Raw genomic sequence first — 72,089 nt, forward strand, 5'->3', positions numbered from 1 at the left:
GCTCCCTTCATTAACGTCATTAATGCTTTCCTTAGGGTTTGTCCTAGTAATCTCAACAACCATTGCCGATGCTGCCACCACCGGATTTTGTTCATTCATCGTCCCTTCATTATCACTGTGAGTATGGTTCATGTCGTGCTTCGGTGAAGTTCTTGGACGACTTCCCGAGGCTTTTAACTAGTCACCGTACTGGTATTTGACCTCTTTGTTGCCTTTCTCCGTTTCAAAATGCCCAACACAGTGCCGTATATCATAACCCAAGAGACCACAAAAATGACAGAATATAGGCAACCACTCATACTTGAAGGTAACCCACGTACGTTCCCCATCCGTTCTAGCTATGTATGCTCCACGTCGAAGAGGTTTTGTAATTGGAAGAGCAACCCGGACTCTCATAAACAAGTTCTGTTCCTCCTAGCGCCTCCTTTTTTCAACCTCCTCCACTACACCCAATCTGCTCCCTATCCTTATTGCCACAACAGAAGAAATCATGTCAAAAGGGGCTTCCCATATTTGGACCCAAATAGATGCAGTGTCCCATTTGATGTTTGCTGCCGTCATTCCCTTCTGCCACCTTTTAAGCATGAGAAGTTGATTATCAAAAGTCCAAGGCCCTCCTCTCAGTATCCTACTCAAATCAAACTCGTTATTAAACTTAAACTGGAACAAGTTTGGTCCAACCTCCAAAATGTGAAGCTTGTTCTCCAAACCCCACGCTCTTCGTATGGTATTCTTTGCTGCCATTTTGTTGAAAGCTTTGCATGTTAAAAATTTGCCAATGAGACTCAAATTACATCTCTCAATCTCTTCCATTCTTCCTTCATTCGTTATCTCAATTATTTCCTCTTCATCCGCTGTTAGCTTCTTTTTTTCCAACCCATTAAGCACATCGTCCGCCATTAGCACCTGTGATAGAGACTAAGACAATAGAATAAAAAAGAAAAAGAGAAATACCCTTAGGATTGACCTAGGGGAGGGAGTGCTCGTTAGAAACGTGAGGAAGGGCTCCTATAGAGAGGAGAGAGGTAATTATAGCAAATATCATTTTTTTTTCTCTCTCTCTTTCTCTTCATTTATTTTTCTCTTCTTTATTATCATTTTAGACTCTCTCTCACTTTATTATTCTTATATTAACATTATCACTTTCCACTTTATCTCTTATTATTATTATTATTATTTTTCTTTGCTAGTACAAAGAAATTGTAATATTTCATATATTTGTGTGTTTGTTTTGTGTGTGTGTGTGATTTTTTTTTTTTTTTTTTTGTGACGTTGATATATTAAGTTGTCTCTTTATTAAATTTTGTATAATTTAAGTTTTTTAGTGGCCAATTGAAACAAAATTCCTAGAACCAACACGAATATGGTTATTTATTTATAAAAATGAAATGTCAACTTTATATTGCAACAAGCACTCAAAAATTGTTTACGAGGTTGTTATTACCTGCCATTAATAGCATAAAAATGCTTATTTCCCTTAATATGCTGCATAACTCTACCCAAAAAAAAAAAATTCTACAACTGCTTGGCTTTGGCGACGATGCACCTCTTGAGTGAGCCTTTTCTTGCTTGTTTGAGCTATTTAGTAATTGTTTTAAAACTAAAATAGATAGTTCCACATATCCCTCAATGTATCTTGCTCAACCAAGGACCAGAGAAAAACTTCGTATATTTCGAAACTAAATATAGAACAACAAACATGGTTTTAATTTAATTTATTTAAAAATATCTCAAATCTTGTACTGTTTAAGTAGGATTACATATGGGCACCTTATAGGTGAAGCAAAATTGTTTATAGATCTCTTTTGTTCTCTTAAATTTTATCATATTTGTTAACAGAGGATTTCTGTAACTCATAGTCTTGCTAGGCATGTTAGAGGTTTCACTGTGTGAATAGAGAATGTTCTTTCACACATTAACAATGTTCTCTTAAGTTCTTAACCGATATGGTTTATTTTTTGTTTTCAATAATAATGCTTGGTATTTCTGAGAGAGAGAGAGAGAGAGTAGGATTATATACTTGAGCCCCCATTTTAATAATGTACCACAACTAAAAAAGAACCATAAATACAAGAATGCTTAAGCTAGCAGCCAAGTAGTAGTACAGGGTGTATACGTGACCACCACGCCCCAAAGTTAACCGCAAAAAAAGAGTCCCATTTGTTTACATAAATTCAATGCACATTATCTTGTGGCACAGTTCTTGTCCTGATTTTGCCAACTTGTATCCAGCCTTCAAGTTCAAACTTCAAACTTGTAGGATTATATACTTGAGCCCCCACTTTAATAATGTACCGCAACTAAAAAAGAACCATAAATACAAGAATGCTTAAGCTAGCAGCCAAGTAGTAGTACAGGGTGTATACGTGACTACCACGCCCCAAAGTTAACCGCAAAAAAAAAGTCCCATTTGTTTACATAAATTCAATGCACATTATCTTTTGGCACAGTTCTTGTCCTGATTTTGCCAACTTGTATCCAGCCTTCAAGTTCAAACTTCAAACTTCAAGTTAATGGCCTGTTTAGAAAATGTGTCACCAGAGAGAGAACCATTATTGATGTGGCTTTCTTAAAGACATTCATCACCTATTTTTTGGGTTGAAACTTGAAACACCAAATAAAGGTGCTGAGGTGGTATTTCTGAAACAGCCCATAGTTTCTACGGGCTTTCATATCGAGCTCCCTCTCTTTGTTTTAAAAAGGAAATAAATAAGTAAAAAGGTAAATTATAAAGTTAGTCATTATTCTTTACATTATATTTTAATATAGTCCCTAACATTTCAACTGTGTCAATTTAATTTGGTTTTTAACTTTTTCAGTATAATGTCAATTTAGTCACGTCCATTATCTCTTTTAAGGCATAATGCACTTTTAATTCCTATATTTTGGTTTTTTTCCATTTTGATCCCTACATTTTAATTTCACCACTCTTAGTCCCTAAATCAATTAACGTGTGTTATTTTGATCATTTCCGTCAGTCAACAGCCGGAAATATCTGAGGAGGCTAACGGAGTGCATTATTTGCACAGTAAATGCTAACGTGTCTATTGAAATAAAATTAAAAAAATGCAACTTCAACACCTGCGTCAGCATCCACATCAACATCTTACTTAAAAAATTAAATTTATCAATTTAAAAATTATAAAAAAAAACATAATTAAAAACAAAAATATGGTGGAATATAGATATGTTTTGTTTGTACTTAGTTTCTTTTTCTTCTTTATTTTCTTCTTCTTCCCCATATCTTTCTTCGCCTCCCATTCTTTCTTTTGTCTTCTTTCTTTCTTTTCCTTTTTCTTCTTTCTCCCTCTGTAGTGACCCAAAAAGGGGGGGGGGGGGGGCGTCCTGCATTCCATGGAATCCCACATCGCCTAGGGAAGCACATGAAAATGTGTTTATAAGGAATGACCTCCCTTCAATGTGTAGAGGCCTTTTCCCCAGCACAACCTAGGGAAGAACAAAACCATGAAGGGTATGAGGCCCAAAGTGGACAATATCTACACAGTTGGGGTGAGGCCGTTACACCCTCTATCTTAGTGCTTAGCCTTCTAGAACTCTTTAAGCAAGTTCCTCTATTTGTTGGTGCACATAGTGGGTGATCGATTTCTCTCATCTCCAATGAAATCTACTCCCACAAGTGCTTGTTCAACTTCGGCTTGGACCCAAGTCTTGGCTCTCGTCTTGGACCCATGTCTCAGCTCTGGGAACCTTGACTTCGACTTCGACTTCATGGTCGTTGTCACTGCCACTGCTATCGTCGAGAATCATTTGTTGGTGCTGATGGTGAGAGTGGGCATGAGTGTGAGGGTGAGGTTGAGGAGCGTGGTGAGGTGGCAAGATGCCGGTGCCGACGCCATCATGTGGGTTTCTAGGTAGATTTGAAACCCCTCTCCCTCCTCACTTTCTCATCTCACTCTCTCTTTATCTGGGTTGAGTCTGCTATATTTCTTTTGCATTTTTGATAAATTTGAAAAGGGATAACATGGTTTATGAAAGGAAATTTTTTTAGATTTGGGTAGCGGTGGTCAGTTGGGATCACAGGTGGTAGGTAGATCTGAATTTTTTGGCCATTGGTGGGGTTTGAAGGTGGTGGCTCGGTGGAGGATTTTCATGGTCTATTGTTTTGTTTGATTGGGTTTTGATGTTTGGTTGGTTGGGTCTGGTAGAGATGTTTTAGTGTTTTGGTTGAGATGTGTTTTGGTCTCATTTGAAGATTGTTGTGTGTTTTGCATGTTTGGTCGCTAAGAAAATACAAGAAGATAAACAAAAAAATATTGATTTTTATAATTTTCTGGGCAACGAGTTATTTGAGGAAGAACATGAACCATTCTAGGAAAGTGAGGAAGAACATGAACAATTATGGGGAAGTGGGGAAGAACACAAAGAACATAACAAAGACATGATCAGTGAGGAAGAACATGAACAGTTATGGGAAGAACACAAATAACATAACAAAGGCATGATCTTCCAACAAAATAATAAAAAGAAAAAATAATGATGAAAAGAATGGGAAGCGGAGAAACTGAGAAATATCTAGGGAAGAAGAAGAAAATAAAGAAGAGATCTGGGTTACACAACGGCATTTCTTTTGTTATGCACTTTTTTGATATTTGATTGTTTGGCTGCCATGAAAACAATGGGAGAAACTTTTAGATCTGGGTTGGTGTTCTTGTTTAAGAAACTTTTAGATTTTAATTCATGTGAATTTTGGTTTTTAATTCTGTTTTTATTTAGTTAAAATTAATAAATTAATCTTTTAAATTTATATGCTGATGTGTCATGGGTGATATGGATTTTTAATAATATTTAAGTCTTCTGTTAGCCACCTCAGATATTTTCGACTGTTGACTAACGGAAATAGGGATGGCAATTTTTCCCCACCCCACATAACCCGTCCCTCCCCGTTTTACCCCACACGGGTTTTCCCTGCCCCGTAAAGGTGGTGGGGTGGGGATGGGGCAAGATTTTAGCCCCGCACCACGGGGCGGGGTGGGGATGGGTTTAAACTTTTTAGACCCGCCCCTCCCCGTCCTCACCCCGCTTTGCGTTGATAAGGGTTATAATTATAAATTTTTCATAATCTAAAACTCTACTGTTTAAACAAACATATTAATATTAGCTTATTTTATTCTACCCAATGTGGTTCTCTACCTTTATTTTGTTATATGTTATACTATGAGATTTTTTATTTTTTTATTTTTTATGATTGTCTTGTTAAATACTTAGATATATTATTCAATTTTTTTCTAAAAATTGATTTGATTTGATGGGATAAATTTAGTTGTAATTTCAAGTATATTTTTATTAATGAAATAAGTTTCATTTAAAAAATTATTCTAGTTGTAGGGAAAATTAACAAAAAGTAAAGTTTTATGGGGTGGGGCGGGGTTTCACGGGGCCCCAAGGGGCGGGGATGGGGTGAGAAAGTTTTCCCTATCATGTGGGGCGGGATGGGGATGGGGTAAGGCAAAACCATGCGGGACGGGGATGAAGACCCCATCCTTCGGCCCGGCCCTGCTCCGCCCTATTGCCATCCCTAAATGAAAATGATCAAAATAATACATGTTAATTGATTTAAGAACTAAAAATAATGAAATTAAAATATAAAGATCAAAATGAAAAAATGTCAAAATATAAGATCTAAAATTTATGCCCTCTTGTAATGAATAAAAAAGACATACGAAATAAAATAATAAAAATTTATGTCATGCAACGTCATTTGTTAACTGTACCATCACGTCAAATTTTTTTTTTTTTTTTTAATTCCAAATTAATTCTGAGCCACATGAGATCAGTATCATCTCACTAAAATCCCCATCACTCTCCTCCATTAAAATCAAGATCAGGTCAGAGACGCCAGAGCTGTACAAAGACACCTAAATCCAATCAGAGACGCCAGAGCTGTACGCCAGTGTCTCTCGTTGATTTTGAATACATGAAAGATTTGTCTGAAATTTTGTATAGGCTTCTTGAAGGTTCTGATGCGCGGAAGAATCAAAAGGCGGAGTGGAAACAAAGAAAAGGGTAGAAAATGAGTGTATTGTTCTCAGTAGAGGAGTGCTTTTGAGAAATCCAAAACGTACAAGTGATAACACAAAGTCGTCGCTATGGCCAAGAAATCCAAACACGTTGCTGTGGCCAAGAAGGTTTTAGAAAGATATATACAAGTGATGATAAAGAGACTGAAATTATCAACCAAAAGATTCATGAACAAGGGCCAAATAACATCTCTTGAAGTACTTAACTGTGATATCAATTTCTTGCCCTTAGGAGATTCATTTTAGGGATTTTAGACTTTTTTGTGAGATGATACTGATCTCACCGTGTCTCAGGTTTTTTATTTTTTATTTTTAATCTGACATAGTGGTATAGTTGGCCAATGATGTCGCATGAAAAATAATTTTTTATTAATCTGTTTGATACATCAACTTTTTCCATTTAGAAATAATGATAATGACTAAATTGACACGACACTGAAAATATTAAGAATCAAATTGACACAATTAAAATATGATGTAAGGATAGAGACCAACTTTGTAATTTGCCCTAAATAAAATATTGGCATAAATGTATTTTTAGTCCATACATTTTGGCCTCATTTCTGTTTTGGTTCCTACTTTTCTGTTTTATCGCTTTTAATCCTCAAAATGAAAAATACGTTACATTTTAGTCTCTACCATAATCTCACTAACAGAAATATCCTACGTGGCAAACAAAGTGTACAGCTGGCACACTAAATATTTACGTGGCTAATAAAATAATATTAAAAAAATTTATTTGGCATTTAAAAATGTCACCTCAGCATTTTAATTAAAAATTAAAAACAAATAAATTTAAATTGAAAACAAAGAACTTTTTTTTTTCTTTTCAGTTTTAAAGATTAAGAAAAAAAAAAACTTGTAGAAACTTTCATAATTTTTCTTAAATTTTCTTGTCAATCAAACACAACATCATCAATAAACACAAAACTCAAACACGGTGCCACTCGTTTTTCATTTTCCTATCTCTCTCTCCCTCTTGGCTTTCTCTTATTTCTTTTTCTCTTTAAGTTCAGGTTGTAGTTTTTGGGGATATGGCTTTGATATGAGTTTAGAGAAAGAGCGGTTGAGATGTGGTGGTTTGGATTTGGGTAGAGAGATAGGGGCTGAGGTCAACAGTGGTTTGGATTTGGATTTAGAGAGAGAGAGAGAGAGAGAAAGAGAGAGAGAGAGAGAGAGAGAGAGAGAGAGAGAGGGTGATTTGGAGTAGATTGGCAGTGAATCTGGCCCTTTTTCTCTTCAACCTTCGCCCTGTTTTCCTTTGACGTCGTCATCGATAATTCTCTCTGCCGCATCGTCTTCGCCAAAGACATTCTCTAACTCTCTCTTTCTGTTTTTTTATATATGGACAACTGAAAGTATCAGGTCGAGGTTTGGAGAAAGAGCAAGGCAACACGACTCGACTCAGTTTCTCTCTCAGATCGGTGTTTCTCTCTCAAATCAGTGGGTCTCTCTCAATGAGATCATGATTGCTAGGTTTTGGTCTCAATGGGTTTTTGGTGTTTTGGATTTGAGATGTTTTAGTCTTAATGGGTTATGATGTTTGATCTGTTGAAGGTTTCGAGATTATGTGTGTATTTGTGTTGTGGAGGTTATTGTATTTGTGATCTTGTATTCTAGTTGTGTCATGAGTTTGTGTTCTTAAGATTAAATTTTATGGGTTGTGTTAACGTTTAAGATGAAATTATATATGAATTCATTTTTATTTTGAGCCTCAATTCTGTTTTTTTTTTTTTCATTTTTTTTATTAAAATTGATATTTTTTAATTATATTAAATGCTGAGATGACCTTTTTTTAATATCATATAAATATTTTAATATTATTTTATTAGTCACATCAATGTTTAGTGTGTCAACATTGTACTCTATTTGCTACACAAGATATTTTCGTTAAATGATTGACAGGAATAACAAAAAAAAACGCATTTTTAATTTAGAGATTAAAAGCAATAAAATAAAAATGTAAGAAGTAAAATAGAAAAATATTCAAATATAGAGACTAAAAATACACCTAAAATATTCTAAGTATTGCATGACATCAGGATGACATGCTTCAAACTACGAAGCCCCACATCACGGTTGTACTCCATCTCACAGGTACAAAAAACAACTCGACAATGCCACGTGTCAAAAGCAGGGTTTCCAACAAGCTTGTCCATCCTCGTTAACTCAAAGATTCTCAAACCCCTGATTATATGTAGCCAAATATACAGTAATACAGATCACACGGCCACTTTAAAATCACCTTCATCAGTATTTATAAATTATATTAAAAATAAAGAAAAGTCTAGGACTATAAAATTGTTCATAACTTTTTGTCACAATTATGAAATGGCAAAGTATGATTGGTAAAGAAAAATAATGGATTTATGTGTAAATAATAGTTAATCATTCACCATTTGCAAGTTAGAATTGGAGCAATAAAGTTGTAGAATAATTTGTAAACCTAAAATTACTCTATAAATAATGTTACTATACACAACAGTTTTATAACAATTTCAAACAAAATTTAGATAATAATTTGTGATTGACTTGTAAACAAGCGATGATAGTGGTGGCTTATAATATAACTTTAACTTATAAACAAGCCATGGTTTTCGATGACTCAAAATATAACTAGTATTTGTTAACTACTCATACTTTGAAATGTTAGAGTTGTAGCAAAAAAGTTATAGAATAATTTGTGGTCCTAAAACTATTCTAAAAATAATACCTCCTATCAAACATTTTTATAACAATTTCAAACAAAATTTAGGTTATAATTTGTTATTGACTTATAAACAAATGATGTTAGTGGTGGCTTAAAATATAACTATGACTTATAAATAAGCGACGGCTCATAATGTAACTGGTATTAGTTTGTTATTTAGAATTTGTTGTTAAAATATCGCATTACGAAATAGGACCCACTAATTCCAATATAAATGCTCCACATGTCAAAAATATATTGCATCAACATTCATTTAGCCCCTAGATTCCTCTAAGGAGGTGTTTGGTTCGTCATAATATTACATTATTATAATCTTATATTAATGCAATCTCGATACAAAAATATAACATTACATTTTTTAGAAAGATGATGAGATTAAGATGATGCGATATAATTTCTATTTTAAATTATGGTTATGTTAGAAAAAAAAATAATAAAAAACTAAAAATTTAATGTCACATTTGATAATGTACAACATATTAAGAACACATTATGATCAAATAATGCCCTAATAAGTAGATAGTACATCATTTTAAGGAGATGTTTGATTCGCCGTGATGTTACATTATGTCATAATATTACATTATTATAATCTTACATTAATGCAATCTTGATATAAAAATACAATATTATATTTTTTAGGAAGGTAATGAGATTAAGACGATATGATAAAATTTTAAATTTTAAATTATGGTAATGTTAGAAAAAAATTAAAAATTAAAAATTTTAATATTATATTTAATAATGTACATCACACTAAAGATATATCACGATCAACTAACGCCGTCATAAGTACATAGTATTGTAGCCAATTAAAAAACAAGGATAAATTGGTCATAAGGACGAGAAAAGATTTTGTTAAAAAAAAAAAAAGAAGAAAAAAAAAATCAGGGATTTGATGGAGAGGCGGTGGAGCCTACAGGTAAAACAGGGGGTATAGTTGGTCAGTTGGTCAGGGTCAGCTGCAGTGCTCGGGTGTGATGTGAGTGTATTGAGAGAGAGAGAGAGAGAGAGAGACCTCAGATACCGTCAACTTCAGGTCCGACTGCCACTAAGCGCCAGCCTGTACCCAGCTGTCTTCCAACCTCTTCCCTCAAATTTCAAAAAATTAATATTTAAAAAAAACAAAAAAACAGGCTGTTCGCAACTAACTCTATTTTCTAAACCCCTTAAGCTTCTTCAACCACCCTCATATCCCCCATTCTCACCTCCGTACTCTTTTACTCTTTTAGAGAGAGAGAGAGAGAGAGAGCAGGAGTTTCGGTTTTTAACCTTACTCTCTGTTCAGATAACATAGAGAGAGAAATTAATAACATGAAGGTTTGTGTCTGGAGTTGGAGGTTGTAGCAGCTGTGGTGGCAGTACGCATTGTACTCAGTCTTGGAAGAGTTAACGGTGTTTTCTCAAAATAGAAAAAATATCAGAGAAGCGAGGGCGAGGAAACTATGGATCCGTGCCCTTTTCTGCGCTTGACCGTAGGCAATTTGGCCCTCAAGATTCCTGTTGCCTCAAAGCCCGCTCGCTCCGTTGTTCATCCTTCTTCTTCTCCATGTTTCTGCAAAATCAAGCTCAAGAACTTTCCGCTCCAGACCGCCGTCGTGCCGTTCATTCCGCCGGAGAATCAGTTTCCCGACGGTCACGTCCATAACGTGGCGGCTACGTTTCACTTGAGCAAGTCCGATCTCGAAAAGTTCGCCGGAAAATCGATATTTGCCGGAAAATCGATATTCGCCGGGAAACTCAGCTTGAGAATCTCGATCTACACCGGCCGGAGAGGTACTACCTGCGGCGTGAACTCCGGGAAGTTGTTGGCGAAAGTGTCCGTGCCGTTGGATCTGGCGGGAACGGAGTCTAGGCCTTGTACTGTTTTTCACAACGGTTGGATTTCGGTGGGGAAAGAAGCCAAAGGCTCCTCCGCGCGATTCCACTTGAATGTGAAGGCGGAGCCTGATCCAAGGTTCGTGTTTCAGTTCGATGGCGAGCCTGAGTGTAGTCCACAAGTTTTTCAGATCCAAGGCAACATTAGGCAACCAGTTTTTACTTGCAAATTCAGTTTCAGAAGCACCGGTGACCGGAATCAAAGATCAAGGTTAGTTAGGATTTCCATTTCCCTTTTATTTTTCCTTTTCAGTTTCTTCTCGCTTTTCGCTAGGGTTTTACATTTATATTATTCCTCGTGTTTCTCCTTTTGTTTAACTGTAAAATTTTTAAAATGCCTTGGTGTAATAAATAATCTGTTCCTAATTTATGGATATTTAGGGCTTTGGTAAAGTTTCGTTGGTGTAATTTTGAATGTTTGAAGAAGTAAAACTAATTTAACTAAAGCTAATTAAAAGTGTACGGTAAAGCTATCACGAAATCGAATTCGGCACTTTTTGCTGTTCTTTTAATCCTCAGGTGTTTTGGCTTTTTACTATTTTTGAAAAATCCCAAAGCTAAAGTTTGAAGATCGTGTTCCATATTTATTCAATTAGTTAAATGACCTTTCTTCAATGCATGTATTCTTTGCTTGTTAATTAAACTGTTCCCATTTTTTTTTACTGTTCATTTCAGATCATTACAATCCGACCTAGGCAGCTCGAGAAGCTGGCTAAGCTCATTTGGGAGCGAGCGAGAACGACCAGGAAAGGAACGAAAGGGATGGTCCATAACGGTCCACGATCTTTCCGGCTCACCAGTTGCCGCAGCATCAATGGTCACTCCTTTCGTTGCCTCACCCGGGTCTGACCGAGTCAGTCGGTCCAACCCGGGATCCTGGCTCATTCTCCGCCCAGGAGACGGGACATGGAAACCCTGGGGCCGCCTCGAGGCGTGGCGCGAGCGAGGCGGCTCGGACGGGTTGGGCTACCGATTCGAGCTCATCCCGGACATGGGCGCGGCCGGCATTGTGTTGGCGGAATCGACATTGAGCTCACACAAAGGAGGGAAGTTCTTGATCGACTTGGGGTCGAGCTCGAACGGTCGAGTCACGCCGGTTAACTCGAACTCGCCAGCGTGCAGTCCGAGAGGTAGCGGGGACTACGGGTTGGGGCTGTGGCCATATTGCGTGTACAGAGGGTTTGTAATGTCGGCTAGCGTGGAAGGAGAGAGTAAGTGCAGCAAACCCAGCGTGGAAGTGAGTGTGCAACACGTGAATTGTACGGAGGACGCTGCTGCTTTCGTGGCTTTAGCCGCAGCTCTCGATCTTAGTATGGATGCCTGTAGGCTTTTCTCTCATCGACTCAGGAAAGAGCTTTGCCAGCCACATGATTTGCTCAGCTAATGGATCATGATGATTCATCATGATTATTCAATTCGTTTCTTTTTTTTCTTTTATTCAAATCTTTTTTTGGTTAATTGTGATTGGGGTTTTCGATGGAATTTGGATTCCATCGGCTGTGAGTGAGAGATTTACTACTAACAAACAATCTACAGACTGTACAGTGAGAGAGAGAGGGGTAGACAGGGCACGCTTTGTTTTTACTTGTGTGGCTTGTATTGATTATGTTTTTTTTTTTTTTTTCCTTTTTATTGAAAAAACTTGCGGGGTTGTTTTCGATAAATTTTTAGTCGCTGACTGACTCCATAATCTTCATTTTTTATATAATTCCTAATTTTATACTTGCAGTATATAAATAATAAAGAACAGGTACACGTTATTATTATGCGTGCACGTTATATGTGTAAAAATACAGGTATTAATTATGACTTCATTTGTTGACAGAAGTGGATGATAGCTGTAAGTTCGTTTATTTGAATAAATGTGGCTTGGGTACCCGTGCACATTTTGGGAAGCTATTAATGACTTTGCGCAGAATTAAGGAGTAGTTTGTTAATGACTTTGTGACTTCGTTGGCTAGCGGTATTATTTAATTAATGGGTACGTTTTCGCAGCTGGCTTGCAGATTAAGAACATTGTTTGTTAATGTACCTTGGAGAAGTCGGATCCACTTCTTTCACACGAGCGAAATTTGAACAAAGCTACATTAAAATTAAGTACTGAATAATTAATTTCATCTTTTTTTTGGTAGTGGTAGGACATGAGTTTGGTAGAGCGTGCGTATGGCTGGGTCCAGTTTTTATTTTTATATTTTGCGCTTTACAATTGTGTAGGAGGGGACCAAATAGGCAAATACCATGAAGTTCCAACCCCAAAAATTGAATTAAAAAATTACATAGCAAACTGGTGGAAAGGAAACGAGGTGGACAAATTAGTCAGTGGGGTCGTTGGGTGCAGTGTGGTAATGGTATGGTGTACTGTGGTTTTGGCTAACAGGCAAAGAATAGGTGTAAAATACTATAATAGTGGGCTAGACGCAAACTACAAACAAAGGCGAAGGCACAGACTTGCCTTAAGGTGCTTCGTTTGCACTCGAGAATCATGAGTCACGGTCGTGTCTTGCTCTTACTTCACTAGGAAGGACTGTTCGCAGCTTTTATGGGAAAGCGAAGCGTAAAGGTCATGTCACATGCATGTGCTACGATGCGGTACAAAAAAGTGGAGACTGAGGACAAAACCCAATTAGCAACTAGAGCTTCAAGAGTTGTGCCTAGTATCGTGGTCAATGCCAACGCATGAGAACTTAAAACATTTAATAAAAAAATTTTGAAAAAATTACACTTTTTTTTTTGAAAAGGAAAAAAAAAAAAAAAAAAAAAAAGGTAAATTTGTATTTTTATTATCCTTTTATGTCCTCTCCATCTCAAAAAATAAAAAACTTTTTTTTTTTTTTTTTTTGATAAGACAAAACATAAAAAACTAAAAAATTAAAGGAAAAGAAAATCTAAAAGCTAGGTTGTGTAAAAATTAAATATAACTTTTACATATTCTTTTCATATATCAACTTTTAAATCTTCTATCTTAAAACATTAAAAATTGAAATTATGCATTTTTATGGTGATGTTTTCCGGTTCCTGAAGTACAAATCCTTATTTGCTGTTGCCCTTGGTTCTGGGCCATTGGCAGCCAATTGTTCACTCTGTAAGGATCTTTTTATTTTTACATTTTGTTTAGATTCATGAAGCTTAGTTTATCACATCACTGTCCTAAATGCCCTCTTCATTCTTTATTTGTATTTCCATTTTCCAGCACTGTCTTTGATGATGAACTGATCGTCAGTTTATTATGATCGTCCAGATGGAAGCCGTCCCTCACCAATCCAATCTTCTACAATTCGTGGACGAAAGAAAGGAAGTAGTTCGCCGGCGCTGTGCCTGCAAAAAGGTCTCCGATGCCAAAGTTAGAAAGATTGACAAAGGAGAGCAATGAGAACAATGTGTTAGAGTATTTTTCTTACCCCACCCCTTTTGGGGTTCAGTCTTTATATATGTGTGCTTACAGGTGATTTCTTCTAGCCGTTGGTGGAGTCTTGATGGAGGCTTTAATCTTGCCTGGTAACGCCCTTGTAGGGTGTTAATGATGAGCTGCCCTTCCCAACGGTCTGAAGGTTGATTAATGTCTTGTAACGGCTCCGCGAAGAGTGGGAACGAGTGTTCATGTCTTTGAGCGACGACCTTTTCCCCCAGGACGGTTTTATTAAGGTCGTCAATGACCTGCATTGTATGGACGATTACCATTTTGGTCGGGCGTATCAGTCTTCATTTTTATGCTTGCGTTGGTTGGTGTATTTTATCCATACAACCGAGGAGCTTTGTTTATTGCATTGGTAGTTATATATGCACTCATGTCTGGGATTGCAGGATACACATCATCTTCTTTCTATTGTCAGCTTGAAGGAAAGACCTGGGTTAGTCTAGATGAATTCTATCTGTGAATTTAGCTTAGGCCGTGGTGCTTCTTAGACTAAGACCTTAATTGAATTTTTTTTTTTTTTTTTTCCAGATGAGGAAACACATAATTTCAACTTTTAATGTGTTAAAATAGAAGATCTAAAAGTTGATACATGAAAAGGAGGTAAAAGTTAAGTTTTAATTTTTACAAAACCTAGTTTTTAGATCTTCTCTTCCCTTGATTTTTTAGTTTTTTATGTTTTGAGAGGAGAGAGACATAAAATGGTAATAAAAATTCAAATTTACTCCTGGTAATAAAAATACAAATTTACTCCTGTTTTAAACAGAGGTGGGTAACAGAAGACAAATAGAGCTAATCTCAGGTGGGTAAAATGCTAATTTTTAAACCACAGGTAAGTAAAGTGTTTTTCAGGCAAACCACATGTGGACAAAGTGTAATTTTTCAAAAAATATTCAATAAAACCAATTTGCAAATAATTGACAATAAGAATATCAATAACAACTTCACAACTCAATTATTGTGAATTTTGTAGTGGAAAAACTTATGTATTAATTATTGCTAAAACAATTTTGGATGGCAATATACCTTTCTATGCAGGGGCATAGCCAGAAATTTTTGTATGGGAAGCCAACTTATGATACTAATTTATTAGCTTATATAAACTTTCATAAACATGCACAAACATAGACATCTATTCACACATATAACTTAGTATCCTTCATAGTAAATCCTTAAAGTTTTCATTTTTAATATAAGTTACCAAATTGTCTATCAAAGTAAGTAAAAAAATTTCAATTGAACTAATGAAGTATTCAAAGACAAGAATGATCCAAAACTTTAACAGACACAAGAGCACATTTTACAATAAAAAATGAATGTGAGGAAAAAAAAAATCTCTATAACTACTAGATCAATTGGACAATTTTTTTAAGAGCATCATTGGACTAGCTCACATATTTGGAGGGTGGCAAGTCCCATTTTTGTAGGCTAATAATTAAAATGTTAAATATTTATATATGGTATTAAAATATTTTAAAAAATTTTGGGGGGTGGGGGGGGGACTCATACATGTAGCTCCGCCTTTGTTTCAATGTGTGTTACTGTTTCTTTCTGTAGTGTCAATTCTCGGATGCTGGTCCTTAGGGTTTGCATTTGTATCTCTATAACAGTCATGTGTTGTGGTGGATTGAATGAACTGTTGATGTTGGTATTGGCTTTCATGGCTTTGGTTCAGACCATGTCGCACTTTGTCATGAGAGAGGTGATATGGCTATACACATGTTCCAATAAAATGACACCAACTGATAATGCAAAGAATCTTAGAGGACCATTCGTACAAAAGAGACTTTTGGAAAATATGCACAAGAAGATCACTCGTTAAGTTATCATTTTTCTCATAACATTAGTGTTGGCTTATTCCATGACAAAAAATATTGTAATTGCATTAATTTATTTCCTTATATTTTTGTGGGATTTATTTGTAATGGGTTTAATATTAAGTGGTGAAGATTTGATCAAGACAGCTTAAGGTCACATGAGAAGTACATGCAGGAAGGTGAACAGTTAAGCTAGGTTCCAGCTCAATACAATCTGTCCAGGAAGGTAACTCGCAACTTGGATTCGCGACTTGCACCAATCGCAAGTGACCTGCGAAGTTCCCTTATTTTACTAAAAATTGTGACTTTTCATATTCCCATGACTCATACTATATATACACTCATTACCCATAGAAATGGTGAGGAGCCTATTGAGAGAAAAACCCTAAGAGAGGTTTCAACAACACACCCACCTTATTAGAGAGAGAGCTACTCATTCTTAGAGAGAAATTTTTGTAGTCTCTTCTCCTTCCATCTTCCATTATTATACCCATTAAGAGGAGATTTATATCCAAACACTACTCACACCCATTCAAAGTGTTGAGTGTGTTTTTGGAGCTTGGGAAGTATTGGAAGATGGCAAGGATGGTGGATGCAATATGGAGCTTATTGCGGGATCCGGAAAGCTAAAGAAGGCATGATTGGCTTAACCTTGTTGGTAGGGGTATGCAGAAAACCCACTGACCCGCCAAACCTGATCGGGTTGGGTCGGTTTTTAAGGCTTGGTGGGTTGGGTTGGGTTGGGTTACTATTTTTTTTTTTTTTTTATAGTGGGTCGGGTTGGGTTTGGGTCATAAAATTACAAACCTGCCAAACCCGACCCAACCCACCCATATTTAATATATATTTTAAATATATTTTATATTTAATAATTTTTTTTAAAATCAATTGTAGGGCACTTAATAATTATTTAAATATATATTACATATTTAATAATTTTTAAAAATAAACCAACTGTAGAGCAGCATTTCCTTAGTTCCTCCTACTAATACTAATTTAATATATATATATATATAATATTATATAATTAATAAATTTTTTTAAATAACCAGTTCTTCCTATCCTATATAAAAACTAATTAGTTTACACAAATCCTAATAAATTACTATTGTTGTTTAGTCATTAATATTGTTTGCCTTTAAGAAGTTACATTGATACTAATCTTTAGGTTTTTTTAATATATTAATATTACTATTTTTTTCCACTCAATTTAATAATAATAATAATAATAATAATAATAATAATTTGTCAAATCCATGGGTTCAACCCGACCCATGTGGGTTGGGTTGGGTTGAATTTTTTTTGACCCACTATGGTGGGTTGGGTCAAAAAATCCCCTCAACCCGACCCATGTACACTCCTACTTGTTGGAGCAAGAAGCTTGGAGGGATTAGGCGTATCGAGTAGATTAGGCTTGGAAGGTCTTTTGCTATTCATGTATCCCAACTAATTTTCTAGCAGATCATTTTACCGCTTGAAGGGCGACGGAGAGGTTTTTCGCCGAATTTTTCGGTTTCCTTTTTGATAACACGTGCCGGTGTTATTTTTGTGTTTGCTTCTCTCTTCTCCACTCTTTTCCTTTTAATTGCTATTGTGTTTGTGATTAATTATGGTTTAGAGTGTTTTGCTAATTTGGGTATTGCTTATATTTATCATTCCGCACATTAATTGTTTGAATATAAGTTTTTTTTGGTTATTTTGTAATTGGGAGTCTAAACATTCACTAGTATTTTACACACTGAGTGAGCTTTCATCACTTAATTAGAGAGTATCATTGTGGTGTCAATCAAAACTTTTATGACGTTTAAGTCATAACTCACTAAAACCAAAATTACACAAAGTAAAAGAGTTTTGCTAGGAATTTTTTTTCCCATACCTTGGAGTGGATGTGGTTTGATGTTTATATAAGGTCGAATTTTGGCCACATTCTCCTTAATTCTTTCCATTTATTGGAGTCATGGCAAAATGAATTCAACAAGACTAATAGATGGTGAGAATCTCAGGAGTTGTTCTTATGACGAGAGATCATGGGTTGATGGAGCAAAAATCACACAACTCAACTCAATAAATTGCGTCTTTCAATATACCCTCGCCCTCCTATTCTCATCCACTTCAAGTTGGACGAGTGAATATTGAATGGGTCAAAACATCCTCCGACAAGTATAGTTGGTTGGTTAATGCCTATTATTATGTAAAACATATGCGATCTCAAAAGCTTAACTGGCAAAATATTATAAATTTAACCACCGCGCACCCTTGGTGTGGTGGTCATTCTACAAGTATAAATATCTGTAGGCTGTGGGGGGCAAGAGCCGAAGTTCAAGTTTCCAGAAGGAAGCTTCACACACATATACACTTAAATTAGGCTAGAGTAGAAATTTTATCTTATATCAAAAAAAGTAATTTAGATATGTATCTATATTAAAAAAAAAACATATATATACACATTTAAGAGAAGGCAAGATGAGATCAAGCGAGCAAAACCTATCCCTAGCCCATCATGTCTTTGGGGAGTTGGGGGGGGGGGGTAAAGTGGAGCATGATGGGACAAACTGGATGAATAATTTTTTTCCGTATCTGATATTGATTTTAAATATAAAATAAAGAAAAAACTTAATTATTTATTTATTATATATCATTGATATCAATTACCTTTATTTATTTATTTATTTTTACAAGATATAATTCTAATCTAATTTAATCTAAGAGTATTTGTGTGTGAAGCTCTCTCCTGGAGACTTGAACCCCGACCCTTACCTCCACACTCCATAAGTACTTGTACTTGTAAAGTGACCATCGCACCAATAGTGTGCGATGATGATATCAAGTACCTTAATCCTTACATTACGTGAGTTTGGAATAATTTTTATAATAAAAACTGTTGTATTCTTAACCAATAACAGATAAAACAAAAATGTTGTCCCTCACCTTAGTAAGGCTGCAAAATCATTTGAATTGCACATTATTAGCTTGAATCTGTGGGTTGACAATATACGTAGTGCACAAATTACACATCATTGGCTTGGGTCCTGGGGTTGACAATTTTACGTTTTTAAATATGTTGAATGCTCTCATTACTTCTTTGATTCTTTCTTTACGTTTAGTTTAGTATTGACTTTACTCCCTTGTCATCAATAGCCTTTTGATAGTGGATGACAACTAAGTATGAGCATTTGTAGTGTAGATCACATCTTTATACTGTATCAATCTATTTGGTATTTTTCTTTAAAATTGAGAGTAACTAATAGGAATAATTATTTGTTACCTTATATGATTTTTGAGTAGTTATTTAGTGTTGCGAGTTTGTGAGAGCACAATAAATGCATATTCCTTCTCTTAAAATAGTAGTAGATTTTACTAATTAAATTTATTATGAGATGCATTATTCATATAAACTATTAACCATGTAATGTAACATTTGTGCTTATAGAGCAAATCATTTTTATTTTTTAAAGTCTTTGTGATACCCGGCATTAGCTTAAATCTTAAGGTTAGTTTTTCTCATAATAAAAAATAATATGGCATGTTCAATGGAAGAGATTTTGAATAGTAAGGAGAGAGTCAACCACAAATTCTCTCTCACCCACAATTCTAACGTCTCACTAATAATTCTCATTATAATTTCTCTAAGAAATCCAAAAAAAAAAAAAAAAAAAAAATCGTTTCTTACTCTCTTAGGGTCTGTTTGGATACCGCTTATTACTGAAAACTAAAAACTGAAAACACTGTAACAAAATAATTTTTAAATGTGTAAATAGTGCAGTGGGACCCAATTTTAATGAAAATTTTGTTGAAAAAGTACTTGTGGGTCCCATGAACAGTGCACGGGACCCATTGATTTTGACGCAAACACAGCTGAAAGGAACTTTCAGCTCTATCCAAGCTCACACTTAGAAAAAGGAAATCTCTGATTCTAAAGAGTGGTTGAAGATTTTCCTGAATTCTTGTGTATACAGGCTCTTCCTTTCAACATATGTTGTCAAAATAAGGAATTTAGTGATTTCTCCCCATTTTTCTTTTTTGATTTTTTTTTTTTTTTTTTTTTTTTTTTTTTTTTTTTTCATTCAAATCCATTTAACTTTGTGAGTTTTTTTTTTTTTTTTTTTTTTTTTTTTTTTTTTTTTTTTCTCAAATAAAAAATTTCTTCACAATTTTGTTCTTTCTTTCCCATCCATTTTTATTTGTGGTTTTATTTTTGTTTTTCTTTTAAATGTGTTTTTCTTTCCAAAGTGCAATGATACTAAGTTTGTCTTATTTATGCAATACGATCCTTGCCAAACAACCTTGTATGATCACTGTATTGATGATATTCGGTTACTTTTGATAAACAGTAATTTATGAGAGTTTTCTTTTGTGTATAGAAATGAGAATTGAGTGGGTTCAAATCCTCACTCTAACTTAATGTAAGAGTTGGACTTTATAATATCATGCCACGTAAGTTTTTGAGGCGTTACAATTTTAGACGCTATTATTATAATATATAATTAAATTTAAATTACAATACATTTAAACCATCAATTAGAATCTTAGCTTGTCTTGTTTTCTTTAAATGTTAAAATATATAGTTTCATATATAAACACAAGTGCAAGGGTCAAAAACTCTTAGACCCAACTTGGAAGTTAATCTTGAGGTTCTAATCATCAAAACTAATTTGTAAAACAAGAGGATAATCCACAATGGGAGGATTGAATAAGTAAAATCAAAGTCTAAATAAAAACTTGTGTGATTTAAAGACACAAATACACATATGCCAAGGTTATAGGTAAGGATTGATAAATACAAACACTCTCTAGAAACATATAAACACCTTTTCTCAATTTTTCCAATCCCCTATCAGTGTAGGAGAATGCCCTATTTTTGCATTCAGTTCACCCCCCCCCCCCCCCACCAAAAAAAAAAAAAATTAGTGGATTACCATGCTGCATATTAGAAGAAACTTGTCCCATAAGCTGTCTTCTCCTTTTTGATGATGAAAGAGGACTTTTGGGATGTAAAACATTGTTCAAATTAGTTATTCATCATTTAAAACAGCTTGTATTAGGTGGGAACACTTAATTAATGCTGAGGTGAATATTGTTAGTGTTGCATGCCATCTTTCATGCAGCTTGTTTTCTAGGCAACGCCTTCCTCATCTACTGCTTTATTGGTCATCAGTCCTCAGGTGAGGCTTTAACACAGCACTGCAAATCTCGTCAGTTCTTCTCGGCAAGAGGATCCTATCTTGTTGGGCCTTCACCCTCATTTCTGCTCTGGGACTTTTCCATGGGATTAGGCCTGAGCTTGGTTTCTCGGATTGTTGTTCTAGCCCAACTCCTCCGGCCTGTGAAACCTTTTAGGAGATCACCCCTTACAACAAGCATAATAAATACTTATTAATATCTATCATTATTTTTGAGTTTTTGGACCTTGCATAGATTACCAACTATTATCTGTAAAAGGTCAAAAGTTTTCTTAGGTGTTGACATTGAGAAATGAGAACAAAGTATCTCCTCCTCACATGAAATGTATATAAAATAAAATAAAAAATTGTAAAAGTTATCGGATGATGTAAGGGCATTAGTTTAGGAAATATTTTTAGAAACTTTTCATAAGAAAATACAAAAGTAATAATTTTTTTGACAACTTTTTATATTTTCTATAAAGTTGTATCAAAAGTTTCCTTAAATGGTCCATTAACTAGAACCCAAAAAAAAAAAAAAAACCATCAAGATAATACATTTTTTTTTTTTTTTTTGGTTTATATAAGATAAAATCCTACTTTAGCCTAAGTTATATGTATGTGTGAAGCTCCTCTTTGAAAATTTGAATCACGGCCCTTACCTCCCACCTCACAAGAACTTTGTGATGTGTGGAGTTATTTTTGAATGTTTTTAAGATACAATTAAATGTGTACATAATAAAAAGAAGTGAAAAGCACATTAAATACCAATTAAATAGTCACTTACAGTATAACATAAAATAGCGTAGATTTTTTTCTCAAAAAAAAAATATATATATATATATATATAAATAAATATAATAACAACGTAGATGATGAAAGTCTTATAAAAAAAAATGTTTAAATTAAAAAACAATTTACCGCCTCTTAATTTTAAAACGACGTAGTGCAATCCTACTTTGCCTACCGGCCCGTTGCCTGGTTTTAAACAAACGCCGAAAAAAAGGGTGGCCAGCCCAGCCCACACATGTGACTTAAGACTAAACTACCAAAAAAAAAAAAACACAAATTGCCGAAGACTCTTGTTTCTTATACAGAACGAAAGGAGAGGGAATTTTAGGAAAAGGAAGGAAAACCAAAAAAATGAAGCCCTTAGGATGGTGGCTGATGCTAGTGGGTTCGCTTCGATTAGCCTCTGTTTGGTTCGGCTTCGTCGACATTTGGGCTCTACGACTCGCCGTTTTCTCCAATACCACCAGTTAGCTCTCTTTCTCTCTAAATTTTATTTCATTTTTTTGCTTTTGTTTCTCGTTTTTAGATTAGAAATCACATACCGATGTTTTTATGTTTTGTTTGACTTTTGAGTTTTGACCCCCGTTAATATTATGAGAGTAAGAATTAGACTTTATTACACTGTCTTAGCTAAATCCTGAACACACATTTCAATAACAACACTCACTCACTCACTCTCATAGAAAAGATAGGTTGTCCATCAAAATCAAGAATAATGGGGTTCTTCGTTAAGCAATTGGTTGATCAATGCGCTTCTTGTCAATGCTGGGGACAAGTTGCTGATTTTCTGCGTGCTTTTTGGGTTGTGTATCTCAAGCAAGAGATCTGTGTTTAACTAAAACAAAGAAAGGAAATTTAAAACTCAAGGGGCAGATCCCAAAGTTTTGGATCTTTCATATACTTATTACAGTTTGACAGATATAGATTGGTGTTTATGGGTATGCATTTTGGAAGTGCCTTTTTGGTCACTTTCCATGTAGATAGCTTTGTAAAGACTGAATGTTTGAGCACCAATGAGCTTTAGCTCAACAAACACTTTGTCCCCAAGGAAATGGGTGCGTGTGTAACTTACCAATAAAAAAAATTAAACTAAGAAACAAGAAATGATTTTTTTTTAGCAAATTATATCTTTGTTTGGAGGGATTTTGACAAGTGCATTATCAAATTGTGTCAAATTTTTTTTGACTTTACGTGCTTTCTTGTTGTTAGTAATTAGTGTGGGGAACGCTTATGTATGAGGTGAAATTTGCACTAGAATCACCTGGCATGTCAACTGAGGTTGATGGTGGAACTTTGGTGGCTAAGAGTTACTAGTGCACGATCAAAAAGTTGAGTCAAAATGTCCTTCAGTCTGCATTATGTTTCGGTTCCATGTTACTCAAATTTTCGTACTTCTTTCTAAACAGCGTTCTTTCTATAATAATGGAAAATGTTTCTCTTTATTGTCTTCATAAATATATGTCTATATTCATTAAGATCCAGATGATGAGTGATGATTATATACCTGCCAATTATAGAATCGGGATATATTTGTTTGTCGAGGGAGAAACAATGAAATATGGTTTAACAAACTTTGCAATGGACTTGGACAATTTTTAGTTTGTTAGGTTTGGAGTTGGATGCAATTGCCTTTTGATATTGTCTTGGTAGGAGAAAAGTCAGGGTGGGTGAGAGTTCAATCTACACTCGAGTCAAATTGTCAAAACAAAGAAACATACAAAATGATTGATTGCAATTCCAATACTTAATCAATAATGAAACTGTGGTTTTTGAAGTCATGAAAATTCAATGAACTTTGGAATGGTACTTTAAGAACAATAATGAGGGGAATGAATTTGTTAAGCAGCTATTAGATTTAGAGTCCAGTGACCAAGAAAGATATAGAATGTTAGATTCTGACTATAATGACAACGAAATATCTTAGGATGTAGATTTGCTCCCAGTGCCTTGCAACGTGTTTCTTCTGGATGCATGTATTAGCAATTGTGTATTTAAAGTGGAAGATTATGTTACAGGTAAAAGGAGGCATGGTAGGAGGATTCCCACACATTAAGATATTATTATGTATTCTTTAGCCAGTACTTAAATCTTTAAGTGTTTTATTTTCTGGTCACGTATGTCCATCACACATAACCTGCTGTGGAGACACTAGATTTGAGCAGACATGTTCTCACATCGAGGGATCTTGACATTGCATTATGAAGATTTGTTGGAATCCCCCTTTCCCTTTTTTGTGGCCAAAGAAAAAAATATTTTCTAAATGTTGGTTCTCTCATGCCCTTTTGTTTCCTAAGGACTAGTATCTTAAAGTTTATTTTTTGTTTCAATAAAATAAGGAGAAAGCAATGAGATCCTTTTTTAAATACTGAAAGCGTGTAATGTACTTATTTGACTGTTAGTCAGACGCTGCAATTACTTACTTATCAAAAAAGAAGAATAAGAAGCTGCAATTGCTTCTCTCTATAGAAAAAAATGCTTTAGCCATCATGTTCTAAAGTTTCCTCTGTTTATTAATTCCTTTATAACTTTATCTCTTACTTACCATTAGTGATAAAATGTTGTCTACCATGAACAGGGACCTCTTGTAGCCTCACATATGTCCATTTAAATTCTCTAAATTTTTTGGGTGAAACCTGGAATTCATAATTCACAAATGAAAAAGAATGTCAAGTACACAATAGTTTAGATAACCAATACCCATGCATCAACCTCTTGCTGGCCTACCACCTTCAACAAAAGAAGGGGAGCAGCATACATAACAAAAGCATTTAAAATCTCATAAAATTTACACCACTAAAGTGGGATAACCTGCCCACAATATGACTGTAACATTTGTCTACCTATGAAAATACTAGTACCAAGTACTAACGAGATATCAAGCAGATGACGCCTACTAAGTTGTCTGTGCTTATTTTTATTTGTCTGGTGTTTGTGAATACTTTGAAGAGGAGTTAGTAAGCTGTCTTAATTACTATTTGATTGCCTGCTGAAGGATATCTAGTGACTGTGATAGTCTCAGGCCAGCGATGGTAAAATTGCGCTTATAATGCTTTTCAAATAGTGTGCCTAAAGCATTCTCTTTTGAGATGCTCAAAATGTGCCTTTTCTTTTTTGTTTTAAGAGATAATAACGCATAGATAGGCCCTTTAAATCTTAAGACTCTTGAAATGGGCACTTGATTTGTTATACAAACACCATTCTTATGATGTGATACATGACACAGAAGCCAACATTTCTCTCTCTTTGGCTTAAACCAATGGCTAGTTCTTCCTCCATCCTCATTATTTAACTAATTCTGTTCTGTTTAAAGCTGTTTGTCTTCTGTAAAAATTTGTTGTTTTTAATATTTTTTAATTGGTTGAAGATGTGATTAACCTTTAACATCTATGTTTAAATTTTATAGGTGATTATAAAAAATACTATTGTTTAAATTCTATATGATTAGATGATCACTTGATTGTCATTCCATATTGTTCATTTATAAATGCTTTAAATTTTACTATATTACTTTTTAGAAAATGTGTTCACTTCAATCAGGCATGCACTTGTGTCCTAGGTTCCATGAGCCCTTTGCACTTAAGTGCCCCTCATTCTTTGACCAACAGTGTCTAGTACTCTTGACATTGTGAACGTCTCTCTTGATGCAATGTGTTACACACACGAGTTATTGGCATGCAACAGTACATCTAAGATAGATTAACAGAAGATTTAAGGCCTAGCTCTTCCTGTTTTGATTATTTTGTTCTTGCTAGTAACAAATGAGTTTTCCTCGCTTTGATATTTCAACAGCCTCTCTCGCCTCTATTATTTTCCTCTTTTACTCTTCATGTTGTCGTTTATTATGTTCTACGAGGTCCTGATGGTTTTTGCTTTTCCTTCTCCCCCTCTTGTAGTGACTGAAGTTCATGGAAGGACGTTTGGAGTTTGGACACTTCTAACTTGTACCCTCTGTTTTCTTTGTGCATTTAACCTTGAGAATAGGCCACTTTATTTGGCTACATTCTTGTCATTCATCTATGCCTTTGGTCATTTCTTGACTGAATACCTGATATATCATACGATGGCAATTGCAAATCTGACAACTGTCGGCATCTTTGCAGGTATGAATGTTAATGGTCTAATTTGCTGTCGTATTTATTTAATGTCATTACTCCCTTTTGCTTTGTATGTGGGTTGAAGTTGCCTGGTTATTTTCCTGGACTCGTGACATAATTTTCATGTTTACTTTCCTTTTTTCTGGGGTGGGGGGCTAGGAATGTGATCAATATTCCCTTATGGGGGAAAAAGTGATCAAGAACGCATGAGCCCAATGTGTGTCAGAAAGGCCCGTAGCCCTCTTCCATCTCTTAAAGCCTTTGTCCCTATGCATGGGTCACTTCATGTACTTTATTTTATACAGCTGTTGGACCAGTAATACAAGTGGCCAGCCCTAGACCTGTGAGTCGTAACATTAACAAAGCTTGAACAATGCCAGGTGAACCTTGGGCTTTTGTTCAACCAGCTTGCAGGCCTTGTTTTGTTTTGTTTTTTTTTTTTGTTTTATATGATTTGCGGGTCACGTCACCCCCTCTCCACCACCCCAAAAAAAAAAAAAAAAAAGTTACTGATTTTTAAGTTTTCATTGGTGATGAGTTGATTTCTGTCTTAGCCCTTAGGTTTGGAACATTTTACATGCAAGTATAACCTTGATCTTCAATTAATAAAACTGCTGTTTCTAATCAGGCACATCAATAATATGGATGCTGTTGCAGTGGAATGCACATCAACCTATCCACCCAAAGCATTCTTGAATGTAGAATGATGTGCTTCTTATTTCTCCCTTCTTTTTGGGCTGATAAAGATGGATTTTTTTTACCAGGCATTTTTCATGTTGCTTGTTTTGTTCTTTTTATGCATAGGTCTATCAATTGCTCAAGGCAAGGGTTCACGCACACTGTCGGTTTATAAAGTTATGCAAATTTCTTTCCAACGTTTATTGTTTCACTAGATTAAATTTAGACATGGCTCTAAACTTTTACTGCCCCTCTATATTTGTTGTTACTTTGGAAGCCTTTTCAATTTCCTTGTGAAGTAAGGTGCTACCTGGTGGTTTCCATAAGACATGGTAAAGAATTGCGTATGAGTTACAGATGCTGACTACAATGTTATTGTAGAATCCCATCAATGTTCCTTAATGGTTTTTTTTTTTTTTTTGTTCCCTTTTTTAGGTCTAACAAGGTTTAGGTAGCAATTAGCATACATTGCCTAACTTAATTAACAATGCGCTAAGCTACCTACTTATTTTTCGGGTTTCAAATGGGGCTGACGCTACACTGAATTTTTTAAGTTTTAATTCTTGCCATTTGCCTCCACCCAAATTCTGCTTTTGTTATTACATTTATTCTTTTACTGGTGGTGGCAATGTTCATACTGTAACTTCAAATGTATTGCATTGCTCGCTTCCTTTTAGTACACTTGGTGCCTCTCTTGTTTTTATACCCCTTATTTAGTTTACCTTTTTCCTCAACCCAATTCACTGTCTTGAAAGAAGGTGGGCAGCAATTGTGTCCAACTGGCTCTTTAAGTTATTTTATTTAATTTTAATATATTTAATTTAAAGAGAGTTTCAACATATGACGTTTGCGTTTGATGATAGATGACTAAAATATCATTTGGTTTTTGGTGTAGGCAGGAATCAAATCTCAAATCTCGTATTTAACAACAAATAGATTTTATTTGTTAAATTACTCAGAACCTACTAAGTAACTCGTTAAAGTAGATTTCAAATAAATTAGTAACAACCAAAAAAAGCCCAAAGATAAATCGAGGAACTAATTAAGCATTGTTTTAAATAATAATAATAATAATAATAATAATAAAATCTTTCATTAAAAAAAGGATAAAGTTTAGCTACAAAATTGGTTGTAGCCTTAGACTACAAACTTACTTAATATCTTTTTATTGGATGTGAATTTTGAAAAATTCACCATTGGATTACATCTTCTTCTTATATCCTCCATACTTGCAAAATTTCAAGAAAATTAAAGATCAATAGCTATGTCATCAATAAATTTTTTAAATTGCAAGTTTTTGTAATTTAAAATTATGCACAAAATATAAACTTATAGATCATATAGTAAATGATATCCGATTGACACAAAATTTAACATGTGTATTAAGGGCGTAAAGAACATGCAATTCAATGGTTAGATTTTCAAAATATGTTATAGTATTTATTTTATTGAGTGAGTTTGTAGCCTTAAGCTACAATCAATTTTGTAACTAAACTTTATCCTTAAAAAAATAGCATTGATATGTAAGTTTTACACTTGTTAAAGATGAATTTTTTGGGAAATTTATATTTTACCACCCTAAACTATACAACTTATTACGCTTTGTTCCATAAACTTTTTAAATGCACATTTTGTATCCTAAATTATGATCATTGTTACACTTTGCACCCTAATGTCAAGCTTGTTGTTAACTTAAATAGAAAATATGACATTACATGAAAAGATCCAATTGCCCATCTTCTTAATTGCTTAATAAACAAAAGAGAAATTACACTTTACTATTCTAAACTATATTCTTGATTACATTTTGCACCATAAACTTTAGATTTTCATCCAAATTAACAGCAAACTTGAAGACATAGTGCAAAATGTAACAAGAGTTATAATTTAGGGAATAAAGTATAATCTATGGTATAATTTAGAGTTATAAAATATAATTTCTCTTGATTTTTTGGTAGTATTTGTGGTGGGCCTTTTGTGATTTTGGATTGGACTGCCTCATGCTGTGCAGTATAGGGCCTAAGTGTTATGGATAAGAGAGTCGGGACTGGTCTAGTTGCAACTCACATTGGTCTAACTTGCACACAAACTATGCCCTGTTTGCCGAAACTTTTAGTCACATGCCCATGGCAGGCAAAATTGCTACAGAAAAGTTATGGCAAATAAATGCAATAAAACAATGATAAAAGAATTACGTTTCTTGTTAGGCAAAACAAGTAAGGGATTCTCAGTTAAATCAGGAAAAAAGAATACATTATAGGCAATATTGCAAAGACAAGATAAGAAAACAATAGCAAAAGGTGATAAAATCAAAGAATGAAAGATTAGTTTGCCGTGTTCAATTGTATTACGTGGCGAAGGCCAAGGAGGGAACCATTTCCTCAATGCGGATAACCTTATAGGGTAATCTTGCCGTAGAAACTATCCACTTTGAGGAAACGGCCTTGAATGGCTTGTGCCTAAACAAGTTCTTTATCCTCAATAGAGGGTAGGCTTTTAGAGGGAGAGAAGGGATTAGCCTATTGGTGCATGCCTGCCGTTCTACACTCTGTTTCTTTTCTCTTTTCTCTTCATTTTTGTTACTTTGATTCTTTTCCCTCTTTTCTTTTCTTTATTAATACTTGCTCATGCAATGTTATGGTGATGGTGGTGCTGTGATTCTCTCCTAGTGGTTGCTATTGCTCCCCTCCCCCTCCTACTGTGCACGGCGAGGGCCCTTTATATACTGCTTACCGTGACTAATTTTACCATTTTTGCCTTTAATCACTTTTGTCTGGTTTAAGGTGTTCCTCCTGACTACCCACTAGTTTGTCAGCTATTCAGCCACCACCACTTACTTGTGCTGGCTATGCCACTCCCCATTACCAGACAAAGAAAACTATTTTGTTTGTTTGCTTACAGTGGCATTCTCTCCTGCTATCCTTCATGGCATGCACCTAGTGTTTCTAACTCATTCTTCCTTCTTTTGGGTGGTATGTCATCCCAATAGGACATCACCCACAAAAGAATATGAGCGGGAACCCCAGAATAGGTTTTTCCTTCTCCCTTCCACCAGATCACATCCTCTCTTACCTCTGATCCATGACCCACCACTCCTGTATTAGCTGGATACATGCTAGTAGTGCCTAGGCCTTGCGCGTGCTCCACTTCCCATGTACGCAAAAAGCTTGTTCGCTGCTCATGCGCCTACCGTGGTCTGGAGGCTCGTCTGCCTATTTTGTCGCTCATCCTTGACCTCTTATGGCGTGAATTGTTTTATGATTTTCCATTATTTATTACCTTGTTCCTTTCAAGGGCTAGACCTTACTTGATTATAGGTTTTCCCCCTTTTAGCCCATTCTTTGCTCCTTCCGCAATCTTGTTGTCATTCTTGCCATATCACTCTACTATTCCTGCTGTGGTGTCATTTGACCTGTGCTTGCTGGACCTCTTTGGACCTGTTGCCTATTCTTCTCTCAATGACTTAATATGGTTGTTGGGCTTATACTTATGCTACTTTCAGCTTTTCTTGACCCATTACGTTGCTTGTGGACTCCTTTGTCCCATTTCTTTCTTCTTGAGCATTCTTGGCTCATTTGCTTTTCTTGGACATCCTTGGCCGATTTTCTAATACTGCATACCTATGGACTTTTACTAACTCTTTTGGATTTTCCTAGCCCAATTACCTTATCCTTTATCCTTGGGATTTATGGGCTTTCCATCAACCCCTTACTTTCTTACTTCATTACTTCGGGCATGCTGCAGCCCATTATCACTTTTCTATATCACATAATGCCCATGAGTTTACTACTTGTCTCTTTCCGGGTTCTTTTAGGCCCGTTTGCTTTCCTCAGGGCTCATTTATGTACTTTATGGGCCTATGAACCATTGTTCATGCCATTTAGGCTTAATGGTTTTTTCTAACAATCCACTAACTCTTCTCTGCCCATATTGCTAGGCTTCTTCCTACGATTGGGTCTCAAAATGAGCATCAATAGTATTTTATCCTTTTATTATATAGAGAAAATCTAGGAAACATTTCCTAAATCCCATAACCACAGCCAAGGAGAGTAGTTCTAATACCACATAAATTACCATAATTTTTGTCATAATTATCTTACGTATTAGATTGAGACTAGCTGGCTGTCACTTTCACATGGATCTACTACTTTTTCTCTACCACTCATAGTTTATCACGTGGATAGTTGTGGTATTAGTTGTACCATTTTATGTGGTTTCACAATTTTTCTAGCGAAATTGGCAATGGCACCATTCATTGCATACGTGGTTGAGGAGCTTGCACTCATTGGCGTGCTGACAACATGTTGGATGACATAGTGTCATAATTATCTTACATGTGACTGAGGTTGGTTGGCTGTCACTTTCACATGGATCCACCACTTTCTCCACAGCTCAGTTTACCACGTGGACAGTTGTGCCTTAAGTTGGAGAATTTATAACATCCTCATGGTGAATCACGTCATTTATCTATCATTCTACTAAAAAACTTTTACTTATTTATAATTACTAAATTAGTAATTAATTTTTGTTTAATTTTTTTTTAATTTAGTAATTTTAAACGGATATGAATCTTTTAGTAAAATACTAAATAAATAATTTAATCTACTATGAAAACGGTACTCCCCTAAACGCATCCGTGAGCCCTTGTTGGCTCGATGGACGGAGCATATGCGCGCTTACTACTTTTCATCAAAACAACAGAGATTTTTTTTTTTTTTTTTTTTTTTTAAATGCCCGTACTGGCAGCATCCAAGCACACTTCGCATCCAATGTTATTTTTCACTTTTATTGTTTATTTTTTATGAGCCTGAAAATTTTCTTTTATATTTCTTTATTATTATTTTTAGAAGGTTATATTTCTTTAGGATTTTATTAATGTGTGTCTTAATTTTCACACCTTTTTCAATTCTCAAAAAAATATTTTCAAAAATAGAAAACTTAATGTGTGACCTAAGGGCACACATTAATCGGACCCATTTCTTTATTAGATTTACAGAATAAATCAAAGTAAAAAAAAAAAAAAAAAAACTTTAGAAATGGGTATATATAGTGTGTTTGGATCAAAGATGAAAATGTACGTAGACCAAGCCCCCTAATTTTTTATTTATCTAATAATAATAAGCTTATATCCTATCATATTATATAATATATCTTGTATAATAAAAATTGAACTTAAAATTTATGGTTGCACATTTATGGTTGCGCTAAGTGACTACTCTCATTAATTAGTAAATTAATTATATATTTTTTGTTAGGATATATTTCCTTAATTAATGGATAATATTTAACAACTATTTAATTTAGGTAAAACTTTATTATTTAAATTTCAACAAATTTAAATTTTATTCAAACTAAAAGTTTGTTATAAAAAATTTCTAAACTTAAATCCCACACAACCCACGTTTTCTTTCTTAAAAAAAAACCAACGTTTTGACTAACAATGGATAAGATTTAACAATAATTTAGAACAAATTTAAATTCTATTCAAACTAAAAGTCTATTATAAAATTGTAGGGACGGATTTTTGGGTCCAGGCCCAGCGAGTAAGTGGTTCCGGCCCAAAAGTCCCCAGACAATGAATTTGTAGAGAATGGGTTACAGAGCTAGGACTAGACGAAGTAAACTTCAGTTAGATGTTTGCCATGCAATACGTTGAACGTGAGAATATTCCACTTACATTTGATAAGATATCGGTCCGAGGAGACGTATACGTGCACCTCTTGCTCTGTTTACAGACTATAGAGTTCTTTTCTCTTTCTCTCTCTCTCTCTCTCTCTCTCTCTCTCTCTCTCCAATCTCCGATCCCCCCTTCATGGAGACCTCATTCTCTTATATAGCCTCCTTGAATTGATAAGAACCTTACACTTGTTAGCCATCTGGACCTTCACTTGAGTGCCTGTCCCATCGGACATCTCCCTTATCCTTCTGTGAGTTGCACTGGCCAATGTAACACTGTTCGCCTGTCTTCTCCACATTAATGCGGCTAAAAAGGTAGCTTTCTTGCATTTAATGTGGCAGTTGTGGCTTCTCCCTGATGCCTTACGTTTTCCTCTTTCCTGCTGCGTGAGGCTCACCCTCCTACCCACGTTCGCTTGGATGGGTTCTTCACTGTGGAAGGGGTGCTTTTTTGGGCCCATGTTTGCGTGTCCAAGGAGGCATTCCTCCTCGGACGTCTTCTAAAACGAACCAGGCCCAACAGGATTGGGCCGGAAGCCATTTGGGCCCCTATTCCCTGTTGGGTCATGCGTAGGCTTCGTGTGAGTCCCTAGGCTCACTGTTAGTTTGGGAATTTAACCCCTACAAAAATATTTCTAAACTTAAATCTCAGACAATTCACGTTTCTATTTTTGTTTTTTTCCTCAAGTTGCATGATTTAAGAATAATTTAAAACAAATGGGAAACTACACTTTATCCACATGTGGTTTGCCCAAAAAATGCTTTCCCTACCTATGGTTTAAAAATTGTTACTTTACCTACCTAAAGTTAGCTCCGTTTGTCTCCCGCTATCCACCTCTATTAAAAATAGAGGTAAATTTGTATTTTTGTTACCCTTTTATGTCTCTCTTCTCTCAAAACATAATTTTTTTTAAAAAAAAAAATTAAAAAATCGAGGGAAAAGAAGATCTAAAAACTAGGTTTTGTAAAAATTAAAACCTAACTTTTACATCTTCTTTTCATCTATCAACTTTTAGATCTTCTATTTTAACATGTTAGAAATACTGAATGCAATAGTATTGTATTTCTCAAATTAAAAGAATATACACGAGTGCCTTTATATAGGAGGCATATAAGTGTAATACAAGTAAGAGTGTAGTACAATATGTGTGCTATACAAGTAATCTAATTGGGCCTAAAGCCCACAACACTATACACGTTAACAGTCCCCCTCAAACTTAAGGTGGATGTGAGACCAACTTGAGATTGTCAACCAAAGTACAAAGGCGTCCCTTAGGATGTGACTTGGTGAAAATATCTGCAAGTTGAACTTTAAAGGAGACTGAGATTAGCTTGAGAGCACCATGGATAAGATGATAACGGATAAAATGACAATCGATCTCGATGTGTTTAATCCGTTCATGAAAGACATCATTATGAGCAATATGAACGGCACTCTAGTTGTCATAATAAAGAGGAGTAGCAGAGGATGTAGACACACTTAAGTCTTTGAGTAGCCATTGTAGCCAAAGAAGCTCAGATGTGGTATTAGCAAGGGCACAATATTCTGCTTCAGTACTGGAGCGGGCCACATGAGTTTGTTTCTTGTTTCGCCAAGAAATCAAAGAAGAACCAAGAAGAAAGTAATAACCAGTGGTGGACCTGCGATCAGTGGGATCTCCTGCCCAATCAGCATCAGAGAATGCACAGAGAATAAGAGGAGACTGAGCAGAGTAGAAAAGACCATGGAATAGAGTGCCCTTTAGGTATCGAAGAATGCGTAGAATAGCAACATAATGAGTCAATCGTGGAGCGGACAGATACTGGCTCACCTGATGAACTAGGTTGCCAACCAAGCGTCTGTAAAGAGAAGGATTAGACAATGGTTTCCCCCTTGAGGGAGTCAAATGCGCATTAAGCTCAACTGGAGTATCAACAGTCTTGCTATCAATGAGTTCAGCTTGAGACAAGAGTTCAGAAGCATACTTGGCTTGAGTAATATAAAGTCCATCTATAGAATGAGTGATTTCAAGATCCAAGAAGTAGTTGAGATGTCCAAGATCTTTCATCTCAAACTGCTGACTGAGAAAATCCTTGAGTTCTTGAATGCCGTTGAGGTCATCACCAGTTATGATCATATCATCCACATACAGGAGAAGTAAAATAGTGTCTTTGTCAGTGCGACGAAGAAATAAGGTAGAATCATAATGACTGACCATGTAACCCAAGTGAGAGATGGTAGAGCTGAATTTGGCAAACCAAACTCGTGGAGCTTGTTTAAGGCCATAAAGTGCACGTCGAAGGTGATAAACCTTGTTTGAGTCAACAGAGAGACTAGGAGGAGGTTGCATATAAAATTCTTCACTTAAATCCCCATTAAGGAATGCATTTTTGACATCCATCTGAAAAAGATCCAATTTACTGGCAGCAGCAACAGCTAAGAGGGCACGAATAGATGAGATACGAGCAACCGGAGCAAAGGTCTCTTCATAATCAATCCCATACTCCTATGTAAAACCTTTTGCAACAAGACGAGTTTTGTAGCACTCAATGGACCCATCAGAGTGAGTTTTAATCTTGTAGATCCACTTACAACCAACCACAAATTTCCCGGGGGGAGTGTCACCAAATCCCAAGTATGGTTTTTAGATAATGCATCAAGTTCCTCTTTCATTGCAATTTGCCATAAAGGGTCAGTGGAAGCCTCATAATAGGTGTGAGGCTCGTGTAGCGTAGCAAGGGCAATGTAACAATGATAGTCAAGTAAATGTACAGGAATAGATCTTATCCGAGTTAAGTGACGAGGTGGAATGTCTTGTGAAAGATTTTCAGGCGGAGCAAGAGCAGGGGACCCAAGCTCAGGGTTAGGGTTGGGTAGCTCGTCTTCAACCTGTTCATCTTCCACTTGTTCATTAAAGGGTGAACTAGGAAAGGGATCAGTGATATCTGGTGGTTGGATAGATAAGTCTACAGGAGAATCAGGAGCAACTACAGGAGGATCAGGAGCAGCTACAAAAGGAATATGTGCCTCATCTGGAAAAAGATCTAAAACAGAGGAGGAAGATAGGGAGGCACGGAAGTGAGAGAGCTTGATAAAAAGGTGATGTTTCTAAAAGACAACATTGCGGGAAATACGAAGACGATGAGAGATAGGATCATAACACCAATACCCCTTTTGAGTTTTGCCATAGTCAAGAAAACAACAAAACTTTGACCGAGACTCAAGTTTGTTATACTCATGTGGCTAAAGAAGAACGAAACAAGCAAAACTGAAGGAGCGAAGGTGGTGATAGTCTGGAGGTGACCCAAAAAGGCGCTCATATGGAGTTTGATTTTGGATAACAGGACTCGGAATGCGATTAATAGCATGAACAGCATGAAGAGCAGCTTCACCCCAAAAAGGAGCAGGAACTTTGGCAGAGAGAAGGAAAACACAAACAGCGTCAAGAATATGACGAAGTTTTCGTTTGGCTCTATCATTTTGCTGAGAGGTACCTGGACAAGTTAGTTGATGAACAGTACCATAGGAATGCAAAACAGCTTGGAAAACATATTGAGTGTATTCAAGAGCATTATCAAATCAAAAATTTTTGATGCGTTTGGAAAACTGAGTTTCAACCATTTTTGCAAAATTAGAATATACTTGCAATAATTCAGAACGATGTTTCATATTAAAAATCCAGCTATAGCGAGAATATTCATCAATAAAAACAACAAAATATCGAGACCCACCAATACTAGAGACAGAGGAAGACCCTCAAACATCAGAATGAATAAGGTCAAAGATATCAGTGGATATTGATTCACTAGTATTGAAAGGCAAAACTGGTTGTTTTCCTAACTGGCGTGAAACACAATCAAAATTTTCTGTAGACATTGAACCTAACAAATCTCTAGAAGCCAATTGTTGTACCTGAGAGGAAGATGTGTGACCAAGTCGAGCATGCCAAAGTGCACGGGAAGGAATTGAAGAAATTGTAGTAGCTGCAGCAATAGAAACAGGAGCAACAAGTGGAAGACGAAGGTTGTCCACGGGAAACATATGCCCAACTCTAGGACTAGTCCCAAGCTCTTGTCCCATCCTCGGATCCTGCACAATACACTCAGAATAATCAAATATAATGTGATAACCTAACTCAGTTAATTGTCCCACAGAAAATAAATTGTAAGAAAGGTCAGGAACATTAAAGACCCAAGGAACCGAAGTGTTGGAGGTCGAAATAGAACCGATATTATGACCAGACATTATAGAACCATTTGCTGTGCGAATATTAAGAGGGTGTGGTGCAGGTTTGAGTTCAGAAAATAAGGACGAGTGAGGTGTCATGTGATTGCAACAAGCGGAATCCGTAAGCCAAGAAGAAGGAGACATACTAGATAAAGCTGAGAGAGAAGAGACATAAGATGCATTACCAACCATACAAATGACATTGGCGATGATATTTTTAAGGTCATCCGTGGACATAGTGAAAGTGTGTTCTGAAGACTTAGATTGTGCAGAGATGGGAGCCATTGGTTGGACACTCTCAGTGTTAGCAACAATAGCAGCAAAAATTGAAACAACTAATTTGTTGCGGTGATAGCAAGTCTCAATATTGTGGCCAAAACTTTTGCAAAAATTGCAAAAACATTTGCTAGATTGTCGGTGACGATTATTGCAACAAGAAGAAGACATGTCCTTATTCTTCATTTAGAAGCAAAATATGCAAAAATGGACTGCAAAAATGAAATCTACACGAAAAAACTGGGTAAGGAGCACCTGGACTGCAAAAAGTCAACTATGTGAAAAGTCAACGGTCAAACCTAGTCAAAGTCAACCCTAAAAGAGAAAAGTCAATGGATGACGTCAGCAGGTAGACTGGCAATGACGTAAGTAGGTGACGTCAGCTAGGGCTGATGTGGCAGTTATGACGTCAGCAGGTAACCCAGTGGCACGTGGGGCGCGTGAGGCGTGTGGATCAAATTTGCCGAATCTTAGGGCTGCGCGTGAGGGTGCATGGACCGTCTGATGAAGCCGATTCTTTTCCCAAGATGCAGATTGGAGAAAGTCGATTTTGATGGTGTTAGCGGTAACAAGATTAGAGCTACCTTGGTGGCGCGTGAAGCGCGTGGAATTATTCACCGAAACTTTGACTGGCACGTGGCGGCATGTTGATGGTCAGATGTGGATGTTTCTGGTGGCTATGTGTAAAGCGATTGAAAATCTACACGGTGATATATCTTATGTCCTAATCGGAGGTCAGAGGTGACAAATCTGATGATGGCAATGGTTTTGGCAGCGGAGGAGGAGCTTCTGGCGGTGGAGATTCAACCCTAAGGACCTCTGGCGACAGTGGAGCTATTGGGAGAGGGCAGTGAAAGGGTTTACTGACCACAGAAGTTGAGGCAACGGAAAATACCAACAAAACAAGACTGCAAGACACAAGAAAATTAGAGCAATGGCTTTGATACCATATTAGAAATACTGAATGCAATAATATTGTATTTCTCAAATTAAAAGAATATACACGAGTGCCTTTATATAGGAGGCATATAAGTGTAATACAAGTAAGAGTGTAGTACAATAATGTGTGCTATACAAGTAATCTAGTTGGGCCTAAAGCCCACAACACTATACACATTAACATAACACATTAAAAAAAAAAAAAAAAGTTTTAGCAAACAAATATTTAATAGCAGAAAGACAATTGATAACAATAAGAAAATAGTTAATTAGACTATACTTTTAGCAACAATTTAGACCATGCGTTTAGCAACAATTTGTGTCTTTGTGATAATTTGCAGAAGAAAAAAACAAAAAAAATTTTGAATAGGAGGGAGGCACGTCAATGGAATGGGTGGATAAGAGACCAAAAGGTGCACAATGATCTACTTGGAGATTGATTTTGAAACTAGTTGACTGTTGGGAAGACCTTCATGGTGGTGCTTGGGACCTATCCTGAAATAGGTATTATGAAAAATTGGCCTTTCTATAAAAATTTTATTTATTTATTTTAAATAGGTAAAACTATCCTGCAATCCTTTCCTAACCCTACACTCAACAGATTTACCACTCAATGCCTTAAGTCTACCAAGCATCCCTATTTTCAGAATTGTAAGACTGTGAAGAATGGAATCCCTAGTTGTAGAGATCAATTAATGGTACTCAACTATATTTCCAGGAGCTAGTTAAAAGCAGTGATATGAAGCAACAAGTTTATTAAAAGAGGGGCTCCTTGATGTATTTTTGGTGCATTTTGAAGGACGAAAGTAAATATATAGTCTAATTAATTTTTTTTTTTTTATTGTTATCAATTGTTTTTCTGCTATTAAATATGTTTGCTAACATATTTTTTTTAATGCGTTAAAATAGAAGATCTAAAAGTTTTTTTGAGAAGGAAACTTAATGAATATTATTAAACTTGAAATGCCAAATTGGCTACATCTTGTTCTGCTACAAAAAGTAAATTGTGAGGAACTTCCTCCATCCATGCTGAATAATTAGTAACATGAATCGAAAATCTAGCTAGACTGTGTGCTAGTTTATTGTCGTCTCTTCCACAATGAGAGCACATCAATTTCGTGTATAAACCTGAAAAATGAGTAGCATCCTGTATGAGAGGCTCCACTGAGGCCATGGTTGCTCTGCCTATCTTTAAAGAGTTTACAATCAGTTCTGAGTCTCCTTCAAGAATTGCATCAGTAAGGCCTGTTTCATGCCCAAATTCCAGAGCCCGTGCTACTGCAATCACCTCAATCTCTGCTGGTTGAAGTGCTTAGGAAATACTCTGAGCTAAGGATGCAAGAATCGCACCTATGTGAGTAAGAACCACCACACCAATACCGCTTTTGTTCTTATTCCTGAAAATCGCGCCATCAAAGTTAATCTTTACTAAGTTTGTGTCAGGTGGCTTCCATTTTTCTTTTGGTTTCAACAGAGTTGAGGGAATCGGTGGGAGCACAGCTAAATATTCTGCCAGTTTCTCTTTTGCCTACAACATAAGCTGATTCGAAGTGCAGCAAGCTTTCTTTTTTCGAACTTGGTTTCACTAGTGCCAAATTCCCCATGTGACCATTGCAAAGAGCTCCCTATTTTCTTGGTTCGTAAGCACCCAAGACAACAACTCCTTGAAACTTGCCACACCTGAAGTTTGTCGAGAATTCCACTCAGTATTTGTCCATACCGAGTTGAGCTCGTTGCAAGTCCACAACGCATGAAGTGCTGTTTCCTCTGCATTTCTGCACCGTTCGTACTGATCATTTTCCATAATGTGTCTTTACTTCAGGTTGGCTTTTGTGGGAATGGCCTCTCAACAAGCATGCCACAAGAAATTCTTCACTTTGTTAGGAACTTGCAAGCCCCAAATACTTTGCCAAAACTCCTTCTCTCCGTTCTGTACTACCTCCATCCCTTCCTCTTCTTCCTCCATCTTCAGAAACCGGTAGCCCAATTTACATGAATAAGCTCCGCTCTGTGTCCATGGCCAGAACAGTTGTGATCCACTACGTGTCTCGACAAAGGGATTCTCTTCACAAGTTTAGCTTCCTCTGGAACAAAAAGCCCATATATCAATTGCTCATTCCATGTACAACTATCCTCATTTATCAACACATACACTGTGGTCTCCTCCCAGCCCTCTAGTATTGGAGATTGGACACGGGTAGGGTGTTTGCATGGCAAGCATGTGTGTCGCCAAATCTGGACATCCTTCCCGTTCCCAATTCTCCAACAAGCTCCACGTTTGATCACATCTCGACCATGTAAAATGCTCTTCCAAGCACATGAAACACGGCTAGACTCCACTGCTTCCATTATTGTGCAATTTGGAAAGAACCGGGGTTTAAAGATCTTGTAGAATAGAGAGCCTTGATCTTGCAATAAGTACCATGCTTGCTTAGCCAAGAGAGAGTCATTGTGTAAAGCTAGGTCATGGAAACCCATACCACCCTCATTTTTGGACTTCGTCATTTCACTCCATTTTAACCAATGAATTTTTCTTTTTTCTCCCCTTTGTGCCCTCCAAAACTTCCTTATCATCACCTCAATTTCATTGCACAAACCCATTGGTAATTTGAAGCAACCTATTGCATAGGTTGGGATGGCTTAGATGACTGCTTTAATAAGAACCTCTCTTCCAGCTTGGGAAAGGAGTTTTCCTTCCCATCCTTGCAATTTTCTCCATACTCTCTCTTTGCTATAGTTGAAACTCGCTTTTTTTCCTTTCCCGATCAAGGAAGACAGCCCCAAGTATTTTTTATAGTGTCGAACTTCACGAACTCCAAGAATCCCTTTAATGATTTGTCTGTTGGCTTCAGTAACTGACTTGCTGAAGAATAAGGCTGTTTTGTCTCTGTTAATTTTCTGGCCTAAGACATCTTCATATACTGATAGCAGGTCCATCACTTTACTACATTCTGTGGAATTGGCCCTACAAAACAGAAGGCTATCATCTGCAAAAAAACAAATGGGTTAGTTTAGGCCCTTGTTTGCACAACCTAAATCCAGTGATATCTCCATTGTTGGCTGCCTTTTTTATGAGGCCATGTAGGCCCTCAATACACAAGAGGAACAGGAATGGGGAAAGGGGGTCGCCTTGTTTAAGACCCCTTGAGGGATGAATCAACCCTTTCGGTTCGCCATTCACAAGTATGGAATAGGTTACAGTTTTGACACACACCATGATAAGACCTATCCATTGTTCACAAAACCCCATTTTTCTCATCACCTTTTCCAAAAAAATCCATTCAACTCTATCGTATGCTCTACTCATATCAAGCTTCAAAGCCATAAACCCATTTGAACCAGAATTATAATGTTTCATGGTATGCAAAGTTTCAAAGGCAATGAGAATATTATCGGAAATGAGGCGTCCTTTAGCAAAAGCTGATTGGTGTTCAGTAATGATATTATTAAGGAGTTTTTAAGCCTATTAGCAAGGACTTTAGAAAATATTTTATAAGGAACATTGCATAGACTTATGGGGCGATAATTTGACACACAACCAGGATTTTTCTTTTTTGGGATAAGAGTGATAAAGGTATGATTTACTGGGTGTGGGGGAGTACCTGAGTTTAGCCATGATAACATCAAATGAGTCACATCCCCTTCAATCATAGGCCAAAAATGTTGGAAGAACAAAAGGGGCATTCCATCCAGACCAGGAGCCTTCATAGGAGCCATCTGTTTCAAAGCTTGTACTACTTCCCATTCCTCAAACTTGCATAATAATTCTTGATTCATATCATCCGAGAGAAGTTGTGGAATATGATCCAGGACCTCTTGGTGTAGTGGCGGATTAGAGGTTGTGAAAAGTTCCTGATAGAAGTTGATGAGGACCCCTCCTATCTCATTCGGCTCTACCTTCCAACTCCCACGTGATCGTTAATTCCCAAGATAACATTTTTCCTAAATTGATGAGAGGCTCGGGTATGGAAAAATTTTGTATTACCATCTCCATTTTTCAGCCAAAGAATACGAGAGCGTTGATTCCAGATCCTAGCTTCTAGGTCCATCAATACATTAATCTCCTCTTTCAAAGCTTTAATCCGCAAATTGCTACCTGTTCTTACAGCCACGACTTCTTCTTCAATAAGCAATTCTCGCTTCTTCTTTAATTCCCTCCGGACATTGCCAAACACATTATAATTCCACCAAGATAAGTCTTTACCGCACTTGTCAATTTTTCCAATGATTTCACTATCTGAATCCCTTGCTATACACGACCTCCAAGCAGCTTCAACAACCTCACCACACCTACTATCTGAAAACCACATTTCCTCGAACCTAAATGGCTTCTTATATGATGGAATTTCAATACCTGTAGGATTGATGAACAAAGGGCAATGATCTGAGGAAAGGCAAGGTAGATGGAATACTCGAGTGCCAGGAAACTTCATGAACCATTGATTGGTAGCTAGTCCACGATCAAGTCTCTCCCATATTGAGTGTCCATCTATATAATGTTTACTCCATGTGAAATTTGGTCCAATGTACACCAAATCCATAAAACCACATTCGTCAATAACATCCCTAAATGCTTGCATCTGACCATGGGCACGAATAGCTCCACCCACCTTTTCCTCCTGTCTGGTGATTTCATTGAAATCCCCCGCACACAGCCAAGGGATGAGTGGTTTATCATTGAGGGTTCGAAGTTTTGACCATGCTTCATGTTGTCTTGTTGTCACCGATTCCCCATAGAAGCCTGTGAATCGCCATTCTTGTGATGTATTTTTCTTGACAAGTACATCAATACAATATTTTGATGAATCCTCCACTGTGATTCTGATCTCTTCCTTAAACAAAAGAACCAAACCACCACCTCTATTTTCACTCTCAATTGACCACTTAATTCTGAAATCAAAATTACGTAACACTTGATCTAGCCTTGCATCATCTGCCCATGTCTCGGCTAAAAACACGACAATAGGATCTTTTGCCTGGATGTAATCCCCAAGCTCTCTCACTGTACGTGGGTTCCCAAGCCCATGATAGTTCCACACTAAGAGACTCATTGTGATTGGCGGGGCTGATCATCAGCCTCCGCCTTTGTAGAAGAGTTAATCTCAAAGGAAACCACGCGTTTTTTACTTGGTAAACCATTGAGATTGGATAGTTGCTCATAAGATCTTTTTGTTTGTAACACTGAAACTTCCTTGCCATTAATACTGTTTTTGTTTTTCAGTACAGCTTGATTAGGTACACGTTTCCAAGTCCCTTGTTGCTGCGTGGGTTTTTTTTCTTGTTTCCCAGTTATGTGTGATTGGGCTGTAGCTTGAATTTTGGACCCCTATGCATGGCAAACCCTAGCCGCCTCTACTTCCTCATTAATTGTATGGCTTAAATTCCGTATCCTTGTATCCTCATTATTAGGAGCTGACCGGGCATTTAATTTGGAAAAAACCTCATCAATCTCGGTAAGTGTGGATAGGAAAGGATCTTGTTGCACTAAAACAGGTGGAGAATTACTCGGCTCATTATTGTGCACTAAATCCGGACTGCAAAAGGAGGAAAATTCATTCCTTGCCTCTTTTATTGGAGAGTTATTCTTCAATTTAAACTCCTCATTACCCAACGGCTCTGCCTAAACGTGTAGCTGTTCAGCAACGGGTGGGAAATAAATGTGTCTCTTTGTAACTGTTCCCCTTAAATGGGACATTGAATTCTTGGTCTGAGTTAGTTCAACGTCAGCCAAACTTTCCTGTGATGGCTGAACCACCGTGGACTGAGCTTGAGGTTTCCTTGGATTGGTCGGATTCTGAGGAGTGGAGGGAAACTCCATTTGTTTTCTTGAACAAACCTGGAACAGTAACCAAGTTTTTCCTAGACCAGCTTATAGGTGCAGCTCATAACCAAGAGTCGAACTGCTGGTCTTCAGATTTAAGTGACCCTTCACTCTTTAACCAGGTCTAACAATCTCTATCATCATGGTTGAGACATCCGCACCAATAACAAATATTTGGTAGGTGCTCATACTTGAAAGATACCCAAATTTCCTTGCCTTGCCCTAGTGACACCATTCTTCCTCGGCTCAAAGGAATAGTAATATCCACTCTAACCCGAACCCTTATAAAACTTCCACCCTCCCTTTCAGCTTCAGGCTTCTTGATGACTCTCATAAAACTTCCACCCTCCCTTTCAACTTTAGGCTTCTTGATGACTGTACCAACCTGGCTACAAATCCCCACGACCACCTTTTGATTCATGAATCTAACTGGAATGTCGTGTACTTGTACCCAAAAGGAAGTGTAATTGAACTTTAACTCTTCAACTGGCGTATCCTTATCAAAGCATTGCAACACCATGAGGTGTTTGTCAAAGCTCCAAGGCTTGTTCTCAAGAATAGTTTCAACTTCACGCTTGCTGTCAAAAATAAAAAGGACTATGTGATTCCCCATATTCTTGACTTTGAAACCATTTTTTGATCTCCACAAAGGCTGAAAAGTCGAGGTTATAGCATCCATATTCAGCAGTCTTCTTGTGAAGAATTTTGCTGCAATGATAAATTCTGGCGTGGCGATCTCTTCCTCCAGATCGAAGGTAGGCCCTTCTCTGTCCGAAAGTGATAAACCTTTGCAATGGTTTGCTAGTTCATCCATGACTACTGTGTTTCCCCAACCCCGAAAGAAAAATAACCACAAACCTTAAGGATAAACTTGTTATTCTAAGGGACTCAAGCACCTACAAGTAGAGACAGAGAATTCTACAGCCTAGGAGAAGCTCTGAGAGGAACTTTCACTAGCGATAGAGAAGATGTGAAAGTTAGGTTTTAATTTTTACAAAATCTAGCTTTTAGATCTTCTTTTCCCTAAATTTTTTTATTTTTTTATGTTTTGAGAGGAGAGAGACATAAAAGGGTAACAAAAATACAAATTTACCCCTATTTTTAACAGAGGTAAGTAGCAGGAGACAAACGGAACTAACCTTAGGTGGGTAAAGTATCAATTTTTAAACCACAGGTATGCAAAGTGTTTTTCAGACAAACCACAGATGGGCAAAGTGTAATTTCCCCTAAAACAAATTTATATTCTATTCAAACTAAAAGTATATTATAAAATTTTTCTAAACTTAAATCACACACAACCCACATTTTGTTTTTTTTTTTCCTCAAGTTGCATCTTACTAAATTTAACAATAATTTAATTTAGATAAAACTTTATCGTATAAGTTTTAGAAATTTAAATTCTACTTCAACTGAAAATCTATTATTAAAATGTTTACAACTTTTATATATATATATATATATATATTCAACCATGACTTTTCGATATAATCTCTCTTAACCAATAAGTCATCCCTATAATTAAATCTCACACAATACACCCTACGTTGTTGTATTTTTTTTTCTTTTCAAAATGCTACTTATGCTTATGTTTTAATCTAATAAATTTATTTTATTTATTGTTCTTAACTTCTGAATTTGCAGTAGGTTTCAGTCAGCTCAACTAGTAAAGTCTCTGATGGTTGTATAAGAGATCTAGAGTTCAATCCCTACCTATACCAAAAACTAATTAGTATTTTGGTCTGATAATAAAAGAGCTATCATCAGGAGCGGATGTCATAGTTTGAAACTCTTTAAAAAAAAAAACTTCTGAACTTGCGTGCAGAATATTATGCCAAAGGAAGTGTAAAGAAGCAAAACAATGGACATCCATTTAAGTTCTGGTTCTCTTATGTAAGTTTTTATTTTTATTTTTTATATTCTCAATTTTTGAACTCCTTTGCGTATGTTTTGATTTTCAGTTTTGGATATTGTATTTAATTTGTGAGTATATTGATTTTTTCAATTAGGCTATCACTAGGAAAAAATCGGTATTGAGGAACTATATATTTTGTTTATTATTGTTTGTGCTAGCTAGAGCATAGATTGAACATAATCCAAATAGAAACAATCAAACTTCTAAGGACTGGATTTAGGTTCTCGCACCCAAAGGTTGGTGGACTTAGGCCCAAAAAGCCCAAAACAATGAATTTGTAGAGAGTGGGTTCGAAAAACTGGGCTTTAATGATTCTAACAAATACTAAGGTAGATTGGAATGACAAAAGAATGAAAACATACGGGTTTATGTTGAAGAAAAAACATCCTCGGCAAGATCCGAGGAGCACAACTCTTATATAGTGCTCTTAGGTTTGATTATAAGATTGGTTCCTGATTACTACGGTATTTTCCCCTTGATTTCTCGCCCCCTATCTCTCCCTGTCGTCTTTTTCTTTTATACTCTTGTTTCCTTTCACCTTCGCCCTCCACGTGCATGCCAGATAGTTGGTGTTGATACTTGTCCCATCAGCTTCTTCCCTAAGTCTCCGTGTAGTAGCTGTAAAGCTGATAACTACTGTTCAAGTATTACCTCCACATTAATGTGGCCAGAGAGTTAGCTGGGAAGCAATTAATATAGTGGTAGCAGCTTTTCTCTTAGATATTTTAGAACTCTCCTTTGTACCTTATTTCTGTAATGTTTATCCGTGCCAGCAGAACTTCCTGGAACATTCCCCTGGACAGCAACCCACGTATTCAGACCTTGACTTTGGATAGCCGAGGATACATTTATCCTTGGCCCATCCTCTCTAGCTATTATAACCGGAAAAAACTTCTTTATTTAGTAACACAATCTCCTCTGCTAAAGATTTATCCTTCTTGGACAACCCCTCGTCCTTGGCTTGGGCCGTGGGCCCAAGATACAATCAAATAAAGAACTCCTAGGCCCAACATCCTTACAAAACTGATTCCATATTTCATATCAAGAAATTAACACAAAACACAAAAAGAATTTTAAAATATAAAAATAGATAAACATTGATAAAGTCTAAACAATCAAAACTTAAAGTAATTTTTTTATTAAAATTATTCGCTTATTTTATAATTTATTATTAATATTTATTTAATAATTTAGTTTTAATTAGTTTAAAATTTTTGAGTTCACATATGAATTTTCGTCAAACCGTATTGCACGGAATAATACTAGTTTTTTAAAAAAAAAATTGGGGAAAAAAAAATATGCACGGTCGCATGTTGAATATTTTCCCTAAAATTTTAAAAATAAATGGTCATCTAACCATTCCTTTAGATGATGGTCCCTTCCAAAACAAAAAACAAAAAACAATTTTACCTGACAAATTTCGAAAGTGGTACTACTATCAAGTATTAACTTGTTTGTCAACTTATTTGAATGTGTTTAATATTCAATAAAAAAAAAAAAAAATTAAAGTCTGGTTTTGATGTTGCCATGTTGCTATATGACTAAACCTAAACAATTCATTTGATTATTATTATTATTGTAGCGGGGGAAAATAAGACAAACTTGCTTTTTTCCTCACCCGATTAATTTATAAAGATGAGATGCTAATCTACCTTATGTAACCCTTGTTTAAATGAATTAAGTTTAAAATGAAAGGATTAGTGCTAAGAATAAATATGAGACAAGCGGATTGATTGACAATAGTCTCGAATTGCTTATATGATACTCCTCGGAATTGGTCCGAGGTACAGAGTTCACAAGTTCTTATGTTATAATGATGATTTTCTATTTTCTTTCTTTCCTCAGATGTCTCCTCCCCCTTTTACAGAGGCCTCTTTGCCTTATATAGTTTCCTAGGTTGTATCTTGGCATTCCACTTGGAGGGTTGGAGTTCATTTCTCTTGATACTTGTCCCATTAGGGCTTCATTAGAAGGTTTTTGCACCAAGCTATGAGTTGTGATAACACTGTTCAGAGGTCATTTTCTTATTAATGTGGCCAGCTAAGTGGGTTCAGGGCATTGAATGCAAAGGTGATGGGTGCTTTATCCGCAGTCTTTCATTTCTTGCTTAACGACAAATCTTCCTCCTCTTCCTTGGTTTGTGTCTGATAGTCTTCAAAACAGGTCCTTGGCTCTCCCAAGGACACATCAGTATCCTTGAGATCCTCGGGTATTGTAGTCTCCTTGTGCTTGTGATGAGTTGTTTATATTTTCCCAAGGACTTGCTGTTAGTGCTTTCTGATGTCTATTCTTCTAACATTGGCCTTCTCTCACTTGTCCTTGTTCTCAGATTCTTGTCCTCCTACAATTATTATTATTAGTATTTTTTAACTTGACAATACATTAGAAGATGTCACACATATTGTAGAACATAATAATAAACGATTTTTGTTGAGCAATTTCAAAATTTTGTTTACGTTTGAGATTTTAATATATATATATATATATGTGTGTGTGTGTGTGTATGTATGTATGTATGTATGTATAACTTGACAACACCAATGGTTAGAAGAATAATAGATATATAATGAGATAATAAATATAGATTTTTTTTTTGATTTTTTTTAGATTCTAATTTGACTACCATGATTATTGTCAAAATTAATTAAGCTTCACAATATGATTTTTTAACAAATCTTTTATTTTATTTTAAAAGGAAAATGAAGCAAAATTTATAATAGAATTTGATGAAACCAAAAATCGTTAGCTGAGTCACTCGGCCAATCTAGAGCTTTTGACGGGCTTCTAAGATCTGCAAGAGAAATAAAGCTAGTTGAAGAAACCACTGGGGTAAGCCCCGACGGAGGAGCCTCCGATGCTTAAGTCAGTATTCGCCCATATATTTTGTATATAGATAGTATTTTGTAGTCTTTTTTACGTACCTTCACAAGTGAGACGGATTGTCCCTTTTATAGGTGATTTGGATAGCTGTTGTATATAATTGGAGGTGATTATTTCCCATGTGTAATAGTTATCGTACTGATGGTTGTTTAAGACCGATGAGTAACGGTCGCCATTAATGTGTTTAGCGTGCTTGAGCGATTACATCTTTTGGTCTGCTAATGATGCAAAGTCGTCCATATTAATGGACGACCTTAATGGTTTTTCTGGACTCGTCAGTTGCCCCCCATTCCCAAGTTTGATTTTGTGTTGGTCAGGCTTAGGGAATTTGCTTGACTTGTTTAGATTTAGACTTCTTTATCTTTCAATCAATTTCTTCTTCAAGGATGGTAGTATATTTATGACGACTTCTTAGTGTCTGCCTTTTGAAGGTCCTTTTGATGTTTGAAGGATCATTGCTTGATCTTGTGAGTAAACTAATTTCTTTGGATGACCATTTTTTATCACTATTGAGCAAGTTGATTTCTTTGGATGACCATTTTTTATCATTGCTGAAGAGCAAGGTGAGTTCTTTGGAAGACCATTTTTTTATTACTGCTGAAGAGCAAGGTGATTTATTTGGACGACCACTTTGGATGCCCTCTATTGAAGATGACGATCATTTGGATCAATTATTTCTTTGGATGATCCCTTGCCATCAAAATTTATTCTTGTATAAAGGATTTTATCCTTATTGCTTTGGACAATTTAATTCTTGCACAGAGAATTTACCATTGAACACTTTTACTCTTGCATGAAGAATTTATCGTTGAATGATTTTGCTCTTGCATGAAGAGTTTATCGTTAAACGATTTGATTCTTATATGAAGAATTTATCATTTTGGATGATTTAATTCTTGCACAAAGAATTTACCATTGGATGATTTTACTCTCTCTTGGCTAATTTGTGGTTTTATTCTTCGTGATTTTAGACTCGCCTAAAGAGTCTATATCCTTAGAAGTAACTTTTTGCTAGCAAGGCAGGAACTTGCATTTATGAATGCATGACGTTTTATGCATATACACGTATATCTTTGCTTGCATGTCTAAGTAACGCCTTTATCGTGTTCTAGACTCGCCACTTGTAGAAAGAATTTTTGGCATGAATGACATGATTTAAACTCGTCATTTTAGGGTTTTTATCATGGATTTTATGATTTTAAACTCGTTGCTTTAGTGGACAGAGTTTTTATCATGGATTTTATGATTTAAACTCGTCGCTTTGTGAACGGAGTTTTTATCACGGATATTATGATTTAAACTCATCGCTTTGTGGATAGAGTTTTTATCACGGATGTTATGATTTATAATCATCGCTTTGTGGACTGAGTTTTTATCACGGATGTTATGATTTATACTCGTCGCTTTGTGGATGGAGTTTTTATCACGGATGTTATGATTTAAACTCGTCACTTTGTGGACGGAGTATTATGATTTAAACTCGTCACTTTGAGGACAAAATTTTTATCATGGATGTTATGATTTATACTCGTCGCTTTGTGGGCGGAGTTTTTATCATGGATGTTATGATTTAAACTCGTCGCTTTGTGGATGGAGTTTTTATCACAAATATTGTGATTTAAACTCGTCACTTTGTGGATGGTTACTTCTTGAGTAGATTGACGATCACGTGGATCGGTCTTGTAGCTTCTTTGGAAATTTTGTAGCTTTAGGCCTCCTTGAGATCATGCCACTTTGGACCTTCTTGAAGTCATGCTATTGTCTACAGTAAGTAGCATAGGCACTTGCCAAAATTTGTTTAAACAAGAATTTCAGAACAATCCACACATGAATAATGAGCTACCAATGGCCTAGTTGGGCATTTTTCTTATTGTGCTAATATTCTGATTAGACCAATTATTCTCTTGTAATCCTATAGCTTTACCTCTTTTGTAATTCATCTAGCAGTAAATACATTTTTGCATGAAACCTTATGACATTTACAAAAATAAGCTTTGTGACTATAATATTTCATGTGAATAGTTAGCTGTAAAATGCTAGCAGGTAAGAATTACACAGTTGCTAATCATAGTGCATAAACATTATCAAGAGAATAATTAACTTACTATAATACGTTTCCTCTTGTTGCTTCCCATTTAATTCATTCAAAATTGGACTTTTTGACAATTAATTCTAATTGTCATTATTTCAAGAATATTGATAATCTTAAATATTCAGGCATTGCATTCATCACAATTGCTATGCTTTATGCATTTGATGGGTTTTCTAAAAATTTCATGAATTTCGCAAACACAAAAAACTATATACCTTTTTTATTTATTGATTATTTATGCAAGCTTGAAACGTACTCATTTTTAATAAGATAATCACTCGCATCGCTAATTAGATGCACACAAATATCAAAAAAGAAAGAAATAATGAGTTACCTTAGATGACGACATTATGTTGCCATATGCCTCGATCTTTTCATTGTTGAGATCTTCATGATGAGCTTTTGTCCCTTAAGACTTGTTAAGCTTAACATGATATTCAATGTCTAAGGCCTAGGTCTCTTTTACTTCAATCTTTTGAAGACGTAAGAACTAGGTCATATTGTTGCCCCCTATTTAGACATGAAAGGAGCAATTCTTATCTGACAACGACCAAAGGAATCACCTATCATGGTTTGAACTTGTATTTTCCTTTCTTTGGGCTTAATCTTATTTTTGATGGGAGTGCTTTGATCATAGTCATTTAAGACGACTCACTTCGATAGAGCTAGCTGCATTTTATTAGAAATGACAATATACAAATAGTCAATTGCATGTTGCACAATAATTGATGTCATTCGACAAAGCGTACTCTATATAAATCATAGAGAAGTATTATATGATGTATAAAGAATGAAGCTATTGACTATATGTTTCTTTAAAGTGTTGAGACTAAAGTAGAGATCGTTGATTATTTTGGATACTCCTATTCTCGATAGGTTTCTCTTTGTTTTTACATATTTTTTCTTTGGTAGACTCACATTTAGCAATCTTTATAAGACTATTTTCCACGTAGTTGACCTTTGTCATAAGATTACTATTAAACATTTAAACTTGGTAGTCCATCGGTGTTTCAGGTAATTCAATCAATTGGTTGAACCCTTTATGCACGTTCTGTTTGAATCTATATGAGGGTAGATATATATACTCCCTTTTGACCTCGCTCAATGGGTAGTTAACTTTCAAAATAACACAGCATTGCAAATATTAAAAGGTAAAAAGAGATGAATTATTAAATAACCCAATCCATCACTTTCCGCTTTTGAGCACAACCAATAGTCATCTTAGGATTTGGCTTCTCTTTCTTAACATCCATATATTATTATGGTATTTAGAGTGATGATGCCAAAGATTACTTTTGTATTTAGTTGGTAATTTATGCAATGCCTTAAATGTAAACTATATACGTTACACTTGGACAATTAAGTTTTAGAAAGTTAATAGGAGAAAGAGTAAGGTGTTAATTACCTGTCAGACTTGGAGACTTTTTAGAAATTGAATACCCGAGCCTACCTTTGCAAGGATGTTAGAACATTCATGCTTGGCTTGGAACCACTTTGCTCACATGAGGAGTGATTTAGATATGTGTGTGATACTTTTAGTACCCTTATAAGCTGATTTCTTTTCAACAAGCTCTTCTTTGTTGGCTTTAAAGCTACTGGGGCTTGACTTGCCATTTGTGATGTCAAAGGAATTTTAACAATCTTTGGTTGTATTCCCCTTTTCCACTTAAGACTTTTTGATCTCTTTCTTTGCCACTTCTTTTTGACAAGTTCTCATTCCAAAGCTTATAAACTTAAGAATATAGGTCCAGTAAATAGTCTAGTACTTTTATTGTGCAAAGTGTTAGACTTGGAGTAGCGTTGTCAAGTATAAAATTCACAAATGTTATTAACCACAAATATATAAAATTGTTGTGGCTTATGGGCGGTTGATGCGTCCATAACATAGTCTTTAGCATAGTATACCTTAGCGTGTTTGCATAACACAAATATGTATGTCCATAACATAAAGGAAATGTAATTTAATTCATTATGAGCACTAAAATAATGGCTCAATTTGTGAAAGTATGATGCTCAAATATATAGAGAACAAAAGTTTTCACGAAACCGTGTGGTGGATTTGTGGAACAATTTCCATGCTCCAAGTCTCAAAGACTGTCTAAGGTTGACAGCCTAAGTTAGACCCACCTTGCATTCACTTTGAAAATTATTATCTTTGCAAGGCCGAATAGGCCATCCTTGTATTTTATCTCCAAATCTTTCTTTATTTTGGATTTTTTAAGCTTAAAATGATAGTTTTCACAAAATGCATGTGTAGTAAAAATCAGAATTTTCATTATTCTCAGCTTCTAGCTACCTAATTCTGATTATGCTTGGCCGGGTTTATTGGACTTTCTCCTGTATCCAAATTTAGTGTTTCTAAATTTGGTAAGACAATAAAATTTGACTTTAGCCTCTTTAGTGTCTAAACTCTAAAATTAAGATATAATTTTGGTAAGACAAAAAATTTTGGTATCAACTTTCTCTAATGCCGAAAATTAAGATTTATAAAATTTGATAGGGTAATAATATTTCACTTCCTTTTTTTTTTATCATAGCAAGATGCATTAGGAGAAATTAGTGAAATAAAAAGCCATAATTAATGGCATAATGCATGAATATCAACTAGTATTCTATCAGTATACCAATTATTTAATGCTATAAAGAGACACAAATGATCTCCTTGTGTTATAATAGGAAATGTAGTGAAGGTTTAAAACCCTTTTTTATGGCTATAATCAGGATATCAATTAGGCCATAATATATAATTATATTTGGCTTTAATGGCCTTAAAGTGACCAGTTTGACATCTTAGTCACTGATCTTCTTTGAAGTGTGTAGCTTATAACAATCAAGGTATTCATTACCTTTTCTTTTTTAATGCCTATATTTAAGATCATAATTTTGGTAAGGTAATTATGCCCTATTGAAGTTTGGTTCCACCTTTCATGCAAACTAAAACAATGGGGAGCCAGTGAAACTAAGAACGGAAAGTTCTCTTATGGTAATTTCATCATATTTGACTTGGGTGGCCGAAAATTACATGACCACCTACAATCATCTCTATATTTTTAACGAAAGGGTATTTTAACAGAGTAAACTCCTTTTTATGTTTATATAACATTAGACAAGCCTATCAAAAAAAAAAAAAAAAAACATTAGACGAGGTTATTGTGTTTTTAGACTTCTAGGCCATTTAACAACATATGATAAAACCATTTAATAGGATGAGAAACGACTCATCTTACCTCAAGACCTAAGAGTTGGGCCATGTCATTGAGGCTTGTCGTGGTCATCCAAAGTTTGTGTTTGTCTCATGTTCAGCCTGAGCCTTACAACGAGCTGCCTTTGGGTGATTTGACGGAATCTTTGAGGTTTTGTAAATTGATGACAAAATTGCTAAATGGATTTGCTTTATTGGATCTTGAAATAAAGAAGGCTTAGCCTTTTGATCTCCTCTTCACAACAAATCCAATTGTATGTTCCGTTTCTCTTGGATTCAGGTTCTTACATCATCGTCTATGAGTCTGAACTAAGTGACCCTTCATTGTAGGAAGAGCTTAATGGCAAATCGGCTCCCCATAGACGGCGCCAAACTGATGAAACCAAAAATCGTCATTTGGGTCACTTGTCCAATTTAGAGCTTTTGACAAGCTTCAAAGATCTACAAGAGAAATAAAACTAGTTGAAGAAACTACCGGGGTGAACCCCGGTGGGGGAGCCTCCGATGCTTAAGTCAGTACCCGCCCATATATTTTGTATATAGATAATATTTTGTAGTCTTTTTTACATACCTTCACAAGTGAGACGGATTGTCTCTTTTATAGGTGATTTGGATAGCTGTTGTACATAATTGGAGGTGATTATTTCCCATGTGTAACAGTTATCGTATTGATGGGCGTTTAAGACCAACGAGTAACGGTTACCATTAATGTGTTAAACGTGCTTGAGCAATTACATCTTTTGGTTTGCTAATGATGTAAAGTCGTCCATATTAATGGACAACCTTAATGATTTTTCTGGACTCCTCAAAATTGATCATAGATAATTTTTTTGGATTCAAAATAAAATCAAATTCCCTTTCAATATGGTTTGAGTTGAAATTCACTAAGAATCGGTTATTTTGTGTTATTTTATTTTATTTATATTTGTTAATATTAAATAAATGCTAGTTTAGATTTTTATATATTTATTTAATTTTGAATTTAGAATACATCTTATCCTTAAAAGGGGTAATATTTTTTGTTCCATACCTTGGCCCACCAATGATGACATTTTGATTCCATCCTTGTATTTCATTAGTTTCTGCAAAGGTTAATTAATTATGATAGTTTTTAGACCCTTTAAAACCACAATTGGGTTAATCTAGATAATTAGCCAAGTTGTTACTTAGTCCAATTTAACAAAACTAGGCTATCATAATCAACACAATCATATCATGCAAAGCAGCGGAAAATAAATAACGCAAAGATATGATCACCCAGGAAACCAAACTGGTAAAAACCTGAGGAGGATTTAACCTAGCTATCCTCAAGGTAAACCTGAATCCACTATCTTGAAAGAATCGAAGTTCATACAATAAGACTTACAAGCCCCCACGCTCGACTTCTTATTGTTACCCACCAGTAGAACTTACTGACATGGCCACGTGCAAGTTTCGAATCCACGGACTCCTTCTTTCTTGGATTCACCACCAGATACAAGCACACCTTCTTATGTTTCTTTAAACTTCAATGGCAGCAACTGAGTTGATCATCAAGGTGTAGATAATATCTCCTCCTTGAAAACCCTAAGTTTGTGTAAAGGAAAGCTCCTCTAGATCTCACAAGAGATTTACACAAACAGCAATGTGAGCAACACTAAAATATGGCTAGGGTTTGCCTTTTATACTTAAGACAAATTAGAAAACCCTAAACGTTTTAAACAACTAGGGCTGAGTTGGAAATCTGCAGAAAAAACACATTCTGCCCGAGCCTAAGCTTCGATCGATCGAGCCAGGTTGAGATGCACAGTAACTTCTGCATTAGCTTGATTCCAACTTTACATAAAAGATACAACTTTGAGCAAGACTAAACACTATTAAATATATTGTTTTGATCATGGTTTGCCAACAATACACATTAGAGTTTTAAATACATAAAAACCTAAGTCTTTAGAACCTAACAAATTATTTGCTAAAAATTGTCAAAAAGTGCAATTATATATATTAAAAAACAAAAACAAAAAATTTAAAAAGTTGTATATAAACAAATAATTTAACAGCTCTTAAAGAAATAATAAGTTTTCAATTATAAGCTGTTAAACACATTAAAAGAAAAAACTAGCGAAAATCATTTGATTTGTATTCATTCTTGGTAGTTGTGGATATATGGTTTAAGTGGACATATGGTTTGTATCAAACTCTTAATATTTGTGCATGATTTAACTTTATTGCTCGAATTTCAGTAAATTTTGGTGCATTCCTGACTTATTCTGGCCTACTTCGGTGTGGTCCGGAACAAAACACACCACATTTACAGCAATTTTTTTTTTTGGGTAAGTAGAGCAATTTTATAGTATCACATAAGACGTCGCAATTTTGGCTAGATGATTGTAATTTAAGTTGTGGTATATAATGTTTGACTCATTCTTTGTGTCCTGTTACTTCACATCATCTCTTTTGTCCTTTTTTTTCCTTCGACTTTGTACCTCAGTTCCTCTCTACTTGGTGTCACTGTCATCTATGATGTATCAAGCATCAATCCTTGGCCCTTGCTGATGAGGTCTCTCTCTCTCTCTGCTTAAATACTGAAATAAAAACACAATTATTGGAGCAAAAACTTTACTGCAACAACTAAGCTACAAATTTTGATGCAATTATTCATGTGTTTTAGTGTGTGTCGTGAAGAAAAAGTGGTAAATTTTTATGAAATTAACAGACACTTAATCTGTTAATCACAGATTATCATGTGAAATAATTGTGGCTTAATTTGTAAACTAGAATTTTCAAATCTTTAAAATAAATCAAAAAATGAGATTGTATAGTTGTCAAAATTTGGAAAATATTTCATGATCCAACTTAAATTTTAGTATATTTGCAAATTCCAAATAAAAATTCCATAAGGTTTAATTAATTATATTTAACAGTATTTTATAAACATATTTCTTATGAAATAATGGTACTAAAAATGTTTACTATTTGCTTTTGAATTGATATGATATAAACACACACATGTTGGTAAATCTGAAATGGGATGTTCGAAAGAGTTATTTTTAGGTACTCCCAAAGCACGGAGAATTATGCTTCCTCCTCTCACATTTATGAAAAAGTCTACTCATTAAATTCATGATGGAGTCCACCATGAATATGAGAGAAGGGAGCACAATTTCTCCGTACTTTGGGAATACCTAAGAATTTCCATGTCGAAAATACCAATACTGAAATATTCTATTTCAATGGACAAATTGAAACGATCACCGAAATAGAATTCATAACTTTTCTTGTAACGGCTATAGTAAAATGGCATAACAGCCAAAATTTGCCCAACTAACCCCAAATATCACCTACATCAGCTAATGCATTCATAATGCAAAATGCATTTTTGTTACAATAGTTGTGCAAATATACACAAGCACCATAATTGTGTATTTCAATTTTTTATTATTTCTCGGTGCTTTCAGTTAATGAAGAAAAAAAGTATACGGTAGTTGTGGAGAAGAGACAGAAATGATTTTAAAAATTATATTTTAATGAAATAGAGTTAAAAATAAATGATCTAACATGGATGCTTTAAAAAGTGATTAGATAAAATAGAAAAAGTAAGTTTTTACGCTAAAATTTTTTTGCATAACTTGATGTCTATGACCTTATACTCTTGATGCACTCATTGTGAAAATCTCACTAAAAAAACACACTAATCCAAACTTACATTGCTTTGATTGATTTTATTATTTTGAATCATATAATAGTAAACCTTACTAGCGTGAAACCCATGGGCTGCGCCACCTTAAGGCCAGGGTGGTCCCAAGACCACCTTGATCTGGATTTTTTTTTATATAATAATTTTAAAAAATTTATTTGTCTACCATTTAAAAAAATTTTGGGAACACCCTCAGTTTTTTTTATGCCAATAAAATTAAATTTTGCTCCTTAATTTGTTTTATATTCAGTGGATGAATGATTGCTTGATTGTGTAAATTAAAAGAGATGTAGCTTGTAGCATTGATAATGAGACTATCATGCACCGATTTCAAAATATGAAAACTTGTAGAAGACAATTGTAAACTTTATGTATTTACATGTTTTCTTTTATTGTTGTTGTTGTCAATATATAAATCTCTCTTTTTATTAGATTGTATAATTTATGCTTCTTAAGAAACACCCTGAGAAAAATTCCTAAAGCCGCCACTGGTGAAACCTACTACACCTAAGAAAATGTGTTATATGCCACCATTATGCATAATACCATACCCCCCTTTGTTGGGACAAACAAAGTATTTATAGTTTGTATTGGGACGAATATTGTCTCTCTCACTCACTTTCATCACACACGTATACATGTAACATCCTTTCATAAAAAAGTGTGGCGCCCACTCATATGAAAGGAAGGATACATACAAATGTTACCCGTAGCACCACACATTTAAACTGGGGGCAAGAAAAGTCTCTCACGCAAAGTTTCACACACACATACTCAAAAATGTAGCAATAACACATACTGAGAGATCTTTGTGTGAGAGTGGGGCTTATGATGCTTTAAATGATTTAATATTTTGACAAGAGACTTGTATCTCAATTAGTATCTCTTAATATCTGTAACAAAGATGTATTCCAAAGTTCATATCCTCCTCTCTCATAATAACGGTTATATAAAACACTCTTTCATATATGAGTAAACCTTACAAGTGTGAGACCTATCACATAACATCTAAGAAGAAAATTATATATAATAGGCTGTGTTTCTTCACACAATGTATTTTTATATGTAAACGGAAAATATGAGTTAAATGCATGTTTTCAATTATAAAACACACTTTTACGTTAAGTGTAAAAAGTTTTTCCCTGTACATATATCACATGCCTCTCATAAAGCGGACCTATAAACAACTAGGAGTATAGGAGAAATGCTACATGCAAGTCTTGACTTAATAACACGTCTTTTATTTTGGGGTAAACAAAGTCTCTCTCACTCATAATTTCACATATATATACTCGAATACACAAATTATACATAATATTATTATGAGAAATGCTACGTCCACAATATTTTTACAACATTTTCACAACAAATCATAGGTGGTTAGTTGTTATTAGTTCAAATTTGAACCTATTACTGACATTACTTTTTTACCCCAACAATAATAACCAGTAACAACCTGCCACCTATAATTTGTTGTAAAAATGTTGTAAAAATATTGTGGACATAATATTTCTCTATTATTATATACAATACCATTTTTTTTAAAATTGGGACAAATAAAGTCTCTTGCACTAGGTCTCATCACCAGGGGCGAAGCCAGAAATTTTACATATTTATGTATACATACATTTACACAACTACATATTGATACGTTCACACACACACACACTCATATATATGTGAGTGTGTGTGTGTCCAAGAGAAAAATTGCTCTTTTAAATATTGTCACCTCCTAACATTACATATCCTCGGTGTAGTTTTTTTTAATTTACATTTTATAAGTAAATCAAGTATTGACAAACAACAACATCAAAATACTTAATCCAAATGAAATAAAATAACTCTAAGTAGAAGTTTCTTTTATCAAAAACTTACTATTTGAACTCAACAACAAAAACTTACCAACTAAGAGAGGAAAAAGCTAAAAAGAAGTGGTTTATATACATGCAAACATCCTTTCAGCATAATACCGCGTACCCGTTTAAATTGTGCCAAAGAAAGTGCTTATCACTGACATTTATCACGTGCATTTAGATGTAACATGCTTCTTAAAGTGACTACAATTATGAGCTCAAAATTTGCAATTTGCATCAGTTGGTACAAAATTATAGTTTATTTTAGTATAATAATAATTTTTTTTTTCATATTCACATTTCAAAACTATTTTACATCATTAAGGCTATTTTATCTATTTTACCAACTTATTTAATAAATACATTCAGCATCTCAGTTCTTTCTTTTACATACAATATTATATTATATAAACTACACAATCAAATAATATAAAAGATTTTGTTTATCTCTCTTCTCTTCCATCTCTCTTTCATCTTTGCCTCTGTCTCTCTCTCTTTCTCCAAATATATAAATATATATATACATATATATATATATATATTTTATGTTCACAACCCATGAATAGTAATTGTATATTTGAGAATTCACCATTCATGGTTGCTTAAAAAAAAGAAGAAGATATATATATAACCGAATAAACTTGATTTTGGGTGTTGATTAGTAAAATAGTAACTGAGTTTTTTTACACCCTGATTCTAATGCTCTCACATCAGATTATCTATTCTACATTATATTTCTTTAAAATATCAATTTTTTATTAATTTTTAATTATTTCTCTTTTTTTTTTTCAGAAAAATAAAAATTTACTATCATTCTCCATCCTCAGAATATGTAAATAAATAATAAAAAATGAAAAAATAAATGCAAAATCAACGGCTAATAACAATCATGTATTCTTAATTACACTGTTGAACTTTTGGATTTAGGGTCTATTTGAGATCCGCTTATTTTGCTGTAATTGAAAACTTTTTACTGAAAGTACTGTAAATAAATATAAAAGTTAGCTGAAATAGTATAATGGGACATATGAATAGGGCCTATTTGAGATCCGCTTATTTTGATGCAATTGAAAACTTTTTGCTGAAAGTACTGTAAATAAATATAAAAGTTAGCTGAAATAGTATAGTGGGACATATGAATAGGGTCTATTTGAGATCCGCTTATTTTGCTGCAATTGAAAACTTTTTGCTGAAAGTACTATAAATAAATATAAAAGTTAGCTGAAATAGTATAGTGGGACATATGAATAGGGTCAATTTGAGATCCGCTTATTTTGCTGCAATTGAAAACTTTTTGCTGAAAGTACTATAAATAAATATAAAAGTTAGCTGAAATAGTATAGTGGGCCATATGAATAGTACCAAAAAGTGCAATGAGGCTCGTGAATAACAGCAAAAATAATTTGAAAAGTAAAATAAGTTGGCAAAATTAATCATTTCAAACCGACACTTAGTGTGCGTTTGGATTGAAATGAAAAATTAAAATTATTTTACTATTTAACTTATTTTTGCTACTATTCATGAGTTCCACTGCACTTTTTGGCACTATTCATGAGTTTCACTGTATTATTTCAACTAACTTTTACCTTTATCTATCGTACTTTTAGCAATAATTTTTCAATTTTAATAAAATAAACGGTATCCAAACATACCCATAGTCTATTAATATACGGCACCGTTGTGAGTGCCTTATCAGGAATGTACATGATTGTCCTTGACGTCATGGAAAGTCTTTAAATTTGGGGTAAACAAAGTCTCCCTCACTCGTAGTTTCACACATACACATGAAGGTGTAGTAGCTTTGACACAAAGATCAGTGTGTGTGAGTAACAGAATGGATCAACTAAAACCAAGCCCAGCAAACTCCTCTCCTCTCACTCCCTTAGGCTTCTTAGAAAGAGCAGCCACCGTGTATGGTGATTGCCCATCTGTTGTGTACAACACCACCACCTACACATGGTCACAGACCCACCGTCGATGTCTCCAACTAGCCTCATCAATCGTATCACTCGGTGTCAAGAAAGGCCACGTGGTGTCTGTCGTGGCCCCTAACATCCCCGCCATGTACGAGCTCCACTTCGCTGCCCCTATGTCCGGTGCCATTTTCCACACCATCAACATTCGCCTCGATGCGCGTACAATCTCCGTCCTACTCCTCCACAGTGAGTCAAAGCTCGTCTTCGTCGATTGCCTTTCACGCGCTCTCATCCTCGAAGCCATCTCTTTCTTCCCGCCGCATATCAAGCCTCCACTTCTCATCCTTATCACCGATGATCAAGTCTCACCATCACCAGACACCGTTCGTTTCCACGACACTTACGAAAGTATGGTCGAGAAAGGTGATCCTAAGTTCGAGTGGGTTCGGCCTAAAAACGAGTGGGACCCAATGATCCTAAGCTATACTTCAGGTACAACCTCGGCTCCTAAAGGAGTTGTTCATACTCATAGAGGCACATTTTTCATAACTCTTGATGGGCTCATAGACTGGTCGGTACCAAAACAACCAGTTTACCTGTGGACCCTAGCTATGTACCATGTCAACGGTTGGGGTTTCTCATGGGGCATGGCAGCCGTGGGTGGGACCAACATTTGCCTCCGTAATTTCGACGCGCCCATTATCTACCGTTTGATTGAAAAACACAACGTGACTCACATGTGTGGTGCACCAGTGGTTCTGAACATGCTGACGAATTATTCTAACAACCTCAAACCGCTCAAAAGCCCGGTTCATGTACTCACGGCCGGTTCTCCACCACCGGCTACTATACTCCTAAAAGCCGAGTTATTGGGTTTTGTGGTGACTCATGGGTACGGGTTGACTGAAACCGGTGGTATCGTTGTTTCATGCGCTTGGAAAAAACAGTGGGACAAGTTTCCTGCTACGGAGAAAGCGAGGCTCAAAGCGAGACAAGGAGTGAGGACTATTGGGATGACTAAAGTGGACGTGGTGGACAAAGAGACAGGAGTGAGTGTGAAACGTGATGGGTTGTCAATAGGGGAAATAGTATTGAGAGGTCCGTGTTTAATGCTTGGTTATCTCAAAGACCCAGTTGGGACCTCGAAGTGTTTGACAAAAAATGGCTGGTTTTTCACTGGGGACATGGGTGTTATGCACCCAGATGGGTACATGGAGATTAAGGATCGTTCAAAGGATGTGATAATAAGCGGCGGTGAGAATTTGAGCAGTGTGGAGGTTGAGTCTGTGCTTTACACACATCCGGCGGTGAATGAGGCGGCCGTGGTGGCTCGGCCCCATGAGTATTGGGGTGAGACGCCATGTGCGTTTCTGAGCTTGAAGGAGTTGACTCAGAAGCCAAGTGAGAAGGAGATTATTGAATTCTGTAGGGCTAAGTTGCCACACTACATGGTGCCCAAAACGGTGGTGTTCAAGGATGATCTGCCAAAGACTTCTACTGGGAAAATTCAGAAGTTTGAGCTGAGACAGATTGCCAAAGCCATGGGTGCGCCTACAATTAGTCGGATTTAGTCAATTTTATTTTTCTGATCTTTTAAACTGTAATGTGATTATTGTCAATGTTGTTGTTGTTGTTGTTAATTGGGTCGACTTGCACAACTCGCTATCCATTTCCTTAATTTCTAGTTTCCCCTCATCATAAAAAAACAAAATCAAGGCAAAAATGCAAAACTGAGCTTCTAACTTTCATTTTTTTTTTTTTTTCATTTCAGTCCTCTAACTTTTAGTTTTGTCAATTCAGTCTTCTAACTTTTAATTTTTGTTAATGTAGAGCTCCGTTACATTTCTGTTAGTGGTTGCCGTTAGACCCACTGAAACGACGTTGTTTTGCATTTTATTTTATTTTTTTAATTCGAAATTAAAAGAAAATAAAAAAAATCTGGAAAAAAAAAAAAAAAAAAAGCATTAAGGGGAACTCGGTGTAACTCATTCCTTGCTTCGATTCCAAGCGCTTTTTCATGCTCTCCTTCACCATCATAGTCCTAACCCTAGCGTACTTCCCCACATCTTTCAAAAAATCCAACAGCTTGACCTCCTTCCACCAATCGCAGTTGTTAAGGATGACGGAGTTCTCGGAGAGGATTCTGGCGATGGTGGATTGAATGCCGAGGGTGTTGCAGTAGAGAGATTCGAGGTCGAGGTCGGGACACTCAAGGGACTTGCCGGTGGGGTCGCCGACGCGAGCGGTGGCTTCATCGATGGGGGCGACGGGCTGGTGGCCGAAGCGGTGGAACCAGGAGAGGACGATGAGGCCAAGGAGGTTGCCGAGGTGGAGAGATTGAGCGGTGGGGTTGAAACATCAGTAAACTTTGAGAGCTTAGGAGAAGAGGAGGAAACGGCGGTGGTGGTGTCGTGGAGGTCAGGGCTAGTTAGGGATTCGATGAGGCTGCGTTGCTGGAGGATTTAAATGATGTTGTTGTTGTTGTTGAGGCAAGGAGGAGAGGATTGGGATTGTGTGGAGGAGTGGTAGCAGCAAAAGGTGTAGGATTCTAAATCAGTGATGCGTTAGGGGAACGAAAAAAAAAAAAAAAATTTTTCCAGATTTTTCTTATTTTCTTTTAATTCCAAATTAAAAAAATTAAAAAAAATAAAATAAAATACAAAACAGCGTCATTTCAGTGGGTCTAACAACAGCCATTAACAGAAATGTAACGAAGCCTTACATTGACAAAAATTGAAAGTTAAAGGATTGAATTAACAAAACTGAAAGTTAGAGGACTGAAATGAAAAAAAAGTGAAAGTTAAAGAGTCAGTTTTGCATTTTTACCTAAAATCAACGTTGTCCTGCTGCCATGCTGCTTCATGTGGTTCTAATAATCCAGTTGTTCTTCATGCTGGCAATAAGTCAATTGTGGTTCAAGATATAAAAATATATATATTATTAAATAATATATACTTGCACCAACAAGGCATTAATTCTGAGAGTATTAGATATAATAATTAGTGGGTTCCAGTTAGCTCAACTAGTAAAGTCTCTGATGGTTGAACAAAATATTTGGGGTTCAATCTGTGCCTACACCAAAAGTCGATTAGTGTCTTGCTCTGATGATAAAGAACTATTATTATAAACAAATGCCATAAGTTGAAACTATCTAAAATTTAAAAAAAAAAAAAAAAAAAAGATATAATAATTATACCATTAATTTAAGATCAATTGAAATAAATGAGTTTATTATGTATTGTTAAAAATATTCCTAATATAGATTTCCTTCTTAACTTACAATGTTTCATTAATTCTTTGTTATCCGTAATCATCTCTTTAACAATTTCTTATGTAAACTTTTTGATAATTAAAGTTTCCTTTGAGTTATGTCTTCCTCCATTAAACCTTGATTCCCATTTTGAATCTCAATTTAAATTTGGTCATTCATGAAAAATTAGGAATTTGCCTAAACTAGATTGCCAACGCGCAGGTTTGCAATGATGGAAGAATGAAAGATCTTAATATATGGATTGTACTATGTTATTTAGTGAGTTGTAGTTTTTTTTTTTTTTTTTTCTCAAAAAATAAAAGATTTTTAGTATTTTATTTAGGTAAGTATAGTCTGTAACTTCATGAACAACCCTAAGTACTGGTATGCTTATTTAGGACCCACTTTAAGTGCTTGGTGAGCTGAATATTTAGACTATTAATGTTGAAAAATCATTAAATATTTACCCAATATTTATATCAATTGCAAAATATTAGTATTATTTAGTTAACTTTTTATTATAGTATACATGTGTAGGGATAAGGGCCCGAATTTGTATATTGGGCCTTGGGCCTTGGCCGAGGACGTTGGTTGGTCCGAGGATGGGTAAATAGTAGTGAGGGTGTCAAACTCAAAATCCCATAAATAAGATGCAAACAGGAAGGTTGTGGAAGGCGATCTGAGGAGGAGTATATCCTCGGATAAACAAAGCACAGATCAAAGGTATATCCTGTCGATCAGAGTGGCCTTCTAAGAAGATCTACTGGTAGGAACGTGCATCACAAACGAACAAGAGGAATGGGGGCCCAGAGGTATCTAAGAGAAAGTTTCTGCCACTGCATTGAATGCTTTGCAGCTAACTTTCTGGCCGCATTTATGTGAAGAAAACCCTTGAACAATACTGCATTGGCTACCCCAACTCACAGAGGGCCAGAAAGGGTGTCTGATGCGACAAACACTCAAGTGGTGACTTGGATGATCAACAAATGGAGGGCCAAGATCATCGAAAGGGAACTATATAATGTAAGAGACCCTCAATAGAGAAGGGATCGGAAAAATCAAGAAAAAAACACTGTAGCAATCTAGAACCAGACTTGTAATCTTACTTAAGAACATTATATAAGAATCAGTCTCCCCGGACTTTGCCGAGGGCCTTTTCTTTTCTTCAGTTAAAACTTGTATATTTTCACTCTTTTATCATCAAGCCTACCTAACTTGTTGTTTAGTTAGCTAAAGCCCAGTTTTCTAACTCATTCTCTACAAATTCATTATTTTGGATTTTTTGGGCCTAAGTCCATTCATACCTTGGGCTAGGAACTCAAATTTAGTCCTTACAACATGTATTCTAAGTTAATGAGAAAATAAAGCAATCTAAATATATTCTAATAATTTAAACATATCCTAATAGGGATGTAATTAGATATGTTAATTTTTATAATCGAAATTAAAGTTTTAATTAGTTTAATTGCTTTTTTTTTTAGATAACTTTGAGTCTTTGGCATTGAAGTAAACGAGGAATAAAATCCAAAGCCCAAACATTATTCATTTTCACGGATAGTTTTATAAGGAAATAGTCCAAAGCCCAAAATACACCCCCCCCCCCCCCCCAAAAAAAAAAAAAAAAAATCTAACTCGATGCCCGATCACCCAATCTGATAATAGACTGTTCCTCCTTAGCGTACCTGACTTTTATCAGGTCGAGTTACGGGTGGCTGTGAACTCGACCCGACCCTATGTAAGTCCTAATGTCACTAACCTTTTATCCGTAGCACTCGCATTCAAATAGTCATTAAAACCCTAGTCAAAGGCTTCCCCCAACATTTCCTCGTATGGGTTCTTCAACATTGCTAAACATTTCTAGGGTGATGTCATCTTCATTACTAACTATTTGACAAATAGGACACCTTTCTCACACTAATTTTGATATTAAAGAAGACAAGTTTGAAAAACTTAATACTTTTTTTTTAATTTGAAATAAAATGTATTAAATTATATTCACTTAAAAGATTTAGTATAAAACTAACAATATTTATCTTCAAAAAAACTAATAATATGTAATTGTAGGAGAATTTAATATGAACATTGTGGAAGGGCAAGATCCGAACGCAACATAAAGCTTATGGGCCCAGCCCGAGGATGAAAAAAGGTTCATTTGCACACCAGTCCATGTTGGACACATGGATAAAAATCTGAGGAGGGAAGACGCAGAGACCCATCATCCGAGGAGCCCAAAGAGTAAGTACTCCTCTGGAATTCTTTAGCTGGGTACTTGCACCAAAGGACAAGATACCAAGGAAAACAATAGAGACGTGCAAGTAAAGAAGAGAGGAAATATATGGGTATAGTAGCCATTACTTCCGCATTTAATGCATTGTACTAACTCAGCTGGCTACATTAATGAAGGAATGACCGCTGAACAGTATTCCCACAGTTCACAACATACTCTACCACCTCCAGCAAAGTCCTAATGGGACAAGCAATTAAATTAGTACCTTAAGTTGTACAAGTGGAGGACTCAGATGCAATAGGAGAGACTATATAAAAGAAAAGAATCCCTCCAAGAAGAGGGACAAATCATTGAGAAAAAATTAGAAGTTATAGAATATCATCTTGTATCAAACATACTTAAGCACTTCTTTTATGAACATTGCCTCTTCAGCCAGATTCAAGGAAGTGTTTTGTCCATATTTCGTACTTTTTTTTGTTACTCTCTAAGCCCTAATTTCACTAACTTCATATCTGGATCATAGAAGAGCATTAAAGTTGACATTGCAAGGTCATGCTCTAACAAATTAATTGCATTGGGCCTGTAAAATCTAATTCTGCTATTCTAAGTGGGCCTAAAAATTTTTGGGCTCTTACAAACATAAAATATATCTATTTTAAAGTTTAAATTTTTATTTTTTTAAAGACAAAAGATCAATAACACAAGTGGTAATTGGACTCTCATAAATTGTAATAGTGTTGATCCGAAGTTCAATCTCCTTTATGTTTTAACTCGTAAAGTTAAATGACAAAGTTTATTTTCCATTATTAGAAAGAATAGTGTATTCCAATCATTCCTCTTTTATTTTTGCTATTTTCAAACTATATTAAAAAGAAACATTTAAAAATTGGTACGGTTAACCGTTGTTCTTAAGGTAATTGTTAATAATATATTTTAGAAAAATTTTGATATTATTTCCTATAAAAAAGATATGAAAATATTAATTTTTTTCTTTAAAAAAATTTATGAAACATAATCTTAGAACATTTGTTAATTTTTTTTTTTCCTTAAAAAACTAAAAACAAAGCAAGCGGTAGCCACTAGCCATGTCGATAATAAGGTGCGCAAGAATTTATGGTCATTCGATACTCGATAGGCTAGCGGAACGTAAAGGTTGGCGCTCCTTTCCATGCAGAGAAGCTTGTATTGTATGGGCTTCCCTAACAGACCCGGTTTATTTTATGTGAGTTGCTGTCGTGATTTCTTGAGAGTTTGTGCCATGATGCAGCCATAGATCGGTCAAAAGATTAATCATGCATTCTAATATTCGTGCCATGTGGCGAGTTATACGTTTGGGTGGTGAGATATACTTTCCCTTAAATTGTTCAAGAGTTTTTTGCTTAGAAAATACTATGTCACAAACAGCTGGGTAGTTTATTTTACAAATGATTTATGTAGTAAGTGATTAGTGATAAGTAAAAAATTAATGTTAGTGGTGGATTCAGATGAGAACCAGTAATAATTTGCTAAATTAATCATTCATTAAAATGTTGTAAAATAATTTGTGACTAAATCATTACACATTTATCATAATTCTTATGTGGTTAATTGTAAGTGGGTGCTTATCGCTTTCACATAAATTCATCATTTTTTTTTTCAAATAATACATCAAAATTGAGATAAAAATTTTGACATAAGAGCTCATAAACTTTGTCAATATTTAATAGTTGAAACGCAATGATCTCACGATGAAAAAAAATTTGTTTTTTACTTTTATTTTTTCTATTTAAGTGTTTTACGGTATATACATTAGTACATTGAGTTGGGTTCAACTTCATTCTAGAATATTTACATTCACACATGAAAAATAACTTTTTCAGGCCAAATATGCTTAATCCCACACCACACCACCCCACCCCCACAAAAAAAAAAAATCAAAATAATAATCAACTCTAGTGTCTTTTAAAAAAACAGAGAACAATTTACTTTTAATTAGAGATGTAAACAAGCTAAACTTTATTGAATAGTGCATATTTGAGCTTAGCTCATTAGTAAAAGTCAAAAGCTCAATCTAACAATCCATTAGCCAAAATAATAATCAACGCTAGTGTCTTTTATAAAAACAGAGAACAATTTACTTTTAATTAGAGATGTAAACAAGCCGAACTTTATTGAATAGTGCACATTTGAGCTTAGCTCATTAGTAAAAGTCAAAAGCTCAAACTTGACTTGAGCTTGAGCTTGAGACTAGCCTAAAATAATGTTTGAACTTGAGTTTTGCTTGGCTTGGCTTGATTAATTAGTCAATCCAAGTTCAAGCTTCTTAATATCAACCTCAAACTCTAACTCAGGTTAAGTTTTTGAACTTGAGATCCAACAAAATTACATTATCAAATGCTTAAATCTCCAAAATCAAAAGGGAATATACTTTTAGTCAGTGACCGGTTTGACTTCTTAGTCACTGATCTTCTTTGAAGTGTGTAGCTTATAACAATCAAGGTATTCATTACCTTTTCTTTTTTAATGACTATATTTAAGATCATAATTTTGGTAAGGTAATTATGTCCTATTGAAGTTTGGTTCCACCTTTCATGCAAACTAAAACAATGGGGAACCGGTGAAACTAAGAACGGAAAGTTCTCTTATGGTAATTTCATCATATTTGACTTGGGTGGCCGAAAATTACATGACCACCTACAATCATCTCTATATTTTCAACAAAAGGGTATTTTAACAGAATAAACTCTTTTTTATGTTTATATAACATTAGACGAGGTTATTGTGTTTTTAGACTTCTAGGCCATTTAACAACATGTGATAAAACCATTTAACAGGATAAGAAACGACTCATCTTACCTCAAGACCCAAGAGTTGGGCCATGTCGTGGTCATCCAAAGTTTATGTCTGTCTCATGTTCAGCTTGAGCCTTACAGCGAGTCGCCTTTGGGTGATTTGACAAAATCTTTGAGGTTTTGTAAACTGATGACGAAATTGCTAAATGGATTTGCTTTATTGGATCTTGAAATAAAGAAGGCTTAGCCTTTTGATCTCCTCTTCATAACAAATCCAATTGTATGCTCCGTTTCCCTTGGATTTGGGTTCTTGCATCATCATCTATGAGTTTGAACTGAGTGACCTTTTGTTGTAGGAAGAACTTAATGGCAAATCGGCTCCTCACAGACGACGCCAAACTGATGAAACCAAAAATCGTCAGTTGGGTCACTCGTCCAATCTAGAGCCTTTGATGAGCTTCTAAGATCTGCAAGAGAAATAAAACTGGTCGAAGAAACCATCAGAGCAAGCCCCGGTAGGGGAACATTCGATGCTTAAGTCAGTACCTACCCATATATTTTGTATATAGATAGTATTTTGTAGTCTTTTTTATGTACCTTCAAAAGTGAGACAAATTGTCCCTTTTATAGGTGATTTGGATAGCTGTTGTACATTATTGGAGGTGATTATTTCCCATGTGTAATGGTTATCGTATTGATTGGCGTTTAAGACCGATGAGTAACGGTCACTATTAATTTGTTGAAAGTGCTTGAGCGGTTACATCTTTTGGTTTGCTAATGATGTAAAGTCATCCATATTAATGGACGACCTTAATGGTTTTTTTGGACTTGCCAGAATTGATCATAGATAATTTTTTTGGATTCAAAATAAAATCAAATTCCCTTTTAATACGGTTTGAGTTGAAATTCACAAAGAATAAGTTATTTTGTGTTATTTTATTTTATTTATATTTGTTAATATTAAATAAATGCTAGTTTAGATTTTTATATATTTATTTAATTTTGAATTTAGAATACATCTTATGCTTAAAAGGGGTAATATTTTTTGTTCCATTCCTTGGCCTCCCAATGATGACATTTTGATTCCATCCTTGTATTTCATTAGTTTTTGCAAAGGTTAATTAATTATTTACTAAAAATTGTCAAAATGTGCAATTATATATTTTAAAAAACAAAAAAAAAAAATTTAATTGTATATAAACAAATGGACAAAACTTAGATACAGTACCTTAGGTAATGTTTCTTAACTTCCTCTCTTAAGATTCAGCCATGTGGCTACTTAACTAAAATATACACTTTCATCCAATGAGAAAAAATCTATATGGCAGATCTTAAAAGAGAAACATAAGAAATTGTATCTAAGTATTACACCTAAGTACTGTTTGGTATCCCTATTTGAGCAATAATTTTCATATTTCAAACACACTTACATATATTTCTATACACTTTCTCATCCACACATATTTAAAAAAACTACAAAAATAACAATATTCGTTCTGGGTAGTTGTGGACATATGGATTGTATCAAACTCTTAATATTTGTGCATAATTTAACTTTATTGCTCGAATTTCAGTAAATTTTGGTGCATTCCTGACTTATTCTGGCCTACTTCGGTCGGTGTGGTCCGAAACAAAACATAAGACGTCGCAATTTTGGCTAGATGACTGTAATTTAAGTTGTGCTATGTAATGTTTGACTCGTTCTTTGTGTCCTGTTACTTCACATCATCTCTTGTCCTTTTTTTTCCTTCCACTCTGTACCTCAGTTCCTCTCTACTTGGTGTCACTGTCATCTATGATCTATCAAAGTATCAGTCCTTGGCCCTTGCTCTCTCTCTCTCTCTCTCTCTCTCTGCTCAAATACTGAAATACAAACACAATTATTGGAGCAAAAACTTTACTGCAACAGCTAAGCTACAAATTTTGATGCAATTATTCATGTGTTTTATTGTGTGTCATGAAGAAAAAGTGGTAAATTTTTATGAAATTAACAGGCACTTGATCGGTAAATCACAGTTTATCATGTGAAATAATTGTGACTTAATTTGTAAACTACAATTTTCAAATCTTTAAACAAAAACAAAAACAAAAAATGAGATTGTATAGTTGTCAGAATTTGGTAAATATTTAATGATCCAACATAAATTTTAGTATGTTTGCAAATTCCAAATTAAAATTCTATAAGGTTTAATTAATAATATTTAACAGTATTTTATAAACCTATTTCTTATGAAATGATGGTACTAAAAATTTTTACTATTTGCTTTTGAATTGATATGAGATATAAACACACGTGTTGGTAACTTTGAAATGGTATGTTGGAAAGAGTAATTCTTAGGTACTCTCAGAGCACGAAGAATTATGCTTCATCCTTTCGCATTCATGATATGGTCCACTCATTAAATTCATGACGGAGTCCACCATGAATGTGAAAGAAATGAGCACAATTTCTCCGTACTTCAGAAGTACCTAAGAATTTCCCGTCGGAAATACCATTACCGAAATATTCTATTTCAATGGACAAATTGAAACAATCACCGAAATAGAATTCATAACTTTTCTTGCATCGGCTATAGTAAAATGGCATAATAGCCAAAATTTGCCCAACTAACCCTAAAAATCACTTACATCAGCTAATGCATTCATAATGCAAAATGAATTTTTGTTACAGTAGTTGTGCAAATTTACACAAGCACCATAATTGTGTATTTCAGTTTTTTATTATTTCTTCGGGCTTTCCGTTAATGAAGAAAAAAATTATATGGTAGTTGTGGTGTGAAGAGACAGAAATGATTTTAAAAATTATATTTTAA

The 72,089-nt window shown here is 35.3% G+C and overlaps 4 protein-coding genes across 4 annotated transcripts; 3 read left to right on the forward strand and 1 right to left on the reverse strand.

Moving 5' to 3' along the window:
- Nucleotides 1–414: 414 nt before the first annotated feature.
- Nucleotides 415–900, reverse strand: LOC115970653. Its single transcript, XM_031090248.1, has one exon. The coding sequence runs from the start codon at nucleotides 898–900 to the stop codon at nucleotides 415–417; it is 486 nt and encodes a 161-aa protein (XP_030946108.1).
- Nucleotides 901–9,905: 9,005 nt separating this feature from the next.
- On the forward strand, nucleotides 9,906–12,392 carry LOC115971831. Its single transcript, XM_031091899.1, has 2 exons — nucleotides 9,906–10,837; nucleotides 11,302–12,392. Exons 1-2 carry the CDS (start codon nucleotides 10,194–10,196, stop codon nucleotides 12,008–12,010), a joined length of 1,353 nt encoding a protein of 450 aa, XP_030947759.1. The 5' UTR covers nucleotides 9,906–10,193; the 3' UTR covers nucleotides 12,011–12,392.
- Nucleotides 12,393–22,064: 9,672 nt separating this feature from the next.
- Nucleotides 22,065–26,948, forward strand: LOC115969966 (ergosterol biosynthetic protein 28). Its single transcript, XM_031089610.1, has 3 exons — nucleotides 22,065–22,272; nucleotides 25,700–25,906; nucleotides 26,529–26,948. The coding sequence occupies exons 1-3, from the start codon at nucleotides 22,158–22,160 to the stop codon at nucleotides 26,594–26,596; spliced, it is 390 nt and encodes a 129-aa protein (XP_030945470.1). The 5' UTR covers nucleotides 22,065–22,157; the 3' UTR covers nucleotides 26,597–26,948.
- A 33,756-nt stretch (nucleotides 26,949–60,704) lies between these two features.
- Nucleotides 60,705–62,757, forward strand: LOC115972278 (probable acyl-activating enzyme 6). The gene has a single exon (XM_031092497.1). The coding sequence runs from the start codon at nucleotides 60,947–60,949 to the stop codon at nucleotides 62,597–62,599; it is 1,653 nt and encodes a 550-aa protein (XP_030948357.1). The 5' UTR covers nucleotides 60,705–60,946; the 3' UTR covers nucleotides 62,600–62,757.
- Nucleotides 62,758–72,089: the final 9,332 nt, after the last annotated feature.

The sequence above is a fragment of the Quercus lobata genome, chromosome 12 (assembly GCF_001633185.2).
Source record: "Quercus lobata isolate SW786 chromosome 12, ValleyOak3.0 Primary Assembly, whole genome shotgun sequence".
In the NCBI taxonomy this organism is placed as follows: domain Eukaryota; kingdom Viridiplantae; phylum Streptophyta; class Magnoliopsida; order Fagales; family Fagaceae; genus Quercus; species Quercus lobata.

Bases quoted from the DNA above. Each gene is read 5' to 3' on its own strand.
- LOC115970653 (XM_031090248.1), bottom strand. From the start codon at position 900: ATGGCGGACGATGTGCTTAATGGGTTGGAAAAAAAGAAGCTAACAGCG.
- LOC115971831 (XM_031091899.1), top strand. From the start codon at position 10,194: ATGGATCCGTGCCCTTTTCTGCGCTTGACCGTAGGCAATTTGGCCCTC. The intron at 10,838-11,301 runs GTTAGTTAGGAT...TGTTCATTTCAG, and splicing joins GACCGGAATCAAAGATCAAG to ATCATTACAATCCGACCTAG.
- LOC115969966 (XM_031089610.1), top strand. From the start codon at position 22,158: ATGAAGCCCTTAGGATGGTGGCTGATGCTAGTGGGTTCGCTTCGATTA. The intron at 22,273-25,699 runs GTTAGCTCTCTT...CCCCTCTTGTAG, and splicing joins CGTTTTCTCCAATACCACCA to TGACTGAAGTTCATGGAAGG. The intron at 25,907-26,528 runs GTATGAATGTTA...GTTTCTAATCAG, and splicing joins AACTGTCGGCATCTTTGCAG to GCACATCAATAATATGGATG.
- LOC115972278 (XM_031092497.1), top strand. From the start codon at position 60,947: ATGGATCAACTAAAACCAAGCCCAGCAAACTCCTCTCCTCTCACTCCC.